The sequence below is a fragment of the Rhipicephalus sanguineus genome, chromosome 2, assembly GCF_013339695.2.
Source record: "Rhipicephalus sanguineus isolate Rsan-2018 chromosome 2, BIME_Rsan_1.4, whole genome shotgun sequence".
Classification (NCBI taxonomy): Eukaryota; Metazoa; Arthropoda; class Arachnida; order Ixodida; family Ixodidae; genus Rhipicephalus; species Rhipicephalus sanguineus.
This window is the reverse complement of record NC_051177.1, coordinates 175,904,877-175,976,965: the sequence shown is the minus strand read 5'-3', so window position 1 is coordinate 175,976,965 and position 72,089 is coordinate 175,904,877. Positions and strand designations below refer to the sequence as shown.

General features: G+C 49.5%; 1 protein-coding gene and 1 long non-coding RNA gene across 2 annotated transcripts; both read right to left on the bottom strand.

The window, feature by feature from the left end:
- Positions 1 to 8,180: 8,180 nt before the first annotated feature.
- On the bottom strand, positions 8,181 to 8,870 carry LOC125757520 (uncharacterized). The gene is made up of 2 exons (XR_007415290.1): positions 8,772 to 8,870; positions 8,181 to 8,273 (listed from the first exon to the last, which is right to left on the bottom strand). It is a non-coding gene; the product is annotated as an uncharacterized LOC125757520 (long non-coding RNA).
- Positions 8,871 to 22,177: 13,307 nt separating this feature from the next.
- Positions 22,178 to 69,567, bottom strand: LOC119382051 (high-affinity choline transporter 1). Its single transcript, XM_037649787.2, has 9 exons — positions 69,375 to 69,567; positions 64,215 to 64,322; positions 63,690 to 63,845; positions 57,329 to 57,477; positions 55,045 to 55,194; positions 52,001 to 52,130; positions 49,966 to 50,183; positions 37,388 to 38,061; positions 22,178 to 22,385 (listed from the first exon to the last, which is right to left on the bottom strand). Exons 1-9 carry the CDS (start codon positions 69,565 to 69,567, stop codon positions 22,178 to 22,180), a joined length of 1,986 nt encoding a protein of 661 aa, XP_037505715.1.
- Positions 69,568 to 72,089: the final 2,522 nt, after the last annotated feature.

Below are 72,089 nucleotides of genomic sequence, written 5' to 3'. Positions count from 1 at the left end.
GTAAAACAAGGAAGGTTTTTCTTTTTTTTTTTCTTCGAGCCTGGTGGCAGACATGTCACCGCCCCGTTATAAAGGGGACGCTCATAGCATCCATCCATCCATCCATCCATCCATCCATCCATCCATCCATCCATCCATCCATCCATCCATCCATCCATCCATCCATCCATCCGTGTGCAATATGGCGGTTGTGTAAAAGCACGCTAGATGGCGTTATAGGTGCCGCTGCTCTCAGATTGGCTGCTGCGCCCGTTACCTCTCTTTCTCCTTGATCGTCGCCGTACGTGGAGGAGTGCGCTTGCCGGATCGTGCTGCTTGGCGGACCATGGACGACGAGGAGCGCCGGGTGCGGAAGGCCGCTGCGTCTCGTGCTCGTCGGCAGGATCCCGAAGTGGATGGATGGATGCTATGAGCGTCCCCTTTATAACGGGGCGGTGACATGTCTGCCACCAGCCTCGAAGGATAAAAAAGAAAAAAAAAACTTCCTTGTTTCATGTTGTCCTAATGCCTTATCTACATTGATTAAATCTATGTTATTATAACAAAAAATATAAATTCACAGTCCATCTCTCTGCCTCTTAAGGCAGAATAACCTTTTTTCCCACAATTATTTATTTTTGTACTTTATCTCTACTTTTCTGCCACCAATACTCTAACCGTCTCTTACTTATTTCTATCGCGGGCGTGTTCAGCTTTCCATTGTTGTCCCTAAAACCCAAGGCTTCATGTAGACTCGTGCCCACACGTATACCTGGGTGAATATCGCCACATTCAATCAGTACATGTTCCATCGTTTCCTTAGTTCCCCCGCAGCATGTACATAGTTCTTCTTCGTTACTGAATCTCGCTTTATAACTACGCATTCTCAGGCAGCCCGACCTTGCTTCAAACAGTAAAGCGCTTCCCCTTGAATTATCATAAAACCTTTCCCTCCTTATTTCGTTTTTTCCTTTTCGGTAGTTACTCAGAGCCGGCTTCTTTCCATCGCTGTCATCCAATAAGTCTTCTCCGCCTCTCTGACCTTCCGCTTAATGCTCCTTGTTGCCATATCGCCCGCACTGCCAGCCGTATATTTACTGGTGAGCCTCCTAGTTCTTTTTCTCCACTGCGTGTCAACGCTTTTTCTATACAAATACCTGAAAACCTTCTCTGCCCATCTACTCTTCTTCATTTTCCTCAGCCTCTCTTCGAATCTCATTTTGCTCTGCGCTTCCCTCACTTCAAAGCCTGTCCATCCCATATCACCCTTCACCGCCTCATTTGTCGTCTTCCCGTGAGCGCCCAAGGCGAGGCGGCCCACCGTCCTTTGATTTACATCCATTCCTGATTGCACCTCTGACTTCATGCACACCACTGAGTTCCCAAATGTAAGCCCCGGAAACATCACACCCTTCCACAGCCCTCGAAGCACCTCGTACCTATTGTATCCCCATAAAGCTCTGTGCTTCATAATTGCAGCATTCCTCTTTCCCTTTGCTACCGATGCTTTCTCTTGTACCTCCATATATCTATCCCCCTCATTTACCCATACTCCGAGGTACTTGTACTCGCTTACCCTCGGTATTTTTGGGCCCTGTATTAAGACCGTATGGTCTCCGTGATCATTGAATATCATCAATCCACATTTTGTTGCACTAAATCCTAGTCCTAGAGCCTCACACTCCCTTCCGCATATATCTGCCAGTCGCTGTATATCACCTTGACTGTCCGCAAATAAGACAATATCATCAGCATAAAATAGACCTGGAAGCTTCTGCTCAACCATCGCTCCGACCTGTTTGTGTGACAAATTAAATCCAATGTTGCTACCTTCTAGCGCTTTTTCCATCCTCGCCATGTACAGCATGAATAACAGCGGGGACAAAGGGCATCCCTGTCTCAGCCCCTTGCTAATTTCAACGCTGTCCTTGCTACTTATTCCTTCCCATTCTATACAAACTGTATTTTCTCGGTATATTTCTCTCAAAAGCTGTACACAGTCGTCACCTATGCCCACTTCCTTCAATATATCCCACAAAATTTCCTGATTAACGTTGTCATACGCCCCGGTGATATCTAGATAAGCTACGTATAAGGGCCTGTTTTCTAGTGCAAGCTCGAGAGGCCGCCGCCAAGCGAGCGCAGCAGTAATCAAAACGGCGTATCGCTTTGATTACTGCTAGGCGAAACCACTGAGCACTTCACGGTGTAACCATGATTGCTTCAGGAGCTTCGTCCAAGCTCTTCATCATTCACCCGTGGATATGCTGTAATTTTTTTCTCCGACGCGCGCTGCTTTCCACGGAGATCCCAAGGCAGGGAAAGCGAGCCCGGCAACGCAACAGCAATGCATGGGAGAACGCGTTCGACGGGGTTCACGCGGCGGCCGCGGATGGCACCTGCATACTTGTGCACGTCGTTATCCATCGCCCTTATCAGGGAATGTAGATCCGGTCACAAGAGCACCACTAGTGCGAACCTGCCTTAGTTTGTTTTTAAGTTTTCCCTATTCTTCATTTTTTTTATAAAATACGCTTTAACTCATTCCTTTGACCGGTTTTCTAAGTATTTTCATTTTTTTTCTTCTGCTACCACCTGCATTTACCTTTTGGGGGACCATCATCAGCAGGCAATAATTCCACCACGCAGTGGTAATGTATACCACGAAGCGTACGTGAGGTTCAGGCATTGCTCACCTAATTACGCTGCGGTATTCCTCCTCTAAATTTTTACCTACATATATCTCGTTTGGGGCATTAGTCTCTCGGCATTTTGTGTAATGTGGAAACAATTCGCACGGCCAATAGGTGACGTGACTGTACATCCGACATGGCGGTCGTTGAGATTATTGGTCCGCTGCAGACGGTTTAGTAATGTACACGTTTGGCAAAGAGTTCAATTCTTTCGACAGAGCTTCCGGTGGCCACCGCTCGGCGGCGCCACGGTATGTGAAAGTTGCGAATTCACCGCTGCTTCTTGTAGTGCCGTCGCTTTTCTACACTGAGAAAAAGATTTAGAGTTAGTCTTGTTAAAGAGACACGGTGTGCAAACACAGACACAAGAAGTCAAGACACCACAAACGCCGACCAACAACTGAAGAGACGCACAAAGGCGGAAAAGAAAGAAGGCAAGAAAACTTATCTGCGCATGCTCAGGCAAGAGGCGATACGAGTACTTATCGATCCGGCACGCGTGGTGGTCTACGTGAGAGATAAGTGTTGAGGTATTTGATTTCTTCTTTATGCAAGTTAATCGACGGTTGGTTCACGCATGCGCCAGTAGCATAGCAGAATTCTTTTCGGGGATGGGGGCAGGGGGGGGGGGTTTCTACCATACTTTACATATGTTCGTGCGTTCGTTTGTATGTGTGTGTATATATAAACATGCAAAATTGAAAAATTCCGGAGGGTCTTGAACATCTCCCCCCCCCCCCCCCCCCGCACACACACACGCCTGCACCGGTGACAGGCGCTACCACTGTTATCGTTGTGCCAGGCCTCAACCATTAGACGCGTGTCTTCATTCAATACAGTTAGAATCTAGTTCCTCGATTGCTGGAACCTTCAGCGGCCGGGTACAGCGCGAGAAATGTTTACACCGTTGTCTAAATATTCATTATTGCATAAAAGGAAACGGCCGAAATCGTTTGCTTTGTATAATATAATTATTCCCAGTACATAAAAATTAAAGCAAATCATTCAGGTTGTCGCTCTTTGTGCATTAAATTTATAAGTTTTTTGTTAATCTGGCTTCATGTACCAGGGTTTCGGCCAATCCCTTATAGTGGGTAACATCCACCTGTGCGTGAGTGACAAACGTATGCAGCTGTTGGGCGCCGCCTAGAATGTTATACGTTATAGCGCTGGTAACGCAGGGATGATAGAACAATACTGGGATGCAGCGGCAAAGGAAGCTGCAGGTATTCCTTCGGGACTTAATCTCATTGCTATGGCACGGACACCAAACGAATGAATGGCAAATTACTCGGGAAGCAGGAACCAAGGAAGGTTCAGTATGCTGGTTATGGTCCTGTTCTGGCGCCGTTCATCCAAGCATCGACGAAAACTAGCGTGAACGCTTATTCTGTACTTGCTATCACTGCTGGGAGCCCGTCTTCTCGCCTTCTTTAGGAGCTGGCGGCACTGTTTATATCGAAATTTAGGTTAATCACTAAATTAATTTTTTTTAGATTTAATTCGCCATTTAGTAAACGGCGAGTTATATCGCGGATTCAGCTGGTATTAACGCTGTCGTGAACTGAAAGCTATAGCCGAATAGATGAGCCAAGAAAACTGTGCTGAACAAAGTGAGGCGTTTATTGGGCGAGCAGCATGCGTCGCTCCGAAGACGGGAACCGACGAAGGGTTAAAGTTAGGGCGGCCGGTCGTAGCAAACGCGAAGCGGGTGTCGGAGGCCTAGCCAAACGAACTTCTCTTTTCACTCAGCTGGGCCGTTGCAGTTAGCAATGTGCGAGGTCCAAACTCCTCCTGGGGTCTTACTTGCCTTTCTTTGGTGCCGCCTTCTCCTTCGGCTTTTTGAAGTGAGGCTCTTTTTTGTCCCCGCCGGCCGCCGCTGCCTTTTCTTCGCTCTTCGGGAGAGGCTTCGGGGTCTTGGACGAGGTAGCTGCCTGTTTGGTGCTGTCCTTGTGTTTGCTTGCAGTCTTACGCCCAGTTTCGCCGACATCGCTCAGTCGCATGTTCTCCATGCTCATTAAAACCGATCGATCGTGCAATCGCTGACTAATGACCGACATTCGTCGTTCTTCCCATTCCGCTTGAACCTTGAGCTGACTGGCGAATCGGTCTGGCTGCGACCGTGTGCAGGGTGGTGAATAGTCCGCGGTCACCTGAGCCTGCTTCGTCGGATGTTCCGTGGCAGCCTTCCTCGTCGAAGTAGCCGACTGTGCCTGCGTTGATGGTCTCGTAGGGCCGGCGGCCTTCTTCATCTTGTTCTGCAAAACCGTCAGCTCAAGTGAACCAGAGGGGCGGCTGCAAAGCGGACTGCAACGCACCAGGAAGCATACGAGCGCGACACCTTTTTTTCCTCCACTTTCTCGGGGCACACCGGCGCGCTCTGGCGATGCAGAAGCGTCCACCGTGCGCAGTACATGTCTTGCGCAGATGCATGACACGAAACTTTAAACTTTAGTACTGATAAATCTTGTTGGAAGGCTGGCGCGCAAACACGCGCGCAAGGAGGAACGAAATGCAAAGCAGAAAACGCTATGAACTGCCACGTCACCGCGGTGGCCAAAAAAAGAAAGAAGACTCAAATCCCACCTGAGCATGCTTGTGAGAAAACAGCGCCAACAAGCTATTATGGATGCGTCCCACCACTCGCGAAAGATTGGAGTTCATGCGTAATTCTGACCGCGTGATACGGGGTGTATTTCCTTTGACAAAACAGATTTTTTATCGCAATAGCAATTATATGGACACCCTCGACTGCTTTTTGCCGTCGGCGTCACCGTCGTGTTGCGTATATGCATATGTATGTATACTGAAGCCAGAAAAATGTCATTTTGGTTACAAAGAACTTAATTTTTCTCGGCCATGTTGTGAGCGCGGATGGTGTTTGACCTGATCCTGTCAAGGGCACCGCCGTAGCCTCGTTTCCTGTTCCCCGTTACAAGAAAGCAGTACGTCGCTTAGTGGGACTTTGCACGTACTATCGCCGCTTCATCGCCAATTTTTCCAGGATTTCAGAAAAGCGCTATCTCGACTGACTCGTGAAGACGTACTACCGTTCGTCTGGAATGAAGAGCAGGGCGCGGCTTTCACTGAGCTACGGTTTCGTTGGCAGACACCACCAGTTCTCGCTCACTTTGACCAGGATGCTGGTACTGAGATTCATACTGACGCCAGCAACCTGGGTCGTGGTGCCGTCCTCGTCCAACAGCAAGAGGGCGTGGTGGAGCGAGTGATAGCTTACGCCAGCCGCACTCTCTCCCGCGCCGAGGTAAACTACTCCACGTCAGAGAAAGAGTGCCTCGCGGTTGTGTGGGCCACGATGAAATTTAGTCCCTACCTTTACGGACGCCACTTCAAGGCAGTGACCGACCATCATTCGCTGTGCTGGTTAGCCAACCTACGTGACCCGTGCAGGCGACTGGCACGATGGTCTTCGATTTCACTATCGTTTACAAATAAGGCAGCAAGCACGAAGATGCTGATTCATTGTCCCGTGCACCTGTCGAAGCTTGTGACCACGACGTCGAGGATGACAGCGGCTTCCTTGGGGCCCTTACCACAACGGATCTGATTACACGACAGCGGGGGGACGCCGAAATCCGCGTAATCATCGAAAACCTCGAAGGGCGCGACTCTCCCATACCTCGGCGTCTTTCTTAAAGCCTGTCGTCGTTCTGCCTGCGAGGTGGTGTTCTGCATAAGAAAAACTCGAACGGCAACTAGAACACCTACCTTCTAGTCGTACCCACTGACATGCGTGACGACATTCTTCTCGCCTACCTCGACGAGCCCACATCTGGTCACTTAGGTTCCTCTCGAACTCTACCCATAGTTCGACAAGCGTACTACTAGCCCAAGCTATCCGCATCCGTTAAGCGGTACGTAAAAAGCTGTCGTGAATGTCAACGCCGCAAATACCCACCACTGAAGCCCGCGGGGCTTCTGCAGCCGATCACACCACCTAGGGCGCCGTTCGAACAAATAGGAATCGATTTACTGGGCCTTTTTCCGTTGTCATCTGCTGGGAACAAGTGGATCGTAGTTGCCGCAGGCTATTTGACAAAATACGCCGAGACAAGGGCACTACAGCGCGCTACGGCTTCCGATGTTGCCCAGTTTTTGATAGACCAGATCGTTCTTCGACATGGCACCCCGTCGTGCGTTTTTACAGACAGAGGAACAGCTTTCACGGCCCAGCTCATTGACGACGTATTCAAGCTTAGCTACACGAGCCAACGCTAGCCACAGCATATCGTCCGCAGATCAAGGCTTGACAGAGCGACTGAACAAAACCATCGCTGACATGTTATCCATGTACGTAGATGTCCTGCATAAGACGTGGGACCAGGTCTTACCGTACATCACATTCGCGTATAACACTGCCATCCAGGAAACTACACGATTCACGCCTTTCCGTGTTGTCTATGGACGTGAGGTCCAGACTATGCTGGACGCTGTGCTGCCACACGATTGCGACGCTTTGCTCACACCTGACGCTGTGCAATGTCCTATCTCTTCGTTTGAGGCTCTAAAAGAATCCTACACTGCTAACTTTATGAAAGCACAGCCGTTTTATCAAATTTATCACCTTCGCGCGAACGCACTTGCATGCAACGTGGGCGTAGCAGACGGAGAGACGACGGTTCGTGGCACGCCAGTTGAAAATGAAGCGTGCCGCAAGTGGCCACTCGTGGCGCTGGCGGCGCATTGGTGCTGATTGTTGCTAAAGTTACTGTATATGCTAGTAACTCTAATTGGTGCAGTGGACCGTTGCGCCACCTGTAGGTGCTGCACGTTTCCCATAGAAGGCAAGATGGCGAGTTGGGCTAGTCTGTTTACGTTCATCTTTAAAAAATTAGGTTGAAGCGCACTGAGAAAAACGTGGACAAGAAGTGGAAAGGACAGCGCTTACACAATTTCACAATTTATTCTTTATTAGTCAGAAAAAAGCAGATAAAGCAAGTACAGGATTCCTCGCACATGTGTTACAGAGCAGGGGGCAACAAAAAGACATTCGTGTCGAGATTACCACAATAATTTTTGTATGTTATTGAATAATGTTAATTTAGTGGTAATCCCGACACGAATGCCTTTTTGTTGTGCCCTGCTCTGTTACGCACGTGTGAGGAATCCTGCATCTACTTTCTATGTTTTTTTTTTTCTGACTAATAAAGAATAAGTTGTGAGTGCCCAGGTGAAAATGATTCCCATTCCCAGCTGGGTTATGAAACCTGGACATCTTTCCAGGCTGGAAAATGTCCCAGCTGGAAATGGGAAAATTTCCAGCCTGGAAAAATTTCCAGGTTCCATAATCCAGCTGGGAATGGAAATATTTCCAGCAAATATTTCCAGCAGGAAATGGCAAAATTTCTAGTTGGAATCCTTCATTCCCAGCTGGAAATTGAAGAGTTTCCAGATTTGACCTCGCGGCTATCGCATGCGTCTTAGCAGGGTTCCTACAGGACCTGTTCGTCCAGTACGTGAACTGCACACAGTCAAAGAACATGGTGGTGAAATTTAACAGCATTTATTTGAACGCTTGTAGCAAGTGTTGGAACATATCTCGAGATGTAGAATGAGTTTGCTCATATCCTCGTACACCACCTGAAAAAAAGATATTTATACATAGTGAGCAAACATCAAAACCACAATGACCCATAACACGCAATTCTAGCAAAAGTATAGTTTTACCAAATTACATGAACAGCATCAATACAGCTTTCAAAAGCAGTACCACAATACAAAGTCAATGCAGTGCAAAGCAAAGGAGAGCAAGATCTGATGAGCACTGCGGTTCATACTGTAGGTGCTATGTAACGATTATTTATATCGACCTTAAACTACTCCGAATAGGCGTCCAATGAGTTCACTCGAACACATGTAATTACTCGCGTTTGTTGCATAGACGCATGCGCACCAGTAGGCACAAGCATTGCACGGCACAGGGCTACTGGAGACAAAGGCTGCTTACACAAACCGTAGTGTACTTCGCACATATATAAACATTACACGCAGCCAGGTAACATGACACCGTGATAACGAAGCCCACAAACATTCGGGACAAACGTTCACTTATACTTGAAATATATAAGTGCAACTTACCTCCAAATGGAACAATTAGAGCTGAGAAAATCGCTGTCCCTTGATCGGCGCTGGTGTATCCAAGACATCGCACACAGTACAGCAATAAAAACCCTTCGAACATGCTGGTCATCACTCGTAACACTTTCCAGAGATAAACCTAGACCACAAAGAACTATTCCATGTAACCGCACAGATATTCATCAAGGAAACTCCCTAGAGTAGCGAACACTGAGCACACACACGCACAGATATCACTAATATCACCACGACTAGCCGCCATGTGCTGTACGAAACTGTGGCTGACTGCGGCGACATAATAATTTATGCGGTCTATCGGACCGCTGTCTTTAATGGTGTTAACCTTTAAAAAAGAAATATAACTTTTGTACGCTGTGTTTATATTACAGAGTAGGTTATTATTTAGCATTAACGTCATAAGTCGCCGAGAAATGATACGAGAATAGAGCTACTGAGATGCCAACAAACATCGCGGCAGTGCAGCAGTGCGGCGTTTTTCATGGCCGCGGCGTCGGAGGGAGCAAGTACACACTGTAGAGCAAGTTCACTGCTATTCGATCGTGGCAGTCAATGGTGAATGCTGAAAATAATGCCCCTTTTCATAAGGAAGTAACTACTATCGTTTAAACACTAGGTATTGGCGCAACGGCTCAATGAGGAACTGAGCAAGCACCTGGTTGGACGTATACAGTTGTAACATTTGTAATGCCGTGTTGACCGGGCGCACGACTACTGAAAAGGTCAAATAAAAGTGCGTGTTACCCCAGCCATACATATTTTTCAATTTTTTTGCAACCCGGCGTACGGGGCGCGGAAGATCACGGTTGTAAAATATATCCAATTGCCATGTGATGAATATTCAATGTGGTTCTCAGACATGGATGTTTCAGGGAGACCCCGTGCAGTCAAAGGAAGAGGGGGTGGGTGGGTTATACGCAATATGCAGCGTGTGAAATAGGTGCCTTTTATTTCTACGTGGCAAAGAATGGTCAGGCAAAGGTGCCGCGTCAATTCGATCTGAACAACTTTTCAATAAGTTCTCTAGTCTGCAGCCACATTAAACCTGCTTATCGCGATGTTTGTTTTTCAAATATGCAAGCCTGGAAAAAGCATGCGCATAAATGTCGTCGAAAACTGCAACAGAAACTTTACAGCCACCTAATGAATAGAAACATAAGTCAGCTCCGTCACACTGCACAATTGTAATGCAGTGAAGCATACCAAAAACCAGAAGGGGCCGCTGTCACAGGACATAGTGGGCCTTCAAAAAACTCTGTCTTTTTTTGCAAGCTTATTTGGGTTTTGCAGACCCCGAAGAATGACCTCGCGGACCCCCATTTGAGAACCACTGTTCTAAGTCATGTCTAAATGCACGGTCTGCATTATACACTTAATCTGCTATCACTTAAAGCAATCTTTGGGCAGCTGGAATTCCTTTTGTCAACTATACCACTTCCTCGCTCAAACAGGAAAATTTCATTCTGAGCAAATTATTTCCCAACTGAAGCTGGAAAAATTTCCAGCTGGAATTATAACTTCCCAACAGGAACTGGAAACGTCAAGCTGGAAATGGCTTTCCAGTCGGGAATTATTTCCATATCCATGCTGGAAATACCATTTCCAGCCTGGAATGGGTTTCATTTCCAGCTGGAAATACAATTTCCAGCTGGGAATGGAAAATTTCCAGCCTGAAGAGCCATTTCCAGCTGAAAACCAGGCTGGAAACCCGTTTTCCAGCTGGGAATTCACATCCCATTTTCACGTGGGTGTAAGCGCTGTCCTTTCCACTTCTGCTGCCCACGTCTTTTTCAGGGCGCTTCAACCTAATTTTCCAAGAATGCTATACACGGTTTTGCCTGCCTAATGCCATGTGCTTGCTTTACCCTCTCCCTTCCTCATTTCTATTCCCCTCACCCTCATGCTACACGCCATACGTGACTATGTTATGCTTTACCCTCTCTCTTCCTTCTTTCCATCCTCCTCACCTCACTCCTCATTTTACTTCTTTCTTGCCCCTTGGTATAGACAGCTATGCTATACTTGTTTCTGTCTTCATGGCACCATACTTCGCTTTGCTATGCTTTACACTCTTTCCCTTCCTCCTTTCCACCCTCCTCACTCTCACACCACTCCTCCTCGTCCTCACTTCGATTTCCTGCCCCCTTGCTATACAAGGCTATGTTATACATTGTTTTGGGTGCGTGACGCCAAGTAGGCATGACAGCACATTCCCTTCCTCCTCCTCCTCCTTCTTTACTCATTTCCCTCCTCCTTATCCTCACATCGCTCCTCCTCGGCCTCACTTCCCATTCCCTCCCCCCCCCCCCTATACACGGCTATGCTATACGTGGTTTTGCCTGCATTACGCCAAGCGACGACAGCATACGACAGCCCGGGCCCCTGAAGTGCACCGCACCTGTAAATATATGAGCGCAGCTGGCACTAAGTCGCCCAAGGCTGTGTCACAGCAGAGCTGGTGGGCACGTTTCACCTTCTGTCGTGAGCCATCTCTACAGAATGCTTGGGCGCTCATTAAGCGTGAGTCGATTCATGATGAAGATAATTTTCTATCGACGACACACGGCGAACCTCGACCATAACAGCTATGCTGTAAAATTCTTATAGCGCGTACGTGCCACAGAAATTGGGCAAATCGCACTACTTTTCAGCTTTTGCTGTGAACCATCGGTACAGAATGCTTGGGCGGGGATTCAGCGCGTACCGGTTCATGATGAAGATAATTTTCTACCTACGACGCACGGCAAACCTGGACCATAACACCGGTGCTGTAAAACGTAATAGTGTAGTCCGTGTTAAACGTGTCACGATGGGCCAACGCCGCTAGAAAGTTGGCAACACTCCGCCGCTTTGCCCAAGCACTGGTCTGCCACGAGAACGTGGAGGAAATGGAAGTAGTTTTTTTTCCACACTAGACTGGTCCTTTTCTGTAAGACGCCCTGATTATACGCCAATATTTTTGGCTGAATGTTTAGCTGTCATTTTAGCCCTGCGTAAACTTCCCTTCTCCATAACTTCAATGGCTACAGTAACAGATTCATTATCATTGTGTTCTGCTTTACCAACTCCAGCTGAATCGCATTGTCTGAGATTATTGCGCGTACTTGTTCCACATTATTTGCCAAACCTGCGGTTACTTTGGGATCTGAGGCACAAAGGAATAGTATTGAATAAAGTTGCGGACACAAAGGCTTCCCTTGCAGGCCCCGTCCTTGCTCTTTCCAGTTACGGGGTTCGACGCTGCGGCCAGATTTAGAAAATACGCTTTATTATTGCTTACTCCAAGTCTCGCTTCATCACCGGATTTTCAGCACCTTCAGTTCCCTTGGAGCAGAAAATGGTGTAAAACAAGGCAGACAGAGGTAGCAATCACAATATTACGATGTTGAATCCCAACTCTTAATGTATAGACCTTTTCGCTGTTTGTAAACACAGCTCCTGGACGGCTTCCGGTTGTGTGCGCCGGCGTAGCCTTGTAGCATTGGCGGAGATAAAAAGCCTTAGCGAGGAGCCTGCACATTTTCAACACTTTTCTCCCTGTGTCTGGCCAAATATTTTAAATAAATATTCTTCTAAGCTCCACACATAGCAGTGCAAGAGTTAGGCCTTCACTTTAAGCGCCTTCCTTTTACCTAAAAGGGAAGAAAGAGTCTTTTCTTATTTTGGCACAACAAAAAAACACGCTTCCTGCTTCGGCGTTAGAGAGTGATAATTGAAGTTACCGGAAGTTTCTTGGGGTGCAACACGTGCTGCTGCTATCGCAATCTTCAAACCGACCGAAAAGGCGAACATCGCTGGTCTGGCGATCTCTCCTTCATGCTCCTTTTGTAATGCGGTAGAAGCATTCGAGCACGTCTTGCTCGACTGCCGGCGTTTTTTTCTTCTCTCAGGAAACCAACTATTCAAATTGTAATGCGGCAACTTGGGCTGCCAGTTGCTTGAACTGTACTGTTGTGATTTGGGGCTTCAGTGCTGGGGCACTCGGACGGGAATATATGCAGTGCTATAGAGAAATTCATACGCGAATCAAATCGACTTATTCGACACATGATCAACCGCTCATAATTTTTAAATTGTCATAATGAGATAATGCTTCTTAATCATTTGTGAGGTTATGCAACATGGTCCAGTCTAAAACTGGTATTAATTAAAAATAGCTCTTCATCTTAACTGACTCTGTAACCAGTATTAGCACTTAAAAATTTCAGACTATATGATCCGCCCTACTCTTTGCCGATCCCCCTGAGTGTGTAGGTGCCAATCATCCCAGAAGCATTATCATCATCATCACCGCCCCGACCACAAACCACCACGAACCCGACCGCCGCGCCAACGGTTCGTGTCATCTGAACCAGCCAGCTCGCCTAGTAGCGTCATGAAGAAAGCTTCCGGCTCGACGAAGCATTCGACTCAGGCACAGGCGACCGAGTCCACGAAGAAGTCTACTACTGGGCAGGCTGTGGCAAGACAGTCGCAGGCAGCTCGTGTGGACGGAGATTACTCACCGCCATGCACTCGTTCCCAGACCGAACGATTCGTCCTGCAGCTCAAGGTCCAAGCGGAGGAAGAAGATCGCCGAGCTTCAATAATGAGCCAGCGATCTCATGATCGATCCGTGCTGAAGAGCATGCAGAATCTGGGACTGAGCGAGGTTAAAGAAGAAGACCGAAAGGCAGGCAGCGAGAAAGACGGCACCGGGAAGAAAGGGACACCTGCTCCTTCCAAGGTCACGAAGGCAACCCCGAAGAAAGGGGCAGGTCCAGCATCGGCTGCCGATGACAAGAAAGAGTCGTGCTTCAAGCTGCCGAAGAGCAAAGCAGCTCCGAAGAAAGGCAAATAAGGCTACAGCGTAAAGACCAGGCGTTCTCCTTCACACGTCGCCAGCGGTCCAGCAGCAGTCGTCTCGGTAAACCAGGCAGTGAGCAAGGGAGTTTTCTTGGCAGGATCTTCGACGGCCGCTTCGCGCTGGCTGCAAGAGCCAGAATATCGAGCGATAGCGCAGCATAATCCATCGTGGTCACACAAGCATGGTTCCTGTCTGACGATACCTTTGTTCACTCTGTTGGCCCAATAAACGACGCCTCACTTTCTTTAGCACTGTCTATCTAATTTATTCCAACGCAGCCCTATGTCCACAACAACATCCACGCCGGCTAATTTCAGAGGTGAGTCGCCGTTCAATAGATATACTTTTCGGTGTAAACGGTGCGGCCGGCTCCAAATATAGCTAAAGCGTGTAGACAGGCTGCCAACCAATCTCAAGTACAGGATAGGTTTAGGAGTGCTTTTGTCTGGGCAAGTCGGCGCGACACAGCGAGGTTAACAAACACGAAAGACGTGATGAAAGACATGTACACACAGGACCAGGCGCCGCACTGCTCCTGTGCGTACAGATGTCTTTCGTTTCGTGTTTCGTGCTGGTTAACTTCGCAAATACAGGATAGGTATCTGAGCTGTAGCTGAATAGTTTTTACTTGCGTGAACAGCACATGAACAGGAACAAGACAGCACGACTAGCGTGTTCTCTGCGCTCACTCCTGGTTTCCTAGATGTACATAGACAACTTGTTCGTTTGGGACGAATACGTCGCGGTAGACGTCGTAAATGACTATTCGCTTACTCATTTGCTGCAGTATGCCGCGATAGTTTTATCATCACTGTTTTATAGGCGTTGTAGCAGTTGCAATATTCTAAGAACTGTACCTGCGGCGGCATAGTACTTTATGACGCCGTAATCAGATCAGTCGGCACTCATGATGATGCTCTCGAAAAGCGGATAACTTGCTGCGGAGTTTATGGTGAATGCTGTGTGGTAAAAGATTGCGGCAGGCTCCACACATGATGACGCTGAAAAACTTTTTTTTATTGACGAAAAGGTTTCCGGGCAAGTGGGTGGGGTCGTCAGTCCAGGGCTCCACTGGCCTTTGCGGCTCGCTGGGCTTGGCCGAGCAGAGCCAGCTGGCTCTCCGGATCCTGTGTTAGCAAGCCAGGTCTCACACTGCCTTAATCGAGATGTTGTCCCCAAAAAATGCTAGGCCTGCGCTGAAACCGCAGCACAGTCACAGAAAAAGCTGAAAGAGCGGCGTTTCTAGAGCCCGTTGTCAGCTCTCTTGGGGCTACTAATACAAATACACTAGCAAGGCACCCACTACACCATAAATCACAATTTTTGTGAAGTTGGGAAGCACCTACTAAGCCAATATTCGTCATTCTGCGGAGAAGCGAGGCACCAGCTGCACGTCTGTAAGGCATTATGTGCACTTTGTGGAAGCGACAACTGATGACGATAAAGAATTATTGCTCAACCCTTTGTAATGGGTTCGAAGCTTTAAACGGCCCACCAGTTATGCAATTTGCATTGGGTGACGCCCGGTCGCTGTTTCCCTCTTCCGCCATGCTGTTCTACATAACATACGTTGACGTGGGAGAGAGGGCGGGGGGGCGAAGAATTTTACTGAGACTCCGAGGAAATGGATCATGCGCTTATGGGCTTTCTTGGCAGCCAATACAAGTGCACTTGCGAGGAACACACTACGCTATAAATCATTGTAATTTTTTAGACGTAGGGAAGCAGGCACTATGCCATTTTTCGTCATTCTAAGGAGAGCGGTGGTACCTGCTCAACGCATGTAAGGCATTATGCGCACTTTGTTGATGCTGTGCCTGATGACGATGAAGAATTATCGCGGAACCCTTTGTAATGGGTTTGAAGCATTCAACAACCTACTCGTTGCGCAATTCGCATTGTGTGACGCCTGGTTACAGAATTCGCGTTGTGCGACGCTTGGTGCTTATTTTACTCTTCTACCACGCTATATTGCATATGTTAATGTGGTTCCTTCGCGACATGAATCCTGTATAGGACCTTTTTGCAAAGCAGTTTCAAGCACTGGCATGGCTCAGAGGTTGAATACTGGGTTCCCACGCAGCGGGCCCAGGTTCGAACATCGTTCCATCCTGGAATATTTGAATTTTTTTACTTATTTCGAGCGACAGTGGTTACGGACACCGGCGGCGGCGGCGGCGGACAACTACGGCGCCAAAAACGGCCGCTGAAATGATCTCATAACAGCTTTCGCTGCAATATAGGAGAATAGATGTTTTGGGGCCGCAATTCGCATTCCCACGTAATGGCGAGAGCTGGCCGTTCTCCACACCACCCACAGCTGCGCGCGTATATTGAGGGATTTACGTAGTGTTTTCTTTGTAAGTGAGGGTACGTGTTTGTTTGTACTCGACGCCAATCACACGCCTGTTATACGGTAAGATCCGGATCGGGATGACTGTATTTTTGTCGTAGCGTCCTCGAAAACCAAAGGGCAGAACGACAAAAATACAGCCTTTCCACACATTGTGCGAATCGATTTCAAGTCAAGCAGTCAACGAGTAGATTTGACCCAAGTCCTATAAGATAGATCTATACGTCTTTGTTTCATCTGAGTAGTGTCATCTCCAAAGGTGCGCTTAGTGAACACAAACGACACAAACGAAAAAGTACTAGACGCAACGAGCGCAAACTACCAACTGGTTTATTGTCTGAAAAAACGTAGCCCCAAGAAAGGGGTGTGTCAAACGAGCATGCGCAGATGCTCATAAGAAGGCAAACGGGGCAGGGCGAAATTGAGCAAGGGGGGGGGGGTAGGGAAGAAAGGAAAAGGTGATAAAGGAGGGTAAGGAGGGAACGCGATCCGAAGAAGCAAGATCGAATAAAAATTAGCTTGTAATTTTCGCAAAATCTACCTCAGCCGCTTCCTGGCCTTCTTCCATAATTTTCAATGTCTCTAAAATTTCTCGGACCGTTTTTTCTTCGGAGCGGGCTACTACAGCTGTTCTTTCGGAGAAGGCTTTACATGAACATTTCTTGCAATGTGCCGCTAAGTTACTAGCGGCTGCTAGCTGCTGGCAGGCGTACCGATGCTCTCTTATAGCCTTAGATTAAGGCATCGTCCCGTATGTCCGACGTATGACCTACCACACGATAACGGTATCTTATACACCACCCCTTTCGTGCACCCTACGAACCTGTCTCTGTGCTTAACATCGCAAATTGGCTTTTGGGTCATTTTACCTGTATTGACCTTTTTTCACAAGCCTTTCAGCTTTTGCGGAGCTGAAAAGATTACGTTAATATCGTGTCACGCAGCGATTTTCCTCATTCTATGTGAAAGATTGTGTACGTATGGCAAAACGACAGGCTTCTTGCTTTTATCTATAGGTACTTAAGCTATGTTAGGGTCGCGTTTTAGTTCTCCTATCTGCTTTTCACAACTCTGTGTAATCATTCCTTTAGGATAGCCACTGCTCTGAAGTCGCCTAATTTGAGTAGTGTGCATAGCTTACCAGGCACGTTGACTGCACTGGCGTCTAAAGGCTACGCGTCATTGCCTGACGTAACGGCGGCACTCACGTTACAGCACATACGCCACTTTTATCGAAACGAAGTGTAAGCGGCCTTTGTTGGCGTATTCCTGCGGGTATACGAGCAACCGTAAACTACAGCTTCTTCAGTGAGGGAGAACATATGTGAGCGTTGCTGTGCTATTTTGATATCGTCAAGAATAACATCTGGTACGTCTTTCTCGTGTTTAAGCCGCGCGAAGCATCTTATAAAGCTCTGAATGTCTATTTGCGCTGTCCCGGATTCATATACAGTGTGAATCGCCAGTAGGGCATAGCCGCATATAATGTGCCGTGGTATGCATGCGGGCATGCGCCACGGCACATTATATGTGGGAGAACTAAAGAAAGTGAAATGTTCGAGGGGCTCGTTCCTTTTGTTAGAGGCAACCTAATCAATCCAACAGACACTAAGTATTAAGCCAAGGGAAGCATAGGAGGCACTATTCAATAATTTATGTGTAGTGTAGCAATTATAACGCAAAATGGAAGTGAACTAAAGTGGACCAAAATGCACCTTTGCCGTCCGCGTGTTGTGAGGCACAGAAAATATTACGTGAGTGCGCGTGCTGCGCATACACTTTGTCTTTGCGACGTTGGCCTGAGTGAAAAGAAATAAAATAAAAAGGCGCTGATATCGCGTGAGCAGGCCCTAGTCGTGGGCTGGGGAAGACCGAGAAAGTACCTCACGGAGGACGAGGCTAGAGCAGCTCGAAGTGCCTTTCGCCGTAACCGCCGTCGGGAGGAAGCGGCTACGAACGAAGCTGCGGCAGCGGTTCGACGAGAGCAACATGAAGCCCTAATGCGATGCAGGCGTTTTGGAAATGCACAACTGGTGGATAGAGAGGTCGCTGCTATAAGAACACATCAGCTGGAAGTTCAATGGAAAGTTTATCAGCAGGTCAATAGAATGTCCAAATAGGCTTTCGCCTTCACATTCTTAGAAAGTTCTAAGTTTCCCCTGTAATTTTTACGTTATTGAGCTCTAATCATGCAAGCTGTAAGCAAGTCGTGGCCCGTAGTGGCCCTGCCACATAATCAGCACGCGTGTGCATTCGTTCAGACACGAATTCGAGCTGATCCCTTTATTGGTCACAATCTGGCTTTACGGTGCACACGGGCCTATCTGGCGGCTGGTATACAGTTTATGTCAGCTACGCCGAACTACGTCCGAGAGTGCGGAGCGAGTCAGGGAACAAAAGCGTGCTAATGACATCTTAGTCGAAACCAAGAAGAAAAATAAGCAGGGGAAGAGTATGTAATAACAGGGCAAGGTAACCCATGGTCATTATGCATAACGAACTGTTTTCTAAGAGAAGGCAAGCGTGGCAGAGGTGGTAGACAGTTAGCTGGGCAGACAAGGTTCAGAAGATTGCGGAGATGCCGTGGCATCAGCTAGCACAGCTGACAGCGGTTTAATTAGAGAAATATGGGAGATGCCATTATCCTGGCGATGGTCATGGTCAGGCTGATGTTGATGACGACGATGACAACGAACATGTCGACAAAAGCAATATATTTGAAGCGGCTTCACTGACTTAACGTCGCCAAGACTGGTTAAACAGCGAAGCTGGTGGCATCATATTGCTATTTCATTGCTTGACTTTTCTCTGTAGTATTTTTGCCACCATGTGCACTGCTTAACCAGTCTTCGCAACATTAAGTCAGTGAAGCCGCTGCAAATTTCAAATTCATAACGTTTACTGGACCGGAGCTTAGTAGTGGGGCTTGCCCAATTTTTTTCGCACATACCCACTAGGCTTGTTATAGACAGCTTCATTTCTGGTGCACCGAAGGTGCTGTGGGGCTCGCTATTTCTGTAGTGCCACCACAATTTTCATTGTGGATGGCCTCGCGCGAGCTACACAGATAACATAACGTCATGCGTGGGATCATAGTGACCTGCTAAATGTGCAAACGCAACGTGGCACAGTCAGTAACTTAACATGCAATTAGTTAACTATAAATTATCTTGATGTCCGCTGCTGCTGTGAAGCTTGATTAGAGTGAAAGCTTGAGTCGAGTTAACTACAACGTGACGAGCCACGCAGTAGTGCAGATAATTTCGTCCACGTGCGGTGTTTTAACAGGCAATGACACGGGCCTGTAGCATTTCGCCTCCATCGAAATGCAACCATCGCTGCCGGTATACAGCCCGCGCCTTTCGGGGCAGCAGCCGAGCACCGTAACCACTAAGCCACTGCGGCGGCCTGTCGAGTCGATACTGCGACCAAGGAGCTTTGAACAGCGAAGCTGTTTGAGGCAGCCGTAGTTTGTGCGGCCTATCAGGTATGGGCCACCGAAATTGCGTAAATCCCACTACTCACCACTGGTCCACTAAAAATGAAGAAGGCAACAGTTAGCCCAACAAACGAGTATATTGATTGATTGATTGCAATAACTTTAGTGAGGTCCTGCGGAACGCGCCACAAAAAATTGTGTGGCCTATCAGAAACTATCATCATCATGAACGGATATGTGACAGAGAAATTGGGTAAATCCCACTACTCACTGTTGGTCCGCTAAAAAAGAAGAAGGCAACAGTTAGCCCACACTAGGGAACGGGCATGCGTCACAGAACGTATCATCATCATAAACGGGTTTGTGCCAGAGAAATCGGGTAAATCCCACTGCTCACCAGTAGTCCATTGAAAAGGATGAAGGCAACAGTTAGCCCAACACTCGGGAACGGGAAAGCCAACGGCGGCTGCAAGACCCCGAATCGGTGGAAGGCCTACGCCAACGGCGATCTGCCCGTAGATCTATGAGATGTGCGACCGCTTGGTTTCAGCACGAGTTTGGCTCTTGACTTTGGACATTTGCGTCGTGTCTGACTATGTGGTTCAACTCGAACCTCTCCAAGCTGAGAATCAACGTAGAAACAACCTAGCATCACCTAGCTAACGTCTAGCAACGACCTATGAGCAACCTAGAAACAACCCTCATCACCTAGCTAAGGCCTAGAAACAACCTAGATGCAACCAGATTAGTCTTCAGAATCGCCCAGTTTCGCTGCGCAAAGCCTTGCGCGGCTTAGTGCTTCACCATTTTTTTCAAACCTCCTTGACTGCGACATACTTGGAGACAGAAGCAGCGTAAAAGACGGGAGACTACATGCGGCCGTCTTCGCCTAGTGTGTCATTGCGTTGGTACTTTCTTGGGAATCATTCCCAAGCTTTATCTTTAGTCGCACGCTCGCTTTTAAGAAAACAAGCGTTACTGATATCACGTGCCCAACTCTCGACTGTTCCTCTTGACTTGCTCTTGACTCAAGTTTCCTGCTGAGACCCATCGGGAATTACGGATGTCAGTGATTTTATTAACAAGTTTGCGTCTCATTGTACGGTGGAGCTTGCGTGAGCATGTTGGGCAAAAAAAAAAAAGCACTCTACAACTGTGCATACAAGCTGAACTTCCAGGACACGATGTCGGGGAACAACTTGTAGCAGAAGCAGAGCGCCAAAGACAAAAGAGTAGCCATTCCAGGAGTGCAAGGAATAGTCTTTATTTGCTTAAACAATGGTGTATGAGATAACATATGCTAAATATGTCGCGAAAATGCACGTCAACTACGCATGAAATATGAAAGTCGGATAAACACCTTCCATCGAGGGTCGAAGCTTAAACGGAAATCGCAGGTGAATACCACCTGCTGTAAGCAACAGAAGATAGCGTCTCGATAAGCGTGCAACCCCCCCCCCCCCCCCCCAACACAATTCTAAACCAATGTCTTCCGCTATTTCTTATCAGGCATTGAAGCTCAATTTCACCATTTTCACTTAGTCCACGTAAACGTGCGTTTCTTGTTCTGCTAATGGACCTCTACTGTTCTGCCGTAAACCCGCGAAATCAACGCCACTGGTGCACTGTCGGCGTCAAATGAAATAAGAACAGCGCCAAGCATTCGCCCGTCCAGTCATCCTCATGGACAGGCGCGCACATCGAGTCTGGCAGCATTGCGCGCATGCGCGCATGTCCGCGTTGATGACTGGACGGCGCGTGCTTGGCGCTGTTCGCGTTTCATTCGATACCGATAGTACGTGCAGAAACGAACAGCGCCGTTTACAATTTCGCAAGCGGCAACGACTCGCGTCTCCCTAAACGTCTCTGGTATCGGCGGCCTTCAGAAACGTCAGAGCAGCGAGTTGTCAAAGAATGCTTATGCGTATCTGCAAACGTCTTTCATGCATTCCCTTGAACGATTATGTATACCGCCGACACAGCTAACGAAACTATAAGTCTTTAGTGATCTAGAGAAGATTGGTTTTGTATACCCAGTGTTCCTACAAGACTTTCAGCAATATTTCTATAGGGTTTTCGATTAACAAAAGAATATCTTAATAAAGCTATGTTAGATGCAGTGACGTTCATAAAAGGTAACATCACGCCAATTATTTGAGTAATAGATAAAATTCAGTAATTACCGCCCTAATTATTTGCCTTGTGGTACTCTTTACAGCTCAAAACTTGCAGCCGGCGAGTTTAAAATATTTTGGCTGGCGCCGGTTTCGAGATATTTGTTCCCAAACTGAGCTATGAACACAAGGCATGGACGTTCTAATTAGGGTTCTGCTTCTATGCGCAAGACGGCGTTCTGTTAAAGAGTAACTGGAACAACAGAGTATTCTTACACGCAACATTGCCCGCGCATACATCTTAAATATCCGCGCCACCCTGACATTCCATTCGTGAATCGCTATACGTACACTATAAATTATCTTTAAAAAAAGAACTAACTAAGGGTATCGATCAGCGTGCTTTTAACATTTATGGATGTCCGCCACTCCTAGCAGCTTGTTTTGGAGAAACCTTATTTCTTCGTCAGAAGCCTTATTTTCGAATATTGCTTAGAGTGTTCGTGGAAACACCCCGGTATGCATAATTATATACCCGTGTCAAACATGGTTTTTCGAGAGCACATTTTTCTCTTTATCGTTACCGCCCGGCCCAACGAGGCGCTCGCCATCGACTCGGCGGCGTGGCGCTGCGGCTCAGGGCTTCTTGGCGGTTCCGGGCGTGGGTCCACGTTCGGCGGATGAGGCGGCCGACGCCGCCTGAGAAACGTCGCTGCGCGCCGACTTGCGAGACCCCTCGCTGGGGCGCCGGCTCTTCTTGCGCTTGCGCTTGGTGGAAGACATGTCGCTGGGCTCCTCGGTCTTCGGATTAGGTTTGCCGTGACTCTTGAACGTGAGGTCCGCGCTGCAAGGACGCAGCAACGGGCGTCATTGGCAAGGGACGAAATAAACTGTTCATTCACTGCTTAACAATTTCCACAACAGGGTGTCATAACGGAAAAAGCTCGCGTTGGAGTAAGCCGAAGCGAACCACACGTACTGAAAGGTATCCACTCGCCCACTAATCTATATACTTCTGCTATACTCCAAGAAAGAACAAAAAATTTGCCTGTTACTCTGTTTAGCGAGTCCTGCCGTTCGAGATACATCACTCGATCCCTTTAAGGATACACGTTAACTGTCTTTTAAGGCACAATCCTTAGAGTCCTCATCAAACGCGAAAAGTGACCGTTATGTGACGTCGCCACGCAGCATGATGACGTCATCACAAGATATCGTGGCTTGTTCAAAAATAAGAAGATAGCTTTCGCCTTCAAGACGTCTCAGGCGAACACAAAAGCGACCGTCTAACTTTTTAAATATAATTATACTTTCTTCGGAGAGTCGCGGGAGGCGCGACTCTCCAGAGAGATAACGTGCATCTTTAAAGAGGTTTATGTACGTGCCAAGTCAGGACTAAAAAAAAAATAAGTAATAACAGGTAATTTTTTTTCCTTCATGGGGCGTAGATCTAACCCCGGGCGAGTTAGGCAGCGCGACCACTCATGTTCCTTGATGGTGGCTTGAAACACCATCTCAGACAGGCTGCAAGTATTATACGAACTTCTGGGTGTATGAATGAATGAATGAATGAATGTTTATTTGATGTTGAGCAGAAGTTCAAGAAAGGTACAGGGGCAAAAGGCGAGCAACGCCTGACAGGGGCCCCTGCACCCGCAACATATTAGAACATCATGTTACGTGGTATAATGATAGTTCATTGTCAGTGTACAAAATACGTGCAAAATCGTTATACATTTACATACAGTACATTAAGCCCACAGGACTTAAACAGTATTAATTTGACATAGTTTTTTGTGCAACTATTGATTCTTAGTAAATAGATGGCAAATGCTGAAAGGTAGCAGTGCTAAATGCTGAAAGGTAGCAAATACAACTAAACAGAAAATATGTAAAACAAAAAGACTTACAAGCATTAAAATGCAATGTTGTGCATGTAGATTACCACAGTGCCAGAAATGAAGCATACGAGCACGAACATAAACGTATTCACGTTAGGAAAAGCCAAGAGAAAACTATATATATATATACCAGCAAACCCTCCAATGCTACCTGACTGCCTGCTTCAGTCGAGACCATAGCCGTGTAATGAGAGAGGCGAATCTAAGGTGCTAGATTTCTGTGAGTGATTATCACGCCAAACCGACATACAATAAAACACAATGAAAGTCCTTGAAAAGATCTACAACTGGGCTAATTGGTACGGTTATATTTACGATTGAAGGAGCGCGAAAAACACACAGTTAGGCATAACAAGTGCGTACTCTCAACTGAGAGGTTTATTGAGGAGAAAAAGAAAAGGAAGGCCAACTGAAACAAAAACTGTGCAGTCGCCAGTGCGTAACAATCTTGCCACATTGCAAAAAGGAAAAAAAAGGAAATAAGACTGATAATAATATCTGCTGTTTTACGTCCCAAAACCACGATATGATTATGAGGCACGCAGTAGTGGAGGGGCTCTGGAAATTTCGACCATCTGGCGATCTTTACGTGCACTGACATCGAACAGTAGACGGTCCTCTAGCATTTCGCCTCCATCGAAATGCGGCCGCCGCGGCCGGGATCGAACCCGCTACCTTCGGGTCAGCAGCCTAGCACCGTAACCGCTACACGACCGCGGAGGACTTAGTAAGACTGACTGATTAAGTAAGACTGACTAAACAATCTTAACGTCTTGCAACGCTACAAAAAGGAGGTGCATAAATGTGGCACGTAAGCTGCCGCCCATCCAAGAAAATATTTTCGCCTCGCGATAACGCCACTGAAGGGGGGATTCTATTATATCGCGTAATAATAATAATAATAATAATAATAATAATAATAATAATAATAATAATTGTAGGGGTTTAACGTCCCAAAATCACCATATGATTATGAGAGACGCCGCAGCGGAGGGCTCCGGAAATTTCGACCACCTGGGGTTTTTTAAAGTGCACCTAAATCTAAATACACGGGCCTCAAGCATTTTCGCCTCCATCGAAAATGCGGCCGCCTATTATGGCGCGTGCCGTGGCGTATTGCTGCCTACACGAAACTGTCCTCTTGCTAAGTGTTGAAAGGTAGTTGCAAACCTTGCAATGCGCAGCAGCTTAATGCGAGCAATCCTGACACGTGACAATGGAAGCACTCTTCATCAAGAATACTGGTGATGTCTGCGTCTGCTCTCCTTCAGGGGCGTTATCACGAAGCGAAATTAGCTTCTTGGAGGCGTGGTAGCTAAGGCCTAGCTTGCTACGTCTTTCTAGGCACGTTCTGATCATGTGTTGTCAATCTTATGCATCTTCTTGTAATAGTGCGAGATGTTAAAATTATTTAGCCAACCTCATTTTATTGTTGTTTTGCAAGTTGGCAAGATTGGCGACTGCGCAGCTGGTTTGAGTTCGTCTTCCTATGCTGTTTTCTTCTATAAACCTCCCTGTTAGAAGTAGGCGCTTCTTACGCCTAACTTTGTCGGTGTTGTCTGCGCTTCTTAATTATTAAGTGAAAATCCACAGAATGGGCGCTTTTTCCGTAACGCCCTTTTCGCCAAAAGGTTCAAGGCTTGCCAACACACAAATTGTTCAGAGCTCAGACATGCGCGTGTTCTTCGTTACTGCACTTTGTATAGCATACACCTATACAGACATCAGATTAAGCCCGACACAATACATACGCATGCACGGTGCTCACGCTGACTACAGCCAAATAGCTGACGTGCGCAGAACTGTAACTAACATACTTATGTAGCCATAGGGGCGCGCGTACGGGGGAAGGACAGGCGGGGTGGCCTCGCCTCCTGTGTGCGTGTGTGTGTGTGTGCGTGTGTGCGTGTGCGTGTGTGCGTGTGTGTGTGTGTGTGTGTGTGTGTGTGTGTGTGTGTGTGTGTTCGTGCGCGCGCGTGTGTGTGTGTGTGTGTGTGTGTGTGTGTGTGTGTGTGTGTTTGTGTTGAGGGGGGGTTGCGCAAAGGCTGTCTCATACTTGTACCACGGCCGCTCGATGAAAAACACGGTGCAGCCTGCCGCGTCGCGGCGCAGTCAATGGGCGAGAGCGGGGAAGCGGAGTAGACAGTTGTCGCCGCATTTCGCTAGGAGGACGCCAGTAGTAGGGGAAGGCTCCACGCCACGCGCGGGCGGGAAGGAGCGCGCGTTCAGCGGGTTGGTCGAGGTAGTGGTTGTTTTTCTCCACATGAATCGCTCGCACTGTCACTCAAGATAATTTGCGCATGTGTGATATTTTATACGTTAGGCAAAATGCCGCGTAACTGTTGTGTACCGTTGTGTTCCACGAATGCATTGAAGCACCCGCAAATACGCTACCACGAGTTTCCCAGTAACGCAGAACGCAGGGCAGCATGGCTGCGAAACATTTCCCGTGAAGGAACCGGCGGGAAGGGACAGTATGGCAGCCTAATGAAAGGTCCCTCATGTGCGCCTTGCGTTTTACAGAGCAGGACTACAAGAAGACCGAGAAGTTGATGATACTTTTGCCAACGGCTGTGCCGACAGTGTTCCCCGGTTATCCAAGCTACATGAGCACGAGGAGCACGCCTGCTCCGAGGAAGAAGCGGCCACGCTCCGAAATAGAAGCCGATAATGCGCAGTCGCGTGCCGAGTGCTCGGGCAATGCTGCTTCAAAATAGCCGTTTTGTCATTAGCCAAAACGGCTCGTCAAGTGACAGCACCGAAGCCACGACCCCCAACAACTCTGAACTAGGGAATGAAACGTGCGTGGAAATGGCATCATTTTCAGATGCATCATGTAAAACTACATTCGACCTTGTTAAACTGACAGAAGAAGCTAAAAACAAACGCGCTGCTTCCAAGCGAAGATCGCTCGTATGAAAGGAGCACTGCAGGCCCTTCAAGAAAAAGTGGATGAGGCTGAGGAGCGCACGCAGCTTTATGAAAATAACACGGACATTGCCTGTTTTATGAAGGTGCTGAATGATGCTGCGCAAGGTGACAAGACTGCCGAGTTCGTCACAAACCATGTTCGCAGTTTTTCGACGAAGAACCACCACTACAGTGACGTCATTGTAAGGGAATGTGTAATCTGGAAGGCATGCTTCAACAAAAGTTATGAGCATGCAAGGTCCAGAAATATCTTTCAGCTCCCTTGTCGCTCAACGCTCCAGAAATATGTAGGCCATTTAACAGGTGGAATCGGCGTCAGTTCGTTGACAAAGGAGCGGCTGTGCACCGAATTCAAGGGTCTCACTGTAGAGCAAGAAGCGTTCTGCTCCCTGATCGTTGACGAGATGGCCATACAGCAGAGGGTCATATAAGACCGACAAGTCAACAAACGTTTTGGTTTTGTTGACCGTGGTGAAGAAGAGCACTCAACAGCGGTACCCCAAGTGGCAAACCGATTACTATGTTTTGTAATAAGAGGCTTGTCAACATCATATATTATTCCTGTCGCATATTTTTTCACGAGATGTCTGAAAGGTGACCAGCTGTTCTCTATGACCATGAAAGTGCTGAAAGTGGACTTGCGGGGCGGACGACCACGCCATGAAAGTCTGCAATGTTTTCATCAGAAAGCTCTTTCGAACGCTTCTTGCCAACTGGGCAGGAAATGTTAATATGTCAGTTGAGCGTCTCGTACGCTTGGCGCAAGAACCTCTGGCCAGGAAAGTGCTGCGCCTGTGATTCCAATAACACAGTGATCCTTTTTCACGCGCGTGCAATAAAGCAATTATGACTCCCCTGATGTTCACAATGCTTTTGTTTCTAAGGTGTGAGCAACAGTCATTCCGGAAATACAACCGCGGCTGTCAATGAGCGACTCCCCTGTTGGTAAAATAAATGTAGCACAAACATACATTATCGAGGATAAACAGCACAACAGCAACAAAAGAGAGAAAACATGATGCGAAAAATCGCAACTCGCACGAGCAACCACTTCAGATAAAACTAACACTTGCTATATTTAGGTTGAAGCATCGCCGGCGCACATTCGGTAGGACGATTACCAATATAGTTAACGCTATAGCAAGTTTATTGTAACCCTTTAAAAACTAACAAGCGCATACCAGCTCCGCTGTCAAGCCGCGATCCGCCGCAATAATTACGGCGCTCTCGCTTTCGGCCTCCCCAGAGGCTCCCCCACTGGTGGCGCCGCGGCGGCAGCCAGGAGCACTAGGCACGCGACGCAGTATCCGCTCCACGCGGCAGGCCGCACCGTGTGTTTTTCTTCGAGCGGCCGTGCTTGTACTCAGTCGGACTTGTCCTGTCATTGTATATAAAGCAGGGTTATGGCCACGCAGGTTTTTGATTATAATGGTGGCCGAAGGCACCTGATGTTGCATTCCAAGAACTCCCGGAAAGCCAGGAACCAAATGCAGCATTGTGAGAATGGATGCCCTCGTTTGATATTGATTTGTTGCTCCATTGTGAGCACGTTCTTTTGGAATCAACCAACGGGATGGAAGGGGGGTTGGGGAGGCTGTGAAGACACTTTGACTCCCCCCCCCCCTCATGGAACCCTGCGCATGCCTTTTTATATATCACTACAATAACTGCAGTGTATTGTACAATGGGTTCACATCCCTGCCCTACACAAATAAATGGACGCTGAAGTGCAACGATTAATCAGTTTAGACTAAGTATTATCTGGAATCTACTTTATTATTAACTTATCTCTCCTAAGTTTATTAATAGAAAAGAAAATGAAGGTCATAGTTTCGTTTTGAAACATCAGGCCGATATCTGCGTACATTACTGTCATCGTGACACCACGAATTTAAGTGTTTTGTTCGCATTTTGGTAACATTGGCTCATTAATATTCCCTGAAATATTGGCTCACTCAGAGGACAAAGTACTACATTTTTACCGATTGAAAACTGTGTGGGGGTACTTAGCGTATCGTCGCCACTTCCATTTCCATATTACCCCTTTTCTCTCCTGCCAAGCATCTTCTCGCGGCAAGAAAGGTGCTTGAGGTATTGTGAAAAGGTAATTTGCTGATACTCTAAAGACCGTTGTCCTCTTTACTGTTCCATTAAACAACAAACATATTTCTTCGCGTATGTGCCGACGGAGGAAAGAAACAGGTCTTCACGGCAGCTCGAGGCTATAGGATCGCCATGAAAGGTGAGCATGGGGTAGAGGACATGCATTTGAGTCTCGGGCGTGGTGTAAGAATGTTGTTTTTATACCTCGGTCATGAGGGAGTGAGCGAAACGGGCAGGCAGAGAGATAAAGTCTCCAAAAGCGAGCAGACTTTTTTGAGTGCCCACAAAAGAGCGGCGGCGTTGCCTGAATGTGTTGGCACCTCACTAAGTCTCCGTCTTGGGCCTGTTGTTATGCCAGTAGCATGCAATTAAGCTAGTATGCTATTAGGGCTTTTAAAGCGAAAGCCTTAGAGCCCTCATCAAACGCGAAAATTGAGCATCGACGGCGTCGGCGTCAACGCGTGTAATGCAAGAAGCCATCATCACGTGAAGACGTCACCACATCATAGCGCCGCAATATGCGACGTCATCATGACGTCACATGATGACATCACATGACATCTCGCTAGGTCAAAAGGAGGTAATGCAAAACCAGGAGACGTGCAGAAAGTTTGTAATGCCTCCGATCTTGGAGGCAGTGCAAAACCACGGTAGGTGCACAAAGCTTTCGGAGGGCGCAGGGGATCAATACATCAACTGAGAACAAGAAGAGGCCCCTGCAGGCGCCATCAAAATCTGACATCACGGCGAGCTGGTGAGGGTACTTAGCGTAGCGTCGCCACCTGCATTTCCATTTTACCTGTTTTCTCTCCTGCCAAGCGTCTTCTCGCAGCAAGAAAGGTGGTTTAGGTATTGTGAAAAGGTGCCTCAAGAAAAAGAAAAGCTTGAAACTAGTCAGGTCTGTGTATTTTAGCTGAGTGAAGTCTTAATCGCAAACGCGCGAGAAAATAATGCTGGTGCCATTTAGCAGGCTCGCCTAAGACGACTCAAAGACTTTCACCTTCGAGTCGTCTTAGGCGAGCAGGAGGAGGCAACACTTTTATTGACGCTGTGGCGACCACTGCGCACAGACCTACGCAGCCTCCGTCTCGTCACTGATTAGCCCGGCGTGACACAGCTACCTGCTGCAACACGCTTCCGATAAAAGACAGCGCCACGCAGTTTCACCGGAGGCTTACGTCACCACTGCTGGCTATATAACCCAAGCTACCAAGCTTGGTTTCATGTTTTGTTTCTCTAACCTTCCGTAGCGCAGCATCGGCATGCTTGCCCTGCTGCTGCTACTACGTTAATAAACATCGTTTCGTTTTATGTTGGGATCCGTCCTTCACCGACTCCGCATCCCACATCTGGTGACCCGGAAATCGAACTAACCGCACCGCCATGGCCGACTCAGAAGACCTCACCGCTCTCCGCCATCAGGTACAACAACTCCAACAGGAACTACTGACCCAGCAACAGCAGCAAGCTCGCAACGCTTCCACAAACTAGGCCGTGCCCACCGGCCCCGCAGCTGCTGAAGCCACCCCGCACGCTGCTTCCTGGTGTGTTGCTGTCAAGCTTCCGCCGTTTTGGGCGGACTCACCCGAGGTCTGCTTTGCCCAGGTCGAGGCCCAGTTCTCCTTGGCGCACATCAACCAAGACCGGACCCGCTACGACTACGTCGTCGCCCACTTGGACGCACGTTACGCCAACGAGGTCCGGGATATCCTCGCAAACCCGCCAACGGCTAACGCGTACGAACACCTGAAGACCGCACTTATCCGTCGCTTATCACTCTCAGAAGAACAAAAGATACAACTGCAGTCCACTGAGCTCGCTGAGCGCAACCCTTCGCAGCTCCTACGCCACATGCGTGCGCTCGCGGGCAACATGCACGTACAGGATTCTTCCCTGCGATTGCTGTGGCTCCAACGACTCCCGCCGCACGCCCAGGCAATTCTGCAGGCACAGGTCAGGCTACCTCTCGACGAACTTGTGGAAATTGCTGATCGCGTCGTCGAGGCCTCCTTACCGCAGTTGTCGCCCACCACCCAGGCTGTCGCCGCACCGCTGAACACCACGGAGCTTGCGCGCCGTATCGACGACATCGATCGACGGCTCACCTCCATTCAACAACACCTGGGTGAACGTCTTCCGATGCGACAGCGCCGCCATTCGCCAAGCCGCGACCGGAACACCACCTCATTGCCGCAACCTGACATCAACGGTCCGTGCTACTACCACCGACGCTTCGGCGACAAAGCCCGCCAATGTCGTTCACCTTGTTCCATGGGACATGCGGAAAACGACAACGGCAGCTCGTAGAGACGGCCGCAAGCTGCCAACCCGGAGGCCGTCGCATCTTCGTCACCGACCAGATCACGAAGCAGCGTTACCTGGTCGACAGCGGTTCCGACATTTGCTGCTACCCGCGATCTCACCTTCAAGGCCCTCACCCGCCGACATCTTTCGAGCTCAGCGCGGCAAACCGGTCCACAATCAAGACGTACGGCTCGCTGCGCCTGCACATCCAGCTCAAGAACTCACGCCGCGACCTTCACTGGAACTTTGTCATCGCCGACGTCGCCGAGCCAATCATCGGCTCGGACTTCCTGGCTCACTACAACCTCCTTCCGGACTGCCGCAACGACCGGCTCATCGACGCGACAACGGGACAGTCCACACCAGGCCAGCGAACGACCGCCCAACAACCAAGCATCAAGGTCCACAGTGTCGATGATCACTCGCCATACCATGCCATCCTCGCCGAGTTTCCCGGCTTGACGCACCTAAGCGGACTGCCACGCAAAGTGCAGCACACCACCGTGCACTACATCCGGACCTCTCCAGGCCCCCCGGTTTTTTGCCGTGCCCGTCGCTTTGCCCCAGACCGCATGCGCATAGCCAAGGCAGAGTTCGAAGCCATGCTCCGAGAAGGCATCGCCCGTCGCTCCGACGGCCCATGGGCCTCGCCACTTCAACTTGTCCCGAAGAAGACCGCTGGCTGGCGACCATGTGGGGACTACCGCGCCCTCAACGCACGCACCATCCCGGGCAGGTACCCAGTCCACCACATACAGGACTTCGCCCATCGCATTCATGGCTGCCACGTCTTCTCCGTGCTAGACTTGGTGAAGGCTTACACGCAGATACCCGTCAACCCGGACGACGTCACGAAAACTGCAATAATCACCCCGTTTGGCTTGTTCGAGTTTCCCTTCATGAGTTTTGGCCTTAGGAACGCTGGGCAAACCTTTCAGCGCTTCATCGACGAAATCGTCCGTGGCCTCGACTTCTGCTTCGTCTATCTTGACGACATATTGATCTTTTCACGTGACGCCGAAGAACACCACGGGCACCTTCGTCTGTTGCTCCAACGCCTCGACGACCACGGCCTGCTAGTCAACGTCCAGAAGAGCACGCTCGGCGCTTCCACCGTCCATTTCCTCGGCCACGAAGTTTCGTCAGAGGGAACTCGACCCCTGCCTGATCGCATCTCTGACTTGCAAAAGTACCCTCAACCCACCACCGCTAAAGACCTTCGCCGTTTCCTCGGCATACTGAACTTCTATAGACGCTTCTTACCGCACGCCGCCGACTACCAGGCGCCCATTCATGATGTCCTGGCTGGTCTACGTGGAAACCAACCCGTCACGTGGACACCGATTTGGTGCAAGTTTTTGAGGAATGCAAGACTGCTCTCTGCACCGCCACGCTCCTCTCCCATCCCTTCCCAGACGCTCCCTTGCGACTCTTCACGGACGCCTCTGGTTTCGCCGTCGGCGCCGCCCTGATGCAACGCGTGGACAACACCTGGCACCCCTTGGCATTCTTTTCTAGGAAACACTCAGCTCGGAAGGTGAGCCCTTCAATGGCCAGTTCCACCGACGAAACCCCGACCGCTGCCCGTTCGAGTTCGCCAGCTTACTACAGAGAACTTCTGGCGATATACGAAGCAGTGCAGCACTTTCGCCACGTTCTCGAAGCGCAGCACTGCACCATCTATACCGACCACAAACCTGTAACGTACGCCTTCTCTCAACGTCGCGATAAACTCCCGCCTGTTCAGCAGAACCAACTCTCGTTCATTGCACAGTTCACCACCGACATCCAACACATCAGCGGGAAAGACAACATGGTCGCCGACGCGCTTTCACGTGTGGCTACCATCAGCTCGGTGCAAATAACAGCAGACATCCTCGCCGAGACTCAGACCACGGACGCCGAGCTGCAGGAAGTTCTCAAGGGCACGTCCTCACTTCAGCTAAAAGAAGTCCCCATTCCAGGGTCGGCAAGAACTATCTGCTGCGACACGTCGACAGGATGAAGCAGGCCCTACGTGCCCCTGTGCCATCGCCGTGGTCTTTTCAACCAGCTCCACAACCTCAGCCATCCCGGCATACGTGCCTCTACACGCCTCGTGGTTGACCGCGATGTCTGGCCCTCCATGCAGCGGGATTGTCGCACGTGGGCGCGCTCCTGCATTCACTGCCAACGAGCAAAAATCACCAGGCACGTCACGTCCCCACTCGGAACATTAGCTCAGCCCTCAGGTCGGTTCGAGCACGTCCACCTCGACATCATAGGACCATTTCCCCCAGCAGGACCCTACCGCTACTGCCTCACCGCCATCGACCGCTACACTCGATGGCCCGATGGCATGGCCTCTCGAGGGAATCACCGCGGAAGACGTCGCCTCGGCCTTCTCCGGCTGGATTGCCCGTTTCGGCGCTCCCCGCCGGGTAACCACCGACCAAGGGCGACAGTTTGAGTCTCACCTATTCAGGCTCCTGGGATTGACCATCGGGTTTGAACGCTTGAGGACCACGAGCTACCATCCCTGCGCCAACGGAATGATCGAGCGTTTTCACCGACAGTTCAAAGCCGCCATTATGTGCCACCCAGACTCAACCTGGCTCGAGGCCATCCCAGCTGTCATCCACGGTCTTCGCGCCACCTTCAAGCCGGACATCCATGCTACGCCAGCAGAGCTCGTCTACGGGGAACCACTCCGTCTGCCAGGTGAATTTCTCGCAGCTCTGCCATCCAGCACTACGACGTCAGACCCCACCGACTTCGTCGCCTGGCTCCGACGCACCATCGCTACCTTACGCCCGTCCCCTGCAGCCCACCATAGCAAGCCCACACCTTTTGTGTTCATCGTGCACGCATGCTTTCCTCCGCGACGACACCGTCCGCCGGCCTTTCCAGCCACCCTACAGCGGACCCTATCTAGTCGTCCATCGCGACGACAAGAACTTCACCTTGCGCTTGAACGGGAACGACGTCCGCGTCTCGATTGACCGACTCAAGCCCGCATACATCGCGGCGAACGAACCTGGCAGCGCCACTCTTTCAACTGGCGTCCTTCCACAGCCACCGACGTCGCAGCCCGCTCCTTTCACAACACGCTCTGGACGACTGGTACGCCTCCCAGATTTCTACAGACCCTGAGGACTCTGCACTCCGCGGGGGTTGATGTGGCGACCACTGCGCACATACCTACGCAGCCTCCGTCTCGTCACTGATTAGCCCGGCGTGACACAGCTACCTGCTGCAACACGCTTCCGACAAAAGACAGCGCCACGCAGTTTCACCGGAGGCTTACGTTACCACTGCTGGCTATATAACCCAAGCTACCAAGCTTGGTTTCATGTTTTGTTTCTCTAACCTTCCGAAGCGCAGCATCGGCATGCTTGCCCTGCTGCTGCTACTACGTTAATAAACATCGTTTCGTTTTATGTTGGGATCCGTCCTTCACCGACTCCGCATCCCACAACGCCATGAAATGGGTCAGGTGAGGGGGGATGGTGTCAGGGAAGCGGAAGACGACGGGCCCTCAGGTCGCTCTAGGAGGTCGAAGGTCTTTGTGCTTCGGAGATTCTTATGGCCCAGCATATGATCCGGAGTTGGTCTTCCGGACGTTAGCTGCGCAGACAAGCCTCCTGTCGCTCAGCCCCCGCAAAGAGGAGCTTCGGCTTGTTTGAACAATGACGATATGTATGATTAAACTTGGCACGCGGACTCGAGCACAGACGACAATAGCGTAAGGCGCCACCCTGATTAATTTGGGCATTGATGAAGTGGGTAATCAAGGTGCCTGTTTGCAGTCGGCGCCAAACGATTTGCTCAGCCGGGGACAGCGATTTGGGGGCTGGTGGGTAGATCATCTGGCAGTTGTGATAATGTAAAGTAATTTCATGATAGGTGAGTAGGCATTCCCGCGTGCTGCGAAATGAAGGCAGACCGTCCACTGCCCGGTTGACGAGTGCTCGGGCTTGTTCGTGGTCGGCTGTATTCTCGGGATGTCCACAATGTGCTGGAACCCACATAAAGTTATTATCCGTTTAGGACAGGGGTCTCAAACATGCGGCCCGCGGACCTTTCTCTAGAGGCCCGCCACGGCCCGGGGCTACGTCTTTAGGCTACTAGGTTCATCGCCATGTGTGGAAGTACCTACTTGTGCGAAGAACTGTTCTCCTTGCTGAAGGTGAGCAAGTCTGGTCGAGAATGAACAGCTGCGATCGGACATGAGCATCGCCTCCGCACAGGAAGTTACTGTGGGCGTTTCTTCTCTCGTCGCAGCTAAGCTTTGCCAGGCGTCAAGTCAACAAGTTTACTTTAGCCGTTATTATGTGTTTCACAAGGAATAAAGTTTTATGACTTTGCTAAACGGTACCAGCATTACGTCCTCGCCTATTTGCGATTAATAACGCCTTACTCTGCTGAAATACAGAGACCTGATTCGTTTTAAGCTTTTGCTTTCTTGAGGCACCTTATGCTGTCGCCATGTGATGAAACATAACCGCAGAGGAAAAGTAATATTTCAGAATCGGTGTCTCCAGATTTTAGTCGTTCTGGAGAAGGCATCGGTATGTTTCTCGAATTATGACGTCAAATCCTCTTCAGAAATAATAAATATATGAGATGTCGGAAAGGCCTTCTTTCAAGTTGCACCGTTAGCCGACATCTTGTTCACCCCCCTCTTTCCTCCTCCCCGCTGCTCTAACCTTGTTTCCTTTCCCGGCCCTTGGGGAACTAAATTTCGTGACTGCGGCCCGCCAGCTGACGTGAGCTTGAAACCCCTGGTTTAGGAGGATGGAATAATTGTAGGATACAGAAGGCGGGTGCATGAACTCGACGCATAGCAAAATTACGAATGGCCGTTGCTGAGTCTGAGGATACACACACTCTGCTCGAGTGTCAGCAATTGCTAAACCAATCGCAGCTTCTTCCACCTCGATCGGTTGAGCCACTCGGTCGAAGGTGGCAAAACAAAGTAGCTTGCGGGCGTTATCCGAGAATGGCACTGCGAAGGAAGGACGATGAGAGTATTGTGCGGCATCTACATAAGCGGCCGGGGTCGAAGATGGGTAGCGCTTATGAAGCGACCTCGCTCTGGCTACTCTCCGCTCCTGATTATGGGTGGGATGGGTGCTCTTGTGTAATGGTGGAATGTACAGACTGTTGCTAATGCACTCGCGAAGTGAAGTCGTAGGGGTAGTGAATCTTATGAGGTTGATTTTGAGGTGCTGACTGCTTCGACTAATTCGTCAATCGTGTTATGCACCCCGCAGTGGAGAAGTTTGCTCGTAGAGGTACTCTTAGGAAGGTGCATAGCAGTTTTATCTATTATGCGGATGAGGCGATCTACCTGATCTCTCGACAGAGATAAAAGGTGCAGATAAGGGAGAGAATAAGCAATTTTACGCAGGCAGAATGCTTGGACAAGGCGGCGCGTGTCTGCTACACGCATGCTCCTGCGGCGATTAGAAATCCTCTTTATGAGGGCTGATACACTCTGCACCAACCTCCGTATCGCACCTATGGCTATGGAACTGGAGCCGCTATTGAAAATATGGAGGCCTAGAAGTGTGATGCTGTTTACCTGAGAGATGAGTTGATCATCCAGATATATTGATATACTGCCGGAGGGGAAGGGTCTCCGGGGACGAAGGAGAAGTCCTGATTTAGGAGCTTAGCAGCTGTGGCCGACATGCTCCGCGCGTGTTCTTGTAGCGTTTTTGCTGCTCTTTTGAGGGCGTATTCAAATGTGCCACAGTTGCCAGTGGTTGTCCAAAGCATGATGTCATCGGCGTACAGTGAGCGTTGTAGGGCCGGTATGGTCGATAACTTTTGCGCGAGGGAGATTAGCACTGCATTAAAAAGGAAAGGAGATAGCATGGCCCCTTGCTCAAAGCGGGTTCCCACACTTATCAATATGTTACAGCCTTTTTCTCGAACAGAACCGTGGAGATTCACCTAGGATCGGTTAAATCCGCAAGCCTTCACGCTCGTCTTAGGTGAATGCATAAGGGGCCCTGTGATTTTCTTGTGGCATTAGTTGCGCGTTTCATCGTTCCTCACCGGTGAGTGTCCCTTACGCGCAACGTTACGCATATGAAGCAAGGTGGATTGGAGCCGCGGAGACGGGACAGCCGGCGTACATTAGCCGCAAAGCGTGATGGTATCAACAAAGGCGTTCATTCCGATAAGCGATCACGACAGATATATATGCTAAAAAAAGCTGCTGAAAACGGACTTGTTAGTACAAAACCGCGCCATATCAAACGTTTTGATTAGTAACGTCCAAATACAAGAACGATGATGAAGACACGTAGAGAACAAATCTTTTGTGAATTCGTAATACCGATAGCTCCGGGAGGCTGTGTTATGGGAGCAAACTATCAATACGGAAAGGCAAAGGTTATCTCAATAAGAAAAACAAATATTGCCTCACGCCCACATTTACACAAACTCCTGAAGGTCGCAAGAGTGCCTATAACAAACCGCAGTTTACGTGCGACAGGAGTCCGTATATCACCAGCGGTGTGTAAAGCACGCGCTATGCTCAGACTTCCACGTTGTGGAGGGCCACACTATAAACATTTAAAATGAATAAATATTTGTGTTGGCCAATTCGACTTACCTCTTCTCCTCAGAGGCGATGGCAGGCGCCACTGGAGCCATAGCGTCGGCGACCGTACCGGACGGCGTCGATGACCCCGGAGCTCCCGGCGCACGTTCCCCAGGAGCTAAGGGCGTCTGTGACGTAGAGGTCGCCGTTGCCTCGGGAGCCTTGGACGCTGGGGCCATAGCCGCGCCACCGGACGACTTCATCTCCGCGCCCATTACGGCGGGCATCTTTTCGGGCGCCTTGGCGTCGGGCTGGAAGCAGTTGAACGCGTCCCAGTCGAGAGGCAAGCGTCCCGTCCCGAAAAGCCACGACGCGACGCCAGACACCGCGAGCAGGGTAAAGAAGCTGACGACCATCGAGAAGGTGCGGAAGGGGAAACGCTGCTTGTTGTTCTCGTAGTCGTAGAAGGGGTACTTGATCAAGGGCGGTATCTTGAGGAGGGACTCGCCGGCTCCCGCGCGGAAGAAGCCGCCCACAACGTAGGCGGCGAACGAGCCGTACGTGTTGACGTGCTCCTTCAGGTACACCACGCAGACGAGCTGCGGGAAGAGAATTACGTATACCAGGTCCGAGGACAGGTACCACAGGCCGTAGATCGACTCGGCCGTGAGCGCCATGAAGGTGGCCAGCGCGCCCACCAGCACGATGGACACGCGCATCACGCCGATCACCTCCTTGTCCGTAGCCTGCGTCAGAAGCACGACGCGTCGTCATTGCATGGAATGCAATGCTGCAACTAACGACGAGCGCTGAAAGGCGGTCCGAAATTAATGACGCTGTGGGTATGCGAAATATTGCAGTAATTCGCGAAAATCAAGGTGTGTGACCGGGCTAGTTGGTATTCCATAGTGACGTGAACAGCGCGTGTAATACAGAAGGACGAAGAACCGACGAGGACTAGCGCTGACTTCCAACTGAAATTTATTAACACAAACATGGAAAAACGAGAACAAGTAGGCACACGTGTCTTCCGTCATGCGCAATTCAAATGAGCGGTGAACACGTGTGCCTACTTGTTCTCGCTTTTCCATGTTTGTGTTAATAAATTTCGGTTGGAAGTCAGCGCTAGTCCTCGTCGGTTCTTCGTCCTCGTGTTTTGCGCTGTTCACGTCACTCGCGAAAATCGCCTACAGGCCTTCGTACGTTGTTTTGTCGCTTTCATACGAGTTTCAAGGCGGCAACAAGACGAAATTACTGTGTCATGTTTTTTTCTGTAGATGAAAAGCTTCGCCGGCAATATTCGTCAAGCTCACCATTTTTAGTTCATATTATATCTTCCATCGTAACGGGCAATTCGTGTAACGGTCCATATACACTATTTCGTAGCACCTAATCTAACTAAGGTAAGAGAGCCTTATCTGACTGCTGGCATCACAACGAATGAACAGTGCATCACAATGAAAGATTGAGGTATATGCCATCAGATTTCTTCTACCGTCGAAGTTTACCTGCAACGATGTTGTGAACAGCCTTAAAAAGAGGAGTTTGAGATCGTGTGAGCATATAGAAGAGCTCCCGAGAACGATGATACACCTGAAAGAACAGTGGAAGTGTCATGAGAGTCCCGGAAAGATGGCCGCTGTTACCACATGCCAGAAGTGACGTATGACCTGGAACGCGCGGCTTCCGGCATAACCTCAGCGATTGCAGGAGGCCACCCTAGCGCTGATAGACCCTAGAGCTGAAGGATCTGGTGCACTTTTTTCCGGAAAAGCGACTTCACCGACAATGTGCACACGGTTACTTGCCTGCGGCGGCTTCTTCGGAGTGCTGTCTCTGAAAGTGGCGAGCATGCGCTGCCAGAGGAACTCAGTCGCTCTGTCGATTAGCTCGCACAGTTCCCGCCATTTTTTTTAAATGATGTAGGTGCAGATAAACTTGCAGTGATGCTACCGAGGATTTCTGATTTGGAGCAATTTTTGGAGCAGCAAAATTTCCGTTTTGGAGCACTTTGGAGCAGCAAAATTTTCATCTTGGAGCACTTTGGAGCAGATAATTTCGCATCTGGGAGCACTTTGGAGCAGCGAATTTTATATCCTGGAGTGCAATACAGAAGCATATTGCATTAACATTCAAGCACCTGAGTATTCTTATGGGGCTCTTATGAAGGCTAGAAATATTTCGATTCATTGCAAATCTCATGGAAAAAATCATCTCAGGAGCATAGGCGTGCGCACAGGGGGGGGGGGGGGCAGGGGGGGCGCCCCCCTAATCACCTAAGAGGGGGGGGGGGGCGCAAAATCTGCCCCGTACATTGACCCTTGCGATAGCAATTATATGGACACTCTCGGCGGATTTTTGCCGTCGCCATTGCCGTAATTTTCCGTATAAAGTCCAAATTAATAAAATCACCACGCGCATTCTAGCCGCGGGTAAAAGCTCGCGAGCGCTGGCGACGAACGCGGCTGAAGCGGAGATTAAACTAGCCGGCCGTCTGTCTCCACCGCACGGACAGCGCTTGAAATAACATCTTCCCGCGTGCGGGCCTGCCGTCGATTGCTCATCAAACAGAGAGGAAACGCCCTTCCCGTCTTTCGTAAGGAGCATGAAGAGACGCCAGGGGAGCGGAAGGGGGGGGGGCATCGTTCGAAGGGCGCAGTCGCTTGCGCGCGCGCTATCTCGAGGCATCAGGAGACGGCTCGTAAACTTGCTGTGCTCTCAACGCTTACTTCGCGTTTAGAAAACTCAGAGCAAGAAAACGCTTCGGTTCCTGAAGGGGCCATATTCCCTTAAACTAGCGTTTTGTTGAGTTACGCGAGATCGGATCCAAAAGAGTTAGCTGCTAGTCTTACTTCGTTTCACCATACAATTTTTTGGTATCGCATTCATTTCTTCGCTCTTAAGCGAAACTTAGCTTTTTTTAACCGTTAGCTATTGACCCCCGAAAGCGAGGGGCAGACGTGTAACATGGCGTAGCCGCTTCACTGTGGGCCATCAGCGACGGGCCCGCTACTGACAGCTGCGCATTTGCGGCTGCTCCGACCAGGAGATATGATTTTACTAATGAGATGACATTTTTAAAAAAGCAAGCAAAAAATTCGAATTGGAACCCAAGCACGTGAGCTCGAAAGGGCAGGGCCTTTTAGGGGGTATTTACCGCAGAGTGATTACAAACTCGGACGTGCTGGCGGAAGGAATTACGAAAAAGCTGTTCTGGATGAACATCCATGGATAAAGTATACCTGAGGAAAAGTGTCAACGCGTTTCCACCGTTCGCGTGCTCTTCCATAAACGCGAAGCAAGGAAAATTCGATATTGTCCCATATATCTACTGTGAGCGATCCCAGATTTCATTCCGCGATGTCCGGAAACAGAAGTGACAGACATTTTAGCGGCACTCATGTAGTTATTACTGAACATTGCTTTCCTTACGTGCCGTGCGACGCTTGAAACGAGCTATCAGCAGCGTTTCTGGAACAGACGACGTCCGCCGATGAATCACCGTCGCTCTTTCTCGCTACCGAAAGGCCTATAGACGTCACGAGCCTCTGCGGAGAGCGCGTTTTGCTGTCGAGCCGACTTGCAGAACAGAAGCTGCGTCGGCACCGTGCATGGCATCGTGGCTTACTCGGAACGCACGCGCGAGCGCTATTTATTCAGCGGAATAATTCTTGGTCCATGACTACGACTTTATTGGCAGCCCCAAGATCGAGCTGCACATGTTCTGACGCGCCGGCGGTGCGATTGCCGGTGATAGACGCCCCCAAACCCGAGACTTTGGCGCAGTTTGGCGCAAATTTTGTCGATATTATCAGGATGGCGCAGTAAATACAATTTGGCGCACTTTGGCGCAGTTGGCGCAGGAGTGGAATCACTGAGATAAAGGCTGTCGCGGTGTAGACGAGCTTGGCGTTGCCACTCGGAACGAAGAATCTTGCATATCCTCACTCCATGAGCAATGGAGGGTGTGAAGCCAGCCACACACCCACACATCAAGCCAGCCACAGGGAAGATTTCCAGTATTTACAAAAAAGTGGCATTTGCATAGGGTCGTGTTTGGCGCCAATCCCAAGAGGTATTTACCTCGCCCAAAAAGATCGCATCGTTCAGTCTCAACTAGTTGTGCGCGTAGTTCCAAAAGTGTGCAGATATGTGGATGAGTTCTTTATTTTTCATTGATTGTCCGGAAGAGTCGTTTGAGCAAGCTGCATAGAAAGTGTTGAATGTGTTTAGGCAGAACCTACGTCCGCTGGAGTTGACGCCTGAACTACCTGAAAAGAGTTGTTTAAGGTTTTTGGACATCAAGCTGTGCCTCTCTAGCAAACACGTGTGATGGTCTTTTGAACTGAGGAGCGGAAAACCGCTTCCCTCTTTCCATTCAGCACACTCAAAATTAGTAAAAAGAGGAATAGCTAATATGTGCCCCGTCAGTGCCCTCAGAAGGTCGTGTCCGCATTCTATGCAAAAAAGTTTTGACGCCCAGGTCAGTCGCTTATGCGCATTGCCATATTTGCATCGCGCGTCGCGCCATCTATCGCACACGTGACGAACCAACATGCGTGGGCTGCCACGCCAGCAGACCCTACACTAGAGCACTGCACGGGCCGTGATTTTCGGCCCGGGCCCGGCCCGGGCCCGGAACTCGTTCGAGTTTACCCGCCCGAGCCCGGCCCGGTGATTCAATACGCGACCCGGGCCCGGCCCGAACCCGACAAAAAGTTTCGCCTACCCGGCCCGGCCCGGCCCGACGGCATATCAGGCCCGACAGAGGCCCGAGCCAATAATATAGGTCCAGAACACAGAATCTACAGCAAACTGCTTTAAGTAGCAAATATCTACGCTTTGTTGGCGAATATTTCGCTAACAATTCTACTTTAACCAACCGTAATTTCGTGTAAAAAGGGGTTCACGGTGGAAACAGTTGAGTGGACATACTGGTTACAATGAACGTTTGGTCTACTATCACTGGTCTAGTACTATAGTTATGGTATACTATAATTTTTTTTTTTGCTAATGCAATGGGGATCATCAAGAGCGTATTGTAGCAGATATTGCAGCAAGGAAAGTGATTTGCAGCATGGGTTCAGTTTCGATAGGAAGTACAATAAAAACAGAGGAGACAGAGAACAAAACGTTCTCTTCAATTTGTTTTTATTGCGCTCTTTACTAAACCTAAAACATGCTCTAACGACAAAGGCAATCGAGCACCCGGCTTCTGGATATGTAACACGACCTTGCCGCAGCAAGACAGAGGAAGAAAGCCAAGTTTATTACCTTGTTGTAAATGCACTAACCTAGATAAAAATTATAATGAACCATGCGCACCACGTGTTCTTTTAGAAATACGTATAGGCAGCCGAAAGGACGAAAAAAGTATTTGTTGTAGCATTCTTTTCATGTATCTAGAGATTCCGGCTTTAAGCACACCATCCACCGTTGCATCACATATCCTGCCGCGCTAAAGTTTCTCGCACTGCATACGCTAGCCGCAGGGGTGCACATCTGCCTTACGAATTGTGAAGGTGTCGGCAGTCGTTGTTCTTAACATCCACCACTGGAGCAAATTTAGGATGTCTTTGTGGACCTCTACAGAATGAACGTAGCTGTGCAGCTTATCCCTTCATTTCTATTGTTCCCGAACGTCGTGGCACTATTCAGTATCACCTATAAAACTCCTCTTTGAGGGCTTCTGCTTGCAGTTTTCAGCAGTGTATGTTATGCACGGCTTGCACCACGCTCTTTTTTTTCGTATTATAATGCTCTGTGCCTTCCTAACGATGTTGGACTGGTAGAAGGTGACCACTGCACTACGCGGGTAGGACTGGCAGGAGGTGGACGGAGCGATTTCGATCTGCTTTTGGTGTTCGTTACAGTTTGGTAATAAAGGCGCGAATAAGCTTCCCGGCGCTTACTCATTGGATGCCTATGGTTCGAGGTAAAGGGACATCACCCGGCACGGAATTCGTAATTGCCTTTTTTTCAAGCCTAATATTTCGTCAAGTGAATATATTTTGCCTGACGCCTTATGCTGTTTGAACCTATGCTATTCCTGCACATTCCAACGGTGTTGCGGCAGTGTCATGTAGCTCTCACACTATACCTGTATAGCGCAGGGGACCCAAACGCGCGGCCTGTACGCCTCTCCCTAAAGGCCCGCGGGCCGCACAGGACTGTCTTCGTCCCATTTTTTTTCATTTTCATTTTCTTTATAACTATGTTCTTAAGCTACACAGGCATGACAGGTCTAAAGCTTTTTTGTCGTGAGGCATCCCCTGCGGGCACCATGTGTTGATACCTAACCGTGAAACAAAACTCTATATTTCAAAATCGGCGTCCAGATATCAGTCATATTGAAGATAGGTATCGATATGTTGTTGGAATCCTGCCGCGAAATACCCTTCAGAAACAACACACATGTGATATATGGGAAAGCTGTTCTTTTAAATGGCAACGTTAGCTGACATTTGGTATGACCTATCCCCCCTCCCCCCCTCCCTCCACGCGCGCTTTTAGCTGCGTTACTGTGCTGGCTCTTGCGGGAGTAAATTTTTGTGAATGCGGCCTGCTAGTGGAGGTAGGTTTCGACCCCTGATATAAGGGAAAAAAGGCGAAAGTTAAGATGTTAAAAAATTGGGCACACCAAGCTGGCTGCGCGCGTCCATCTCGCGCCACATGACCACTGGGGGCCGTTACGAAGCCACGGAAAAAGAATGTGTCTGTATAGGAATTTTATGTAACGAGACTCCGTGCACTCCTTTCGTTTTAGTGGAAGCCTGGAAATTTCAAAAAAACGCTTCCCCGCTTTGGAGCTCTGTGATCGCTCTTGCGATAAGTTACAGGTATATATATTTTTTATAATACATTTATTACTGCCATTACAGGATAACATTTGGGATATAGGATGGTAATGAATATAAATAAATCACTGAATAACGACATGTTAACTATATAAGCGTCTGGTATATCAACCTTTAGTTCGGCCATCTCAGATAAATCAAGTAGCCCCATATGCAAGGAGCGAAAGAAGTTCAGTACTTGTCTCTAAACAGGGGCGTAGCCAGAAGGTGGAGGGAGGATGGGGGGGTTCAAACGCCCCCCGAGATTTTTTTCAATTTTGCATGTGTATAATACACGCACACATACAAAGGCACACACGAACGTACATAAAGTATGGTCGGACCACGCCCCCCCCCCCCCCGGAAAAAAAATTTCTGGCTACGCCCCTGACTCTAATAAAATTTCTCCATAAAGCTTGCCCCACATAAAAAAGCGTTTTTTTTCGGGACAAAATGTGAAACATCTGTATGTATGCGCAACGTATGTGGAACAAACTTGACGAGACACTAGAAAGAAAAACAATTTCTTTGTTATCAGTAAATTACTCTTTTGCGATTCCTAAAACACCACGCTCACCGGGACAAGACTCTTGGTAAGTGAGAAAACGTGCAAAAAGGTAAATGCGGGTGGCGACGGTCCCTTTAAATTCGCGCAGCAGACACCGTGACACCTTAGATTCTGACGGCGTCTAATGTGGCCTACGTAGTTCCTAATCACAGAAATGAAGTACACTGACCTTTGAGGGGGCCATAGACTTAACATACCAAGTTTAAGGAAATTTTATTGAGCCAATGTCCCCAAATACGACAAATGCAGTTTGAAATCCGTGACGTCAGGCTCGGAGATTTCGACGCGAAATTTAAAAAATGGAATTTTGACCCTGATTTTCTTGTCTGATAATAAACTTATGATGGTGAAATTAATGACATTCGAGTTCTTAGAGTTCACTTTATCAGTCTAAACCGATTCAGTACTTCACTATAGCGTCCATTTATGAACCCAGGAAAGTCCAAGCCCGGCCCGACCCGAGCCTGCCACCTCAAACCCGGGCCCGGCCCTAAGCCCGGAGCTTCAGGCCCGAGCCCGGCCCGGGCCCGCCGTGAGAACTACTTTACCCGGCCCGGCCCACGGGCCGGGCCGGGCTCGGGTTTCCGGGTAGGCCCGAGCCCGTGCAGTGCTCTACCCTACACAGAGCAAACGTGAAACTCCCGAAACTCGGCCCGTCGGAGAGCGTGTCTCGCGTCTTTTCTAGCCTGGACATTTTCGCTGATTTTATTGGAACATCGAGAACATCTTGCTCATGCAAGTCCACAATGCATACAGTACGTGCTGAGTGGGCTGCGGAAGCAACCTCGTCAGATACGTACGCTGTTACATTTGTAAAAAAAAAACGTTCTCGCTGTAGCACGCGTGAATCGTAATTGCAGTGCAGCTCGCGAAAGAGTGAAACGATGTTTTGTTGCCCCATATTACAAGTTGTGCCCAAAGTTTTGTGAAAGCTCATCATTTCAGCATGCACCGCGTAATAATTAGAGTACGCTTTACGGGTAGTTTCGCGGAACGTAATTTTTGTTTCACGAGCGCTCTTACAATAATGCGTCTTGCTCACAAAAGCGTGCTATTAGAGAGTATAACCTGCAGTATCGTTCAGCGATCCCTTTTGGAAGCTTCCTGCGCGATTTTATTCTTGTAACGATGGCGGTTTACAAGCGATACTGTGCTGCTCTTAGTTAAGCCGGTTAGCTACGCCTGCGACGTAAAGGACACTGGCGCGAGTACTGTTTACTTACGTGCCAATATATGTATTATGTGCAGCTGGATGCCTCGTGTCCAAATAAATTTGGGGACATCAAACACTGAAATGAAAGCACGAAATTCTGGCCAGCTGTAGAGGAGCACCGTGCCATTTATTACCTTTTGAAGACGAAATCTCGAAGGCGTGGATGCCATCAAAAGCACTAAAGCTTAATACTACGTTGAAAGTGGCAAAGCATGCTGATTGCTTGTGCTTGAAAGCACTACCTTGCACTAGATTTTCGTCAAAGGAAACGCTAAAAGGTATGAAGTGCACCCCCACACAAAGCTCGCGCCTGCCTTCAACCCAGCTGCGTGTCACGCAAATTAGGTTCGCAAAATGAAATAGGTGGGCATCACACTGCAGAATACACGCAATTAGTGTACTTACTCGCGCATTTTCACTCGGCTCCTAGTTTTTTTGCTTGAATCACAGTTATCCACTCGCGGCGAAGCTGAGAACACCGCACCGGCACTATTTCCGTGGCGTGTCGTAATCGTCGCAGACAACGCTAATATCCTCTTGTTGCGCTGCTTGTTTTGGCATCCAAAGACGACGCAGTAGTGCCCAGACGAGCTCTTATACGCTGAAGCGGCGTGAACGGGTACTTTTTCGCACTTTAAAGAACTGCAGCTTGCCCTGTTTACTTGGTGTAGCCCGGGCAGCCCGGTCAGCCCGGCGTCTGGGTGCGAGAGTATCCGCTCGGCTCGCCAGCAGCCTGGGTGCGAGACAGGCGTGCTCTGGTGTATACGAAGGCTCTGATTTCAGCTGTTGCGGAAAAGCTTTAAAACGAATAAAGCGTCTTGAACATGACCGCGTGCCATGTGCGCCTGTTGAAAAGGAAAAAAAAAAACTTGCAGTACTTCCGTACGTACATGATCTGTCCCACAAACTCAGGGGGGTAGGGCAGCGTGCTGGCGTTTCGGTAGTGTTTGCCGCACCGGAAAAGTTGTCGAAGCTTTGCAAGTTTGCTTCAAGTGGCCGCCGTAATGGCTGTTCCGGAAAACACGGAAATCAGTTTGTGCCCTGTACCACTAGCGTGGTATACGTGATTCATCTGTCCTGTGGGAAGAAATACGTGGGACAGACTGACAGGTGCTTAAATGACCGTCTAAGAGACATAACAATTTGTATAACACGGTCCTAGGCCACTTGGGCATCCATTGCCGCGATTGCGGCTGTGCGCCCTTTGAAAAAAGCGAGGTGCTGGCTGAGCAGAATTCACAGTTGACATGTGAAATCAATGAGGCAGATTTCACCAGAAAGTTAGATAGTATGTGCGTCAGTTCTCCTTCAATAGCACTTTCATCTCGTGAGATGTCATCTAAACAGGCCATGAATGACACACCATTCTGCGCAGTGTTGCTTGTACTATGCACAACATCAGGTAACACTTATCTGTCGTTTTTCGTGGTTGTGGCGCATGTCAGTGGCATATGTATTGTGGGTATCGCTCTGGCTTCAGCGAAGACGATGCGTAGCTCGGCCGCAGGCACTCACGGCGGAACGGCGGCCGGCAGTCGAGCCCGGGACTCCGCACAGTAAAGTTGCATTTTCTTGCTCTGCCTCTGTGTACTTTCTGAGGGCTTCAGCCGACCCTTGGCCCTGAGCATACATTTGGCGCCCGTAACGTTGGGCCAACTGGTAGTTCTTGGAGAGGGACACCACGGAGCATATTCAATGGGATGTTAACCTCTCAGAAATGGCGTTTTCTACGAGTACCACAGTTAATAGGTACACGGGTTATACACCCGCATTTCTTAACTTCGGGAGAGAGCTTTCATTTCCATTAAGCCACACCCTGGTACCATCGCATCCGTCTTACCCCGACACCCGTACTTTTACAGAAGCTGGGAAAAAGCGCCTTTCCAATGCCGTCGTTGCTGCTCACGAGCAATTGGATAATGCAAGACTCGAGCAAGCGCGTCAATACAACGCCCACCGTCGTCACATTCAGTACGAGCCCCGCCATTTAGTTTTACGCCGTTGCACACTATTTAAGTGAAAGGGTTTCTCAGCATCCTTAGCACCTAAGTGGGAAGGTCCGTTTCGTGTTTCACAAAAGCTTCGCAACTTACCGTACCGTTTGAAACACACGACAACCGGAAAGCTAATGGGACCAATTCATGTCTCCGAGCTTAAAACTTATAACGCCTAACTACCCACTCGCTGGCACATTCAACATTGGAAGCTGCAAGATCTCAAGTTCGCGTTCTCTTCATAGCATTGCACGCCAGCTCTTTTAAGCAATGCTCCGCGTGTTCTCCAGGTGCATCGTACCCGGCGACAGCGACCTTCACCGACGCCCTCCCGCCGGTCCCATTCACGATGAGCCCCCGTGACCGGTCTCCCGCCGTTCGTAGCCCTCGTAACCCGCCACCGAGGGGCCGTGTCCGCACGGTTGCCACATGGACTGTCCTCGATTCCGCCGACCGTCCCGTGGCCTGTACGTCGCGCCTACCTTGGGAACTACAGCCCCGCCCTCTACTTGGCGACCCTCCCTTCGACGCTCCGGAGCCGTTCCGCGGACTCCTGTCAGACCGGCCCCCGATTGAGCCACTACAGCCCTACACGACAGGGGAGACCAGGATCCCTTGTCCGATCTACCGAGTCCCAGAAATTTCCCGCCGCGCCCATCAGGACGGCTCCGTCCACCGCAGCCGCCTCCTTGCGGTAACAATCCGCGACACCATTCCTCGACCCCCCCAACCATCGCCAGCTCCAACAACCGTCAAGGCCACCGTCGCTCTCCTTCGCTCGGCCCGTCCGGACCTCCTGGCTAGGGGTGGCCTTTCAGACCCCATCTCGGTGTCATCCCCCAGCCTCCCACCACAACCACCAGTCGATGACCTTCTCGACTCCGAAGAATAAGCTGCTGTTCATCGAGGGGAAGGGGGTAGTGTGGGTATCGCTCTGGCTTCAGCGAAGACGATGCGTAGCTCGGGCGCACACGCTCGCGCGCTCACGGCGGAACGGCAGTCCGCCCGGGACTCCGCACAGTAAAGGTGCATTTTCTTGCTCTGCCTCTGTGTACATTCTGAGGGCTTCAGCCGACCCTTAGCCCTGAGCTTATAGTATATATGTTCATCCTTTCCATCCTGTGAATAAAGTGTTGTAATAAAGTGTTAGCGCTGCAACAATCATGAAAGTGTTGCAAGTCAGCGCTGTGTGTAGGTCGCCTTCCTTGTACCCATCTTCTCTTGAGCTGTATTCCCTTCACTGTTAGTGTATACTTTACAACGTCATATCCGTGACGGAAATACGTCAGTGGAACCGTAGTGAACCCCGGCATACACTTTCGTGTTAAAATAAAAAGGTGGACTGGCATATGAACGACACCTGTAAAATGACTCACTACTGGGCAGGCACGTAGCCAGGCTTTTTTTTTCGGGAGGGGCACAAGGCCTAATTGTTCGAAAGAAAGTCTTTCCACGGCAAAAAGAAAAAACAGTTGCCCGGAAATATAGAAGGATGGACGAATTTCAGAATGCCCCCCCCCCCCCCCTTGCCTACGAGCCTGCTACTGGGATGAATTCTGCGGAGGGACCGCATTGCAAGCGTCAGACCACTGGGCAAATTCGCCATAAATCACAGGCGTTCGCAAACGGTACAAGCGACACAAAACCGGTTGTCAGTAAATCCTTGTCCGCTGGAGGACAAGGCACATGTATTTCGGGTGGTGCCCGTCCTGTGGGTTTACTTAGCGAGCGGCGTCCTGCTGGCTATTCGCTGCTACCATGAGCAGAGTGAGAGAGAGAGATGTAAAGGAAGAATATGAGGTGCATTTCCGCCTATTTTTGGCATTTTGTTGGTGGCGCAAACGGTAAAATGTTCGGCACCTATATTCGCGGACCGAAAAGTCGCAGGTTCTATCCCTTCGTAAAGAGGTTCGGCAAATAAATTGTTTCCAAACATTTTTGGATCTGTTCGCGTGCATTTTGACTGATGAAAATGACGTCGGTGAAATCTTGAACTCTGGCACAAAACACTTTCTCGTAGATTGAGGCGAGGCACTCACGTTCTGCCTGATGCCGAGCTTGTAAATATTCCAGGCGAACATGGAGGCCGCGCTGAGGATGGACGAGTCCGAGGAGGACATCACCGCTGCGGAGACAGCGCCCAGTCCCATGGCGGAGACGAAGCCCGGCGTCAGGTACTGCAGCACCAGCGGCAGCGTCAGCGATGTCGCGTCGCCCGTCAGCGGAAAGGCCTTCGTATAGCCCGCCTGCGTCAGATCTGCAGGCATGCACAGAAAGGGGAACGAGCTTGCGCTGTGACGCGGCGTCAGTGCCTGTGGCCACTGGAGGAGAGTCGATCACATACAGAAAGTCTGCACTCGGTGGCAACCGCATAACGTCACAAATTTTTTATAGCACTTGATAAGGCCGGCGTAACGTATAGAGGTACCGCGGACAACGATGACGTTAGAATGAATGGCTGCGCATTAAAGCACGTGCTAAACGTTCGGTGCCACTAATTGCTGTCCATAGGCTTCCAAAGCAACGTGGAGCGGCGCCGCTGCTCTTATCGCAATTGGGGGCATATCCACGGCCACAACACTGCCGCCCCTGCTTCCGCGTACGCGCAGAGCTCTCGGATTGCATCTGTGGTGAGTAACAATGTAACTATGCTCACTAGCAGTGCAACGGGCCGAATGAGTAGCGCATGCGCGCACGTGTCCTTGCCGTCGCCGCTGGTAAAACCGGTGACAAACCGCCTACGCGGGCAGCATCTGCCCCCAGTGAAGCATAGCTCAGCCGCGCGAGCGTCGCGCCCAAACTTGAGCGTGGGTTCCCCATAGCTGTGCCACCATTCTATCAATGGTAATTACTTAACTTAGGTCCTGTGCGATCCACTCTGTACTATGAGCGTTGCCATGGCAACTGCTCAGTGGACATGCCATCATCACAAGTTTCGTGTCACTTACGCACCCAGGCTGCATCCATATTGCCGCAAGTCTTATATTTCATGAGTTGAAGCTTCACCCACAAAGACTGTGGGCAACGCGCTGCGCAGGCCTCGCCGTGATGTGTAGGTGCTGCTCGTTCATGTTCCGGACGCCCCCGACAAGCCTTGAACCCAGCCCACGTCGCGAAGAAGACACCGACACCATCAGCGGCAGTCGAGCCAGCCGCAGACTGGAAGGACTACCCAGCACCTCCACCAGATGTCACGTGGTCGTGACGTCGACGAAGAAAGCAGTCGGCGTTTGCAGAATGAAACTGTTTATTTGGCCGAATTTGTGGCCGGGAAAATGAGAACTAGAACTACAGCAATACACGCTGTACAATGATAGCGGCGAACAGGGCGTCGTCCGTCGATCAACTGACAAGCGGCGAAGTGCGTCGGCTTTTATACAGGTGCTATCGAACTTTCCAGCGATATCGCTGTTGGCGGCGTTATCTCTCGACAAAGCTGGAACATTCTCGTGCGGCGCGCAATCTTAACGGATTGTTCCAAAACAATCGCGAAGCTTCCTACACATCACGGCGAGGCCTGCGCAGCGCGTTGCCCACAGTCTTTGTGGGTGAAGCTTCAACTCATGAAATATAAGACTTGCGGCAATATGTTACGTCAATCGGTTACAGATTTGGCATTCCCTGCGTAGCAAAGGTTTTGACAAGCCATTGCAGCTGAAGAAGTGCATTTGATATACCGTGAAGCCAGCCTTCTAGGGAGGGCTGCTTACGAAACCCTTTAGTCTGCTTCTTAAAGCGGCCTTGACACGGTGAGCGCCCCCTTTCCCCGACTCCCCCATATGGGACTGACACTTTTGCTACCAGCGTCACCACTTAGTTTAGCCAGGCTGCTCTTTAGTCCAAGTGCCATATTTAAAATATAAAATGAACATGTTCTTCCGGACACAATAAACTAGAATTTTGATAGTTTGCTGTTAACGCACATATTGATTACGAAATCTATCCTTCAAGAACGAAACCTTAGTCATGTTTCTTTCAATTCTTCATTAACGTAGAGTCGTGCACCGAATAGTTTCCCGTTGAACCCATTTTCGATTGCCGTATGAATTAGGCACATATGCGATGTGCACTCACTGGCTGCCTTGGCGACGGCACCAATGATAACGGGCGGGATGGCCATGAAGAGGCACCCGAAAGACGCCATGTACGACAGCAGCTCGGCGCCCTCGGCCGTGCGACTCGAGAGGACCCGTTGGAAGTACACCTGCGCGCGCAACGCGTTCATCGTGTTAAGGTGCTGCGGTGTCAGATTACGGGTACGGGACGGGACACTATTGGCAGGTTTGCCAGGTTTGGCTACTTTGCGCCATTGGCTACATTTTAGGCCGGTGGCGGCAGAAAAAACACCTTGGCTACTTGACTACTTCTTGGCTTCTTTCCGGTTCCCTAGATTTTACCCAAAATATCGATATCTGGTGATGTCGCAGCCGCTGCCGTTCAAGCGTGCAGTGTCAAAACATGGCGGAAAGGCGTGTTCCTTGCTTCCGAAATATAATTAATTTGGAACCTGCATTACACAAGCCAAGACAGTTGGATACGTGGCGGGGACTCGCGGGAAAATGTTGCACGGGGCCTGAACTTGCCGACAGTCTACATCGCAGATAACGACTTTTAAATGTAATTGGATGTAAATAGGACAATTGAAAGCGCTCCGCATCCAGGGTGCTCTGCACTCATTAACATTATAAATCACATATCCCAAGAACTGCTTGTCCCATCTTTTTTTTTTAATTTTAGGTACGACCTGCGGCTCAGAAATATAAAATGCTCGCAATTCGGCATCATACAGAAAATTATTACCAAATTGACTACAATTCATGCTTCAAACCCACAACTGCGAATTCGAGCCCACTTAGGCCCTACTCATTCTTATTTTCGCCACATCGCTGTTACTTCTAGTCTATTCAAGAAAAGCCACGCAAGATGCGTTAAGGGTCATTTTTGCAACAGCGCGAGAAACTTCATCATCTTGCACAAAATGACCGCTAAAGTCAACAATTTATGCTTGAATCTCGGCCATTTTGATATTGAAAGGTTCAAGCTGTACTAAATTACATTTTCGCCAAAAGGCTTCTGCCCAGGGGCGTAGCCGGGGGGCGGGGTTGGGGGGAATTCAACCCCCCCCCCCGAAATTTTTCAGTTTTGCTTGCATATATATACACACGCACACATACAAACGCACGCACGAACATACATAAATTATGGTTGAACCCCTCCCCCCCCCCCCCCCCCCCGAAAAAGATTTCTCGCTACGCCCCTGCTTCTGCCTGTATTCATTTGAATGAAAACGCCGCCGTCGTTTTCACACACGCGTGGCTACTTTTGGCTACTTTGACGGCGCTTGGATAAAGTTGGCTACGTTTTCGCGTGTTTTTAACACGCAAGTGTTTTATTCCGGGGTCCACCAAGGCTTTTATGACCTATTTCTGTCACGGAAATACGTCAGCGAAATGAACCGTCATCAGATGGCAAAGAAAAAAAACTAAAGTTTTGTTGTCAGGGGTCGAACCCTTGACCTTTCGGTCTGCGACGGTGGCTGGCGGGCGTGTAGCCCACCGAGCTACTGCCAAACACATAACGGAGGTTAAAGGAACGCGCCTTTTATGTTTCACACTTTCCTCTCACAGTGCTCTTGGATGGACGAATGGATGGATGCTATGAGCGTCCTCTTTATAACGGGGCGGTGACTTATGTGCCACCAGGCTCGAAAAAAAAAAAACGCGCTGTTTCTACAACCATCCCATTCGGCGCGTTTCCAATAGAAGTGTAATTACGTCAACGCTTTAACACACCGCAAGGTGGCGTTTAAGCCCAAGCCTCGCTCATAGCATCCATCCATATAAAAAAATACAGCTCTCCGACGATCCCCTGGCCGTCGCACCGCGTTCCCCGCTCACCCTATGAGAATTACCGGCCACGCTAGAGGGAATACACGACGCGCGTAGCGTTTCTCTTCGCGTTTCACCACGCTTTGAAGGAGTGTATATCGAGTATCAGTGTTTATTATGTACTTGTTGATGCCATCTTTGCGCGGGATTCACCCTTGATGCTATCTTTGCGAGGTACAGTCACTTCAATGTGACAGTATGCCCGGTGCCCACGTATATAAAGAACTTCAGCTACCGCAAGGGTTAAGTCATGATCATGGGCGTTAGTCGTCGGTACGGAGGTGTGCCACTAGACGTCAACGTGAGTGCGTCCGCATCAAGCGGTACTATATGTGGCGAACAGTAGGCATTGTACAAGCTCTCATATAGCAATGCCCTGTAAACAGTCAACTACTTCTGTGACGACACGTTTCGTTTTCCTGTTATACCGATTCCTATGACGGAGGAATCACCCATCATTTTCTTTTCTATTTTTGGCTATTTTTTGTCTTTTTGACCTGGCAACCATGACTATTGGAAGGGAGACTTCCGACTACTTGGGAAACAGCCATGTGGAACAGAATGCGCTAGAGAAGACGCAACATATTTCACGCGTTCGAGTATGTATCTTTTGAGGTGGACGGCACCAAAAGACGGGAACTGTAATCGCAGATCACACACAAAGCAATACGACACTGTACGTGTCTGTTGCCGAATCGCCGTGTTTCCCGTCTTCTGACCGTTTCTTTTCAGGACGATGTCCTACCAGTGTGCTCGCATTCAGACCGTACTGCAGCATAGTGCTTGGGACAATGCTTAGTGTTCTCTTAATGCAATGTTTTCGAGCACGCACTGTGAATGACATTATAATGACTTAGCTTGACTTATCGCTAGGGAGAGGAAAGAACCGTGGTTTCGCAGGACCATGCAGCATTGATAAACTTGCGGGGAAAAGTAAACAGGCCGAATACGTGCTTGTCCATCCTCTTGCCACAAGAAAGTAAGACGCTCCGAATAAAAACTGGTGCATGAAGATTATGCTTACACAGTGAGCAGTGCGGAATGTTTGGAAACAAAACGGAAAGGCGAGGAGGTTGTTACTGGTTCTTTCTTATATATTAAAAGCGCTGAGACGACAGTGACAAGGAGGATCACAACGCGAGCGCTTCGTGCTGTGCCCTTTCTTGTTTCCGTCTTCTTAGCGCTTTTAATAAATAAGTATGTATGGAAACACGTGATTATTGCACCAACCTGCCAGGGCACGCCGCCCATCATGAGCAGCAGCATGGAGTCCCAGTACGTGCCGAAGTCCTTCCACTCCACGCTGCCCACGAAGTCATTCATCGGGTACGAGATCGGGCCTACTGCCTCGTGGAACATGGCGAACGGCACAGACAGCCACTGCACGTCGATGAGGAGAAAAAAACGCGCCGTCATATTGAAGAGTGTATCTCTATAAAGGTACAATTATGCTGCTGGAGAGAGCTCAAATGAAATCCCAAAACAGCCGTACTGGCTCGTATTCACAGGCTTGCGCAGGGTACCCCTTCAGGGGGGGAAGGTTCGTCGCGGCGTCCCCCTCCCAATTATGTCAATGCATGGCGCCCCGCCTCGCTTTTGTGTCCATGTGTGGGGCTGACTCTGCGCCCCCCTCCCTTAGGTGAATAGGGGGGGGGGGGCAGCCGCCCCCCCCCCCCCCTTTGCACACGCCTATGCTCGTATTTATCTTACGAAACTATGGGTTACACAGCGGCCCTCGAGCACCGTAAAGGGCGTTTCACATATGATTGCAGCGAAAAAAATCACCCAACACATGCACTCTGCTCCTTCCCTTCGCAACCGCCGCTAGATGGCGGTTTCATTGGCGGTTTCGTTGCGATTTTGCTATGCGACTGCCGCAGTGTGTAAGGTTGCTTGCTGTAGTTTTGTATGGCAGACGCTACAGAATTTCTCATTTGTAATGGAACAGTCGGTGCGCTATGATATTGTTAACGTTTCATCAAAGGTAGCGAAGAGCACGCGTGCTTTGTCATTTAAAAATACTTTCTAATCTAAATTCATTTCACAATGCACAACAGCGGCCATAACCAAAAAAAAATGCCCCCACCTCCCCGAAGGGAATCATGGGGAAATGCGAATGCATTTCTTGCGCCGAGAGAGGGTACCGTTGCCGTCAGACATTCGCCTTCACCGACTTCTGCCATCGCCTAGAGAGGCGCCCAGCCAGCGAACGGTCGAGAGTGAGGCGCGAGCGGACGGGAGAATGGGGCGCCAGCGTTCTCGGCTCGGCGTTGGTGTTTCACAGCGGCGTCTCGAGCACACATTTCCGAATTTTCTTGAGAGGCGCCCAGCCAGCGAACGGCCCAGCCAGCGAACGGTCGAAAAGGCGCGAGTGGACGGGAGAGTGTGGTGCAGGGAGGAGAGAAATGAACGGCGAAGCACTGCACCTACCCTCTCCTACACTCTCTCGCACCACATGCTGCGGTTGCTAGGGGCGAGGATAAGCGCGCGCGATCGCAGCTGTTGCTATGGGAGAGGGCGCCGCGGACAACGCCAGATGCCTCACATAGCCCGGCTAAGAAATGCATTCGCATTTAAAACAAACTCGTCGGCGCAGTTTCAACGGGTCCCGACCAAAAAATTGCTTCACCGCTGCGAACAGAGGGAAGGATTTCCGATGTGTATGTCGCCCGTTGCTGACCGTTGCGGTGGTGGCGATCGGTCGTTTTTAGCTAGAAGCGAATTCGCAGCCTGAAAATCGCTGTGTTTTGCGTCATGTGAAACGGCTTTAAGGGAAGCGTTATGGCTCATTCACACTGGGGAATCCGCCGGCCACAGCGACCGGAATTCGCGCGCCGCCGAAATTCAACATTGTTCACACCGCTTAGCGACCGCACCGCCGAAACTAGGGCGCCTAGTTGTCATCGTCCCTTCGCGCGAAGGAACGCTGGCATCGACGCGCTCTGCGTTGTGTACGCGTTTCGTTATGGCGAAGCGCATAAACAGAAGCAGGGTCGTGGAACTGCTGGGCCTGCTGGAAAGGAACTTTCTGGCGATGTCTGACGAGGAGAAACATGCGTTCGCCGAACAAGAAACGACGCAAGCAGTCGTGGTTGGTTCGCCCTGATTTGCAAGAGGCGAGAAGCTTGGTCGAGCCGAGATAATGCTACCCGTTTCGCGAAATCGCGATGGTGTATTGCAAAGATGATAATCGCGAGAACACTTGGCACTTGTCGAGAGCTACAGGATGATTACGAAAGACTTCGCTGTTGCTGCGGGCTTCGACGACTGCAATATCACAAGCACGCCGCCATTTTTCGAATGTTCTACTCGTGTTCCGATTGGCTCGCGGTGAGGGAATCCGGCGGCAGCTGCCGCAAAAATCGGTCCAGGACCGATCGACGCGGAAAGGGATTTTCCGGCGGATCTCGCTGCCGCCGAAGCGGATTCCGCGCGTTCTCGCCGCCTAATGTCTCAGTGTGAACGCGCCCTTAGGCTGGAAAGGCGACAACAGCAATAAAGTGTATGTACGTACCAGGCCAAAGAAGATGGCGAGCAGCTGGATGACGTCCGTGTAGGCGACCGAGTAGAGGCCGCCCGTGAACGTGTAGAAAAGGGCGATGCACGCCGACGCGACCACCGACTCTGTGCGCTCGAAGTCCATGATAACCTCCACTGTGGCGCCTGGGTAATGGAAATCGCTAACCAGATTGCGAGATGATGCGACGCGTTGCTTCTCTTTGTGTGGAAAACCTTTGCATGGTAGCAACGTTGTTGATGAGGCACATTTGGAAAAACAAGCTCAAGGGAAAACGACGAAAACGAATGCATCGAGATGGGTATACATATGTCGGTGTTATTTCGTGATTAATGACCATTATTGTCGCGTGGAATGCATTTTGTGATCCCCAGAACGTCACATTTATGTTACATGTACGTTATCCTTTCTTTAATATTTAATGCACACCGTTCATAAAGCATACGCTGTCGAAAGTGCACCCATGTTGACGCAGCGATCCAATTACAAGGACGAAGATGAAAGCGCCAACACAGACCGGTGCACGTAACGCACGTGACTCTTTCTGGTGGCATTTTTAATGGTTGTGTACTCGCACCATCTTTGACGTGATGTCCCACCCCACGTGATGCCCCTAAGAATTTCGTATAAACCTGTATACACTTCTCGAGATCGATGGTGTTGTACGTCAGCGAAATGTGTTATTATTCGTCAATCTGCCCTTTCTATTACTTTCTCAGGTAAACACAGTAAATTGGGCGTGTTGGCCCGTTAACATATCTGGTTAAACGTGCAACGCGGCACAGATGAGGGACAAAATTTGGATGACACGAGCGCTGGTTTCGTCCTATCTTCTTCCCCCGACTTGCCACGCTGTACGTTGAAACGAATATGTTAGTTTCTCAGATTGACACCGTAATTTGACCTAATGCCCTGGTGAAAGCATGACTCGCATCACCTACGCGTATATATATATATATATATACATATATATATATATATATATATATATATATATATATATATATATATATATATATATATTGTTGCGAATATATTTATAACTTATTTACAGTGTGGGATGGTCCAGCAGTCAAGATGGCGGTTGTTACTTCCAGCACACCGACACGTCGTCTGCCTCTTCTACGCACACCTCACCATAGTTATAGCTGCAACCCCGCTACATCGACCTCCGGCGGCGAAAGCGCCGACTCGGCGCCTGTTAGCAGGTGGTGGGCGAAAGGTACGGCTTCAGGCGAGCGACGTGGACGACGTTTGAAGACGTAGAGGGCGCCGTAGGGTCCAGAGGGGCGACGTCATAGGTAACCTCAGTCACCTGGCGTAGCACACGGTAGGGGCCGGAGTAGTTGGGCAGAAGTTTTTCGGCCAGGCCAACATGCCGAGACGGAGACCACAGGAGAACGAGGTCACCCGGATTGAAGCGAACGTTCCGGTGGCAACTGTCGTATCTATGTTTCTGGCTGAGTTGCGAGTCCAAAAGGCGTCGATGGGCGATCTGACGGGCCTTTTCGGCTGTGCTGATAGCGTGGCGAGCATATTCGGTGGAGATGTGGTCAGGGATGGGTACGAGCGTGTCGAACGGCAAGGTCGGTTCTCTTCCATACAAAAGGTAAAAGGGAAAATATCCAGCAGTGTCGTGGCGCGAGCTGTTGTAAGCGAAAGTGACAAAGGGTAGAGCAATGTCCCAGTCGCGATGATCAGTCGAGACATACATGGCGAGCATGTCAGTGATCGTGCGATTCAAACGTTCTGTGAATCCGTTCGTTTGGGGATGATAGGCCGTTGTAAGCTTGTGCTTGGTTGCACAAGAGCGAAGTAGCTCCTCGATCACCTTGGATAAAAAGTAGCGGCCTCGGTCTGTGACGAGTTGACGAGGAGCGCCGTGATGTAAGATGACGTCTTGTATCAAAAAGTCGGCGACGTCTGTAGCGCAGCTGCTCGGGAGAGGTCTCGTAATGGCAAAACGGGTAGAATAATCCGTAGCGACGGCGACCCATCTGTTACCGTTGTGAGAAAGTGGGAAAGGTCCCATAAGGTCGAGGCCGACACGAAAAAAAGGCTCAGCAGGTATGTCTATGGGTTGAAGGAGCCCGGCGGGGTGTACAGCTGGCCTTTTCCGGCGTTGGCACGACTCGCAAGAAGCGACATAACGATGTACGGAACGGTAGAGGCCAGGCCAGAAAAAGCGTCGGCGGACACGGTCGTACGTTCTGGCAACACCAAGGTGGCCGGCCGTTGGTACATCATCTAATTGCTGAAGTACGGTCGAGCGGAGATGAGTGGGTACTACAACTAGTAGTTCCTGTCCCACTGGGCGCATGTTCCGGCGGTATAAGATACCGTCTATGATGACGAACATGCGAAGCGAACTGTCCGTCGAGTCAGTATTCAGGCGGGTGATTAGATCTCGTAGGGACGCGTCACGCTGTTGCTTGTCACCGATGTTGCCGAAAGCAGAGAGCGAGGAGATACAGATGGACGTGTCATCCGTTACGTGGTCTGGATCGTCAACGGGGTACCGAGAAAGGCAGTCGGCGTCTTGATGTAGACGGCCGGACTTGTAGACCACTGTGTACGTGAATTCCTGGAGGCGCAGAGCCCAGCGAGCTAGGCGCCCTGTTGGATCTTTGAGTGCTGAAAGCCAGCATAGAGCGTGGTGGTCTGTGGTAACGGTGAAAGGTCGACCATATAAATAGGGGCGGAATTTACCAACTGCCCATACAAGCGCCAGGCACTCGCGCTCAGTAATAGAGTAATTGCGTTCGGCAGGGGAGAGGAGCCGGCTGGCATACGCAAGAACTCTATCATGACCGGATTGACGCTGGGCTAGCACAGCGCCAATGCCGTAACCACTAGCGTCTGTGCGGACCTCGGTTTGAGCAGACGGGTCGAAGTGGGCGAGGATCGGCGGTGTGGTGAGCAGCGTAATGAGACGGGAAAAAGCACTGGCTTGGTCAGGACCCCACCAAAATGGCACATCTTTCTTGAGAAGATCAGTGAGGGGGGCGGGCAATATCTGCGAAGTTTCTGACGAATCGTCGGAAATATGAGCATAGGCCCACAAAACTTCGAACGTCTTTGGCACAAGTTGGTACGGGAAAATCGAGGACAGCGCGAACTTTGTCGGGATCGGGTCGGATGCCAGATGAGTCAACGAGATGCCCGAGAATAGCAACTTGGCGATGGCCAAAGTGGCATTTCGATGAATTAAGTTGTAGCCCAGCCGCACGAAACACTGAAAGAATGGACGAAAGTCGGTCGAGGTGAGACTCAAAGGTGGGGGCAAATACAATGACGTCGTCCAGGTAACGCAGGCAGATAGACCATTTAAAGCTGCGCAAAAGCGTGTCCATCATCCGCTCGAACGTGGCCGGCGCATTGCACAAGCCGAACGGCATGACTCTGAATTGGTAGAGACCGTCAGGCGTTACAAAGGCAGTCTTCTCACGGTCGAGGTCGTCTACGGCGATTTGCCAGTAACCAGAGCGTAGGTCTATCGAAGAAAAAATAGGTAGCACCATGAAGGCAGTCCAGGGCATCATCGATACGAGGAAGCGGGTAGACATCCTTTTTGGTGATCTTGTTTAAATGCCGATAATCCACGCAGAAACGCCAGGTGTTGTCTTTCTTTTTAACTAAGACTACAGGGGAAGCCCACGGACTCGAAGAAGGCTCAATAATGCCTTTTGTGAGCATCTTGTCAACCTCCTGTTGAATAACTTGGCGCTCTGATGGTGAAACTCGGTATGGACGCCTGTGAATTGGAGCTGCATCACCGGTATCTATGCAATGCTTGACTTGCGAGGTTTGACCTAAGGGCCTACCGTCGAAGTCAAATATGTCAGAGTAGATCATAAGGAGATCACTGAGGTCTTTAACTTGAGAGGGCAAAAGTTCTGAGGCAATCATCTTGGTGATGTTGTTGTGCAGTGTAGAAGAGGTGACTGCGTCGACTCTATGCGGGTTCGGAGAGACGACAACGGGCAGTTCAGGTGACACCGATGAGATCTGGCACTCGTGCGACGGTGACAGAGTAGCAAGAGCAATGCCTTGTGGTAGGACTTGAGGGCTGAATCCGAAGTTCAGAAGAGGAAGGCACGTCTTGTTCGCTGTAACAGTTACAACTGTGTACGGAGAGGAAACGCTGCGGGCCAGTAGAACACTGGGAGAAGGAGAAACCACGTAATCACCATCCGGTACATTGGGATAGGGTTCAACAGCGACGCAAGTTAGGGCTTGTGGTGGCAGACGAATAGCCTCAGCACACGAAAGTTTGGTCTGAACCTCCTCCGACACGTCGGCGGACGCAGGCAAGTCAAGTTGTACAACACCGGCCGAGCAGTCAATGACAGCAGAGTGGTCAGACAAGAAATCGAGTCCGAGGATGACATCATGTGGGCAATGAGCGAGAACATGAAACAGAACGGACGTCTGACGGTCGGAGAACCTCACACGTGCCGTGCACATTCCGAGTACAGCCGGAGTTCCTCCACTAGCGACACGTACAAATAGGGACTCGGGCGGCGTAAGGACCTTATTTAATCGTGCACGGAGATCAGAGCTCATAATAGAAATATGTGCGCCGGTATTAATGAGGGCAGTAACAGGTAGGCCATCCACTTCCACAGCAAGCAGGTTCTGGTCCGTAGTGAGGGTCAGCAGAGGGTTTTCAGGTCGGGGGTCGAATGCAGCGTCACCTCCGGGAGCTGCATTGCTCAGTTTTCCGAGTATGGGCGTCCAGTAGGGCGGGGCGACGAATGGCGACGGGGCTGAGGTGACCGGGAGCGACGATCGCTTGGGGACGGCGAACGGCTGGAGCGTCGGACCGATGTCGCAGGAGCCTCAGCGTATGGTCCACCGTCACGAGCGGGAAACTGCAGGGGCCGGTGGTTGTCGTCACGTCGATAGCCAGAAAACGAGCGAGATGGAAAGGTGCGAGAACGACAGTAGCGAGAAATATGTCCTACACCGTGGCAACGAAAGCAGATCGGCTTGTCGTCCTGCGTTCTCCACTGGGCAGGGTCACAATAGCGGCGAAACATTTCCGGTGCACGAGGAGGCGTTATGGAACTGACACGAGGTTCCGTCAACGAACACACCGGCTGCAGTCCGACATTTGCAAGCTCTTCCCTCACAACCTGCTGGATCAACGAGATCGTTGGTCGAGGATCATCAGATGGCCGCGTCAGGAAAGATGGTGGCGACGCCGCCTCGATTTCTCGGCGCACGATGCGAACTACGCTCTCGTTGGTAGGCGGTTGACCGCATGGCGGCTGAAGGTCCTCGCAAGATGATGTAGCGGCCGTGTTCGGAAGTCGCACGAAATGCTGGGCAATGCCGCGACTCTTCAGTTCTTCGAACCGGCGGCACTCTTTGATGATGTCGTCCACGGTGAAGCAGTCTTTAGACACTAGTAAATTGAAAGCATCATCCGCAATTCCCTTGAGCAAGTGGCTTACTTTGTCACCCTCTGACATGTTGGTGTCGACACGTCGGCAAAGGGCCAGGACGTCAAGGATGTAGGAAACATACGATTCGGTCGAAGATTGTGCCCGACAGGAGAGTTCTTTAGAAGCGGCCCGCTGGCGTCCGACGGCTCTACCAAATAGGTCACGAAGCTTCTGTTTACAGGCATCCCAACTGGTTATGTCAGCTTCATGAGCCTGAAACCACGTACCTGCTGTTCCGCAGAGATAGAAGTCAACGTTGGCAAGCATCATTGTAGGGTCCCACCGGTAGACCGCTGCAAACCGCTCATACTTCGCGATCCAGTCATCGACGTCAACGTGGTCGGTGCCGCAGAAGTTACCGGGATCGCGGGGTTGAGTCAATACGACCGGCTGTACCGGCTGTACCGGAGGCGCGGTCGAAGTGGCAGCAGCAGAGTTGCTTTCTGTTGACATATTGCGGCTGTCCAGGATACGTCCGCTGCGGAGTTCCGTCTTGCGTAGTACCCAGCACCTCCACCAAAATGTTGCGAATATATTTATAAGTTATTTACAGTGTGGGATGGTCCAGCAGTCAAGATGGCGGTTGTTACTTCCAGCACACCGACACGTCGTCTGCCTCTTCTACGCACACCTCACCATAGTCATAGCTGCAACCCCGCTACAATATATATATATATATATATATCGTCGGTGGATGAGATTGTATTTTCAGTGCTCATTTCCCCAGTTTTGGAATACGCTGTCAGTCTACACAAAGCTAACTACATTCTACAATCTACATTCAAATCGACTAAGGTGCCCGCAGTTGTAACATGCAGATAAATGTTCACTGCGAGGGTGACGACCTGGGCAAGTCGGAACTCATTCATGCAAGCATCTACAAGGAGCGCCGGTAAGGACCCACTTACCGAGCGCAGCGAGGATGGCGGCCGACCAGAACACCTCGCCGCACAGGGCCGGCAGGAAGAGCAGGCATCCCATGCGGGCGCCGAAGTGCTGCTGGAAAGGGTCCAGCATCGTTTTGTAGCCGGCTTTCCTCATCTTCACCGCGAACAGGTAGCCGCCTGCGCAGGTAGCATGCAGTGTATATATATTTTGGCGATAGTCAAGCAATAGATATGGACCACACAGTAAATAGCTTGCGTTTAGGAAAGAAAACAGAAATAAGCTGTCGTTAAATACCGGCAGTTATAGTGCATCATGTGAAGGCTGCGGACCTACCCTGGTTGATTTCGAACTGTCTCACTTATTTCGCACCGGGGCAGAGCCGCTATCGAACCCCGCACTGTGATCGCAGGAAGTCTCGCACAGCGCAAACGTTTTCTACGAATAAGGTCTTACAGAGACCTCGCTGTCGCCATGCATACCAGTTTAAGTTCGTCATCAAAATATACCTCGATCACATTCAAGCGACAAACCGGGACTTGACTCACCGATGAGCAGGCTGAGGGCGTATCCGAAGGGTGCCTGGCACCAAGCGAGACCGTCCCTGTAAACAATTTCTGCGGTACCGTTGATGTAACCACCTCCGACCCAGGTCGCTGAAGAGAAGAGAAAAGCCGAGATGTCAACAAGGTGGCTACTTGGGCTGGTTGGTACTGCATTCTAAAAGGAAAAATACGCTCTTTGTGCGCAAAACGTTTCAGAAAAGAAGACAGATAGGACAGAGCGCACACTTACAACCAGTTTATTGCTCAGATGGCGCGAAAATATACCGGGTGTTTCAGATAAAAAGCACCAAGTATTAAAAAATTTAGCATAGGCGCTATGCGTCTACATTTAGTGTAGTATTGTTCTGAGCCATATAGAGCACGTCAGAATATTTTTTAAGTCTGCCAAGCTCGGTAATTAAGAAACGTTTCTTAATGAACTTTTTAAATATTGACTCTAGAGAAAAGTTTTCAATACGAAAGTTGTAGCGCTTGTTCAGGAACATTGAATTTTTAAATCTATGTTAAGATCACTCTCCTGCTTAATTTTTTCCCGGCCTTTCATTGAAGCGCGCGAATTTTTAAAAATACCACGTGACTGCCGCCAAACGCGCGGCGCTTTTAGTGCCCTCAGATGTAAGTTAAAGGAATTATCAAAGGCTGCTTCGCGCACGCAGATCGATGGAACAGGTTATCGGTGACTGCGATGGACGTTAAGCGACAAAATAAGCATACCGTTTCAATAACAAAAAAAAGCAAATTCTTCAACGAAAAAGCGGCAGCCACGGAGCAAATGTCACTTGTGACCGTAGACAGCATTTGATGCAGCGTAGACATTTTTTCTTTTTTTTTTCGCACCAATAAAGAAACGCATTGGAAGGGGCGAGGGTGACAGCCTGATAAGGACCGAGATAAAAGATTCACTGACACGTGGCGGCCGCCCTTTCGTAGACTTTTTTTTTCCTTTAGACGGTACGCCCCTATCATCAGTTAGCGTCCATCGCACTCACCGGTAGCCTGCTCAACCGACCTTCGTGCGTGGAGCAGCCTTTGATAATTCGTTCAACTTACATTTGAGGGCACTAAAAGCGCCATGCCTCAGGCGGCAGTCACGTGGTATTTTTTTTAAATACGCGCTCTTTAAAGAAAGGCCGGAAAAAAATTAAGCAGGGGAGCTACCTTAGCATAGAATGAAAAATTCCATGTTTCTCAACAAGCGCTACAGCTTTTGTATTGAAAAGTTTTCTCTAGATTTACTATTTAAAATGTTCATTAAGCAATCTTTCTTAATTACCGAGCTTGGCGGATTGGAAAAATTATTCTGACGTGCTATATATGGCTCAGAACAATACTGCGCTAATTGAAGATGCGTAGCACCTATGTTTAATATTTTTAATACTTGGTGCTTTTTAGCTGAAACACCCTGTATATGCTCATGAGGGCGAGGAGATGACACACAGAGAAAGGGAAAGTGATGTCGCACGTGCAAAAACATCTTATTCACATCTTGAAATCATATTTCAACTAAGAATATACTCGTATACATTGTCCAATAAGTTGATAGACGGGGCGCTTACACACTCAGTTCCTGCCTTGCGAATCAAAAAAGCTTCGTGAATTTCACGTGCCTTCTTGTCCCTATATGTTGCCATTACCTGGCAATCATCAAACATGGGGGTGCACCCACACTTCGCACAGTGACTTGCCAAGTGACTGCCCACTGATCCGCGCATGAAATTTGCGTGCTCCCTGAGGCGATCGTTCAGACAACGCACCGTCTGACCGATGTAGCATCGACCACATGATAAAGAAATGCAATACACAACTGCTGCCCCGCCACGGTGGTCTAGTGGTTATGGCGCTCGACCACTGACCCGAAGGTCGTGGGATCGAATCCCGGCCGCGGCGGCTGCATTTTCGATAGAGGCGAAAATTTTTGAGGCCCGTGTACTTAGATTTAGGTGCACGTTAAAGAACCCCAGGTGGTCGAAATTTCCGGAGACCTTCACTACGGCGTCTCTCATAATCATATCGTGGTTTTGGGACGTTAAACCCAGATATTATTATTAATACACAATTGCTGTAATACATTCTACAAACATAAGAAGCATGCAAAAATGTTTGTAGAATGTATTACAGCAGTTGTGTATTGCATTTCTTTATCTTGTGGTCGATGCTACATCGGTCAGACGGGGCGTTGTCTGAACGATCGCCTCAGGGAGCACGCAAATCTCATGCGCGGATCAGTGGGCAGTCACTTGGCAAGTCACTGTGCGAAGTGTGGGTGCACCCCCATGTTTGATGATTGCCAGGTAATGGCAAGATATAGGGACAAGAAGGCACGTGAAATTCACGAAGCTTTTTTGATTCGCAAGGCAGGAACTGAGTGTGTAAGCGCCCCGTCTATCAACTTGTTGGACAATGAATACGAGCATATTCTTAGTTGAAATATGATTTCAACATGTGAATAAGATATTTTTGCACGTCCGGCATCACTTTCCCTTTCTCTGTGTGTCATCTCCTCGCCCTCATGAGCATATATATTTTCGCGCCATCTGAGCAATAAACTGGTTGTAAGTGTGCGCTCTGTCCTATCTGTCTTCTTTTCTGAAACGTTTTGCGCACAAAGAGCGTATTTTTCCGAGATGTCAAAGCACAGGCATGGTAACACCCGGTCTGCGGTTCTTATATACCGCACCAGCGTACTGATCGTGTCGTCCTGTCACTTCTTTCATCACTAAACGCCAAAGGCAAACGTCAGATTGGAAAAGTCGATATCCGCCACAATATAGATTTATTGACTCGCATAAGCGTCATCGACAACCACGAGCAATTTACAACATAAGTGTATCAAGTGTAGAGATGTCGTATAGGAAAAGGGCGGCTCAGGGCTGCGGAATGAAATGGCAAAGCTTTTTGTTTGTTTCTTTTTTTGTTTTCGTTTTTTATTAACTGTGGCTTAGGCGCTCACCGTATTCTTATTGGCCAATGCCTGTTCTGGCAATTTGAACTATAGCCTGTTCAGAGACGCCGAATAATGACACGAGCTCGGCTCGTAGCAACAAGAAGTCCCCTTTATTAGCGTCTGCCACTCAACTATATACCTCCTGCGAGGCGGCGCCCGCTAGGGTTACTGTATATGCTCCCTACGGGAGCAGAGTTGCGCATAGGTCCGCCATCTTGCCCACCGAGGCGTCCACGTTATATAGGAAAGCCACTCCTGTCAAATGTAGGCGGCGGTGCGGCTCCGTGTGCTTTTCGCTGGCATTAACGCGTCGCAGGCGCAGACTCTCGCTTCTAAGAAATACAAAAGGAAAACTCGAACAAAAGATGAATTTAGATGAAACTGGTGCTATAATCTGGGAAGTCACTATCGGAAGCAATATTTTGTTTTAAGTGTTCTAAATAGCAAATAGGAAAACTCCGACAGACACGATTCTGGATAAGTTAAGTTCAGCCAATTACCCGTTTCACGCAGTTTTTGACGCAGCGCTTCGAAAATTTAAGTGGGTGGCACGAGAAAATAATGAGTGGCGATAAAACACGTGCTCAAATTATATCACTCTGTGTTTTTCAAATAACGCAAGCTAACGAGAATTTTAAGCAGATCTAGGTAGATGTGGCACAAAATCAACATTACTTAACACAATTTATGTTGCAGAGTGCTCGCACTGTGTTATGCTGTTTTGATAGGATAGTGAGGTGAATATTCAAACATTTATTCGCGCACATTTTTTTTATCTTTCGGTGCCGTCCGATTTTTATCAGCGGCTAGCCAGCTGCTACAAGTGGAGAAGAAGCCATAAATAACCTGTTATCGCCTGCTCTAGTCGCAGAAATATTACTGACATTTTTGTTGTGCCGCAAAGTCACAACTGAAATGACGTACAGCGAAAATAGACAACACAAAACACCACCGCAGCACCAACAAAAACATTCGTTAGATCTGCCGGATCGCCGGACTGCTTGGGACAGTGGTGGCGCGGCGGTAAAGCAGTGGTGGTGGCGCTGCGGTCGCCAGCACACACGCAGGCGTGAAGTTGGCTTTTCCTCAAAAATATGCTTTTTGCGCACGTCAGCGCGCTTGGCGAATGGGGGTGCGAGCAGCGAGTTGTATCAAAGGCGCAACTCTGCCACCTAAAAGTATCATATACAGTAACTCTAGCGTCCGCACGCTATTAGCGCCCTCTGGTGGTTTGTCCCTCTTTTCTCGTGGTCCGAGTCGTGGTTGCGCTGTGTTTCATTATGTTCAAGAACTGTCACGAACTGGCCCCGCTTTCATTTGTTCTACAGCGCCATCCTTTAGCCATTAATCAAGGCACAAGATAGCGTCCTACTGCCTAGCCTACGAACATTGTCAACGCAGGCCCTCGTTCCAGCCGGCAATCACCAAGTATGATCTGTACATGATTTATCATCGCGACCCAGTACTATCAGAAGCGCTAGGCACATGGTAAACACGCAGTTTAATTTGTTCTAATTTGTTTTCCAATAACGGGCAGATTTGAAAAAAAAAATAATGTATTACGCCGAAGCCCTCCCTCGATGGCACCTTATAACTTCCAATGCGTTATCAAAATTTGCAGTGGCGCTTCACGAAGGGCTCTGTAGGCTGACAAATTTGGCTTGCAACTCACTTTCACGAAAACGCGCGCGCTGTGGCCTTTGCAGCGAGCCGAGCGTCTTCTTGTTGTCCAAGTACAGACCGCCAGCAATGAATACGGGCGAATGAGCCATAAAGGCTATAGTCGCTTGAATAATGTAAGCGCATGAGGCAAACTGTACCCCCGCTGATGCAATATTCTGGCCAGGGGCTGTCACTGTCACTACTCTATCCATGATGTCTATCTCCGCGAGCTCTCTTGCACAACCTGCTCTTCTCCCCTTCTACGAAGTCGGCAGACGCACATCAAGCTTTCTTGATGATTGAAGTTATTTGACAGCTTCTTAGCAGTGAAAATTCTTTGGAAACGCCGTCAAATGAGCTCAGTTTTTCAGCCCTACGCTGCTGAGTGCTATAGTCTCATTCCTATACAAGGACGCTTCAAGATTTACAAACGAGTTTTCTACTGAAGTGTCGCGTACATCTGCTTGTGCCTGGCATCCCCTATCACTTACGCTCTAACATCGTCTACAGGCTACTTGGCCATGGTATAGGCTCACCGGTCATGGTGAACACGCCGACGAACAGACCGATGTTTCTTCCGGCGAGCATTATGTTGGACTGCTCGCCCACGCTCACTGATAAGGTGCCTCGGCGGGGCGCGTTGGTCTTGCGGCCGGCCCAGATGCCCACCACAAGGATGATCACGTAGAAGAATATGATGGCCAGAAGGCCTGGGACGTTGATCGTCATTTCGCTTTGCTTCCGCGGGCAACGGACACTCTCGTGGAAAGGCAAGGACACTGGCGTAGGAGCAGCTGAGTGCGTGACCTGCGAGCTCGAGAACTAATATGGCGGACCCCACGCGCTGTTCCTCGCCGTCGTCTTCCTCGCTTGCTCGCTGTTTTCTTGTTCCCCATCAGTGACTCGAAGTCACTACGGGGAAGAAGCAGCTGGTTTTACGAGTGTTTGATGTTTGCAAGGAGTATTCTACTTGCAAGAAAGAAAAAAGGTGAATACGAGAGTAAAACTAAGGCTAATTTCGGCCCCGCCATGGTGGTCTAGTGGTTATGGCGCTCGACTGCTGACCCGAAGGTCGCGGGATCGAATCCCGGCCACGGCGGCTGCATTTTCGATGTAGGCGAAAATGTTTGAGGCCCGTGTACTAAGATTTAGGGGCACGATAAAGAACCCCAGGTGGTCGAAATTTCCGGAGCCCTCCACTACGGCGTCTCTCATAATCATGTCTTGGTTTTGGGACGTTAAACCGCAGCTATTATTTTATTAAGGCTAATTTCGAAGTACTTATAACGAAAACATTCGACCACCTGCACCCTCAAGAGTAACGTTAAAGGGGTACTGACGCAATATTTCGCGGCCGAGATAGCCTGCAGAATCGATTCCGGTGAACATGTGTATATCATCTGCAAAATACCAACAGAGACTATATATAGCTTGGAAGTTACTTTAAATGAATTTTCAAGTTTGCGTGAGCGATCGACATCCTCGCGCTACTGACACCTGTTATATCGTGCATAGTAATTATGACAGCATTAGCGAAGACATCACTGTTTATTCTATCTTCTTCCTTCTCCCTGAGGCGGCCGCCAAGCGCGTGCCATCTCACAGCGCCGTCGTCGGTAGCGACGCCTTATATAACATATCCTCTTTCGCAAAAAAAAAAACACACAGTTATCCTTTACTGTCTAACGTAGTCCTTCAACTTCTTCGGAGTCTTCTTCTTACGTGCGCTTCTTCTTACGCGCACATCACATCCTGACAGGTTGGGGGAAACTTGCGTGCTCTCTGCCGCATATGCTCCAGGGTCTGCATTTTCATGGCTATCCACTCCTGATGTGTCAGGTTGTGATGCACTAGATGACTGATTAGATGTCGGTGACCAGTTCATGACAGCGGAGGTGCCGGATTTCATTTTGTTGACAGCTCCATGGTGAACAGCGGCTAACTTCGATGCGTTCCACACTCGCCCATCTTCCAACAGATACGAGGCTGGTCCACGTTTTTCAATTATCTTCTTGGGCATGGAGAATTGTGGAGACAGCTTGCCATGAACTGTGGATAACTTAACCCGTACGTAATCACCAACGACGAAGCTGGGTACCTTGGCTCCACGTTTTTCATCGGTGTAGCTCTTCGACATCCTTTGCTTGTTTCTTACGCGCTCTCGCAACTGCTCAATCGCCCTTGACGGGTCCGTGCTGAAGCATTTGTCAGGCAATCCCACGATGTCGAGTCTTGTGCGAGGTTGGCGTCCATGAAGAAGAACAGCGGGTGCCACACCAGTAGTGGCGTGAGGCGTACAGCGATATACTTGCAGGTAATCAAGCATGGCTGTTCTTATATCACGGCGTTCAAACAGGGGTAGTTGAATATATGACTTCAGCACCCTATTAAACCTCTCCACCAAGCCGTTAGCTTGCGGGTAATACACAGAAGAGTTGTAATGCGTTATTCCACGTTCTGTGAGAAATTCTTCAAAGGTTGCTGAAGAAAATTGTGGTCCATGATCGGATGCGAGACCACGTGGGTATCCTTCTCGTGCAAAAAGTTCAAGTAAAAACTTCTTCACTGTAGAAGTGGTCGCATCTCGTACGAAAGCCACTTCGGGCCACTTGCTGTGATAGTCAATAACAGTAATGGCAAATCGGCAGTCGGCTGAAGCTTGCGTGAAAGGTCCCACGATGTCGATAGCAATCTTTTCCCAGGCTCTGTCAGGAAGAGGAACGGGTTGCATCGGCGCTGCAGAGGTACGTGCAGACTTGTCACAAGACTGGCAAATCACACACGTGCGCACAAGTTCTTCAATCTGGCTATCCATGCATGGCCACCAATAGGACTCTCTCAGGCGTGCTTTGGTACGACTAATCCCTGGGTGTGACTCGTGGGCCAGATCCATAAGACGCCGTGTCACAGTCGCAGGCACGACAATCTTGTCACCCCGGCATAGTATATCACTGACGACAGAAAGTTCAGCTCTCACGTAAAGGTAAGGCAGCAACTCTTTTGACAATGCTTTCTTGTCAGGCCAAGAAGTAGTCGTGAAGTGCTTAACTTCACAAATAACGTGATCATTGGCACTTGCTTCTTGAGGTTTTTGCATGGTAACTACTGGAGACAAAATAGATATATAAATTCTTCTTCGGGTGTATCGCGGATTGAACTCTGTACGGGTAATCTGGAGATCGCGTCGGCCACGACGTTTTCGCTGCCCTTCCTGTATTCAACGGTATAGTTGTAGCAGAGCAACCGTGAGG

Coding starts and splice junctions, on each gene's coding strand:
- LOC119382051 (XM_037649787.2), bottom strand. CDS start 69,567: ATGACGATCAACGTCCCAGGCCTTCTGGCCATCATATTCTTCTACGTG. Junction 63,846..64,214: donor CGCCCTCAGCCTGCTCATCG/GTGAGTCAAGTC, acceptor CTACCTGCGCAG/GCGGCTACCTGTTCGCGGTG. Junction 38,062..49,965: donor AGCTCGGCATCAGGCAGAAC/GTGAGTGCCTCG, acceptor CTTCTGACGCAG/GCTACGGACAAGGAGGTGAT.